Here is a 64,580-nt window from a genome sequence, read left to right as displayed (position 1 = left end):
GGTAATCCATAGATACAACAACACAGGTAATCCATAGATACAACAACACAGGTAAATCCATAGATACAACAACACAGCTAATCCATATATACAACAACACAGGTAATCCATAAATACATCAACACAGGTAATCCATACTTACAACAACACAGGTAATCCATAGTTACAACAACACAGGTAATCCATAGATACAACAACACAGGTAATCCATAGTTACAACAACACATGTAATCCATAGATACAACAACAAGGTAATCCATAGATACATCAACACAGGTAATCCATATATACAACAACACAGTTAATCCATATATACAACAACACAGCTAATCCATATATACAACAACACAGCTAATCTATATATACAACAACACATGTAATCCATAGATACAACAACAAGGTAATCCATAGATACATCAACACGGGTAATCCATAGTTACAACAACACATGTAATCCATAGATACAACAACAAGGTAATCCATAGATACATCAACACAGGTAATCCATAGATACAACAACACAGGTAATCCATATATACAACAACACAGGTAATCCATAGATACAACAACACAGGTAATCCATATATACAACAACACAGGTAATCCATATATACAACAACACAGCTAATCCATATATACAACAACACAGGTAATCCATAGATACAACAACACAGCTAATCCATATATACAACAACACAGGTAATCCATAGATACATCAACACGGGTAATCCATAGATACAACAACACATGTAATCCATATATACAACAACACAGTTAATCCATATATACAACAACACAGCTAATCCATATATACAACAACACAGCTAATCTATATATACAACAACACATGTAATCCATAGATACAACAACAAGGTAATCCATAGATACATCAACACGGGTAATCCATAGTTACAACAACACATGTAATCCATAGATACAACAACAAGGTAATCCATAGATACGTCAACACAGGTAATCCATAGATACAACAACACAGGTAATCCATATATACAACAACACAGGTAATCCATAGATACAACAACACAGGTAATCCATATATACAACAACACAGGTAATCCATATATACAACAACACAGCTAATCCATATATACAACAACACAGGTAATCCATAGATACAACAACACAGGTAATCCATATATACAACAACACAGGTAATCCATATATACAACAACACAGCTAATCCATATATACAACAACACAGGTAATCCATATATACATCAACACAGGTAATCCATAGATACAACAACACAGGTAATCCATATATACAACAACACAGGTAATCTATAGATACATCAACACAGGTAATCCATAGATACATCAACAAGGTAAATCCATAGATACATCAACACAGGTAATCCATAGATACATCAACACAGGTAATCCATAGATACAACAACACAGGTAATCCATAGATACAACAACACAGGTAAATCCATAAATACAACAACACAGGTAATCCATAGATACAACAACACAGGTAAATCCATAGATACATCAACACAGGTAATCCATAAATACATCAACACAGGTAATCCATAGATACATCAACACGGGTAATCCATAGATACAACAACACAGGTAATCCATAGATACATCAACACAGGTAATCCATAGATACAACAACACAGGTAAATCCATATATACAACAACACAGGTAATCCATAGATACAACAACACAGGTAATCCATAGATACATCAACACAGGTAATCCATAGATACATCAACACAGGTAAATCCATAGATAAAACAACACAGGTAAATCCATAAATACAACAACACAGGTAATCTATAGATACATAGGTAGACATATATCCTATATTATATATTGGGTAGACATATATCCTATATTATATATTGGGTAGACATATATCCTATATTATATATTGGGTAGACATATATCCTATATTATATATTGGGTAGACATATATATATCCTATATTATATATTGGGTAGACATATATCCTATATTATATATTTGGTAGACATATATCCTATATTATATATTGGGTAGACATATATCCTATATTAGATATTGGGTAGACATATATCCTATATTATATATTGGGTAGACATATATCCTATATCATATATTGGGTAGACATATATCCTATATCATATATTGGGTAGACATATATCTATATTATATATTGGGTAGACATATATCCTATATTATATATTGGGTAGACATATATCCTATATTATATATTGGGTAGACATATATCCTATATTATATATTGGGTAGACATATATCCTATATTGTATATTGGGTAGACATATATCCTTTATTATATATTGGGTAGACATATATCCTATATTGTATATTGGGTAGACATATATCCTATATTGTATATTGGGTAGACATATATCCTATATTATATATTGGGTAGACATATATCCTATATTATATATTGGGTAGACATATATCCTATATTATATATTGGGTAGACATATATCCTATATTATATATTGGGTAGACATATATCCTTTATTATATATTGGGTAGACATATATCCTATATTAGATATTGGGTAGACATATATCCTATATTATATATTGGGTAGACATATATCCTATATTATATATTGCGTAGACATATATCCTATATTATATATTGGGTAGACATATATCCTATATTATATATTGGGTAGACATATATCCTATATTATATATTGGGTAGACATATATCTATATAATATATTGGGTAGATATATATCCTATATTGTATATTGGGTAGACATATATCCTATATTATATATTAGGTAGACATATATCCTATATTATATATTGGGTAGACATATATCCTATATTATATATTGGGTAGACATATATCCTATATTGGGTAGACACGCGTCCTATGTTATATATTGCCTATATTATATATTGCCTATATTATATATTGCCTATATTATATATTGGGTAGACATATATCCTATATTGTATATTGGGTAGACATATATCCTATATTGTATATTGGGTAGACATATATATATCCTACATTATATATTGGGTAGACATATATCCTATATTATATATTGGGTGGACATATATCCTATATTGTATATTGGGTAGACATATATATATCCTACATCATATATTGGGTAGACATATGTCCTATATTATATATCGGGTAGACATATATCCTATATTGTATATTGGGTAGACATATACCCTATATTATATATTGGGTAGACATATATCCTATATTGTATATTGGGTAGACATATATCCTATATTATATATTGGGTAGACATATATCCTATATAATATATTGGGTAGATATATATCCTATATTATATATTGGGTAGACATATATCCTATATTATATATTGGGTAGACATATATCCTATATTATATATTGGGTAGACATATATCCTATATTATATATTGGGTAGACATATATCCTATATTGTATATTGGGTAGACATATATCCTATATTATATATTGGGTAGACATATACAATAATGTATCCTATATTATATATTGGGTAGACATATATCCTATATTATATATTGGGTAGACATATATCCTATATTGTATATTGGGTAGACATATATCCTATATTGTATATTGGGTAGATATATATCCTATATTATATATTGGGTAGACATATATCCTATATTGTATATTGGGTAGACATATATCCTATATTATATATTGGGTAGACATATATCCTATATTATATATTAGGTAGACATATATCCTATATTATATATTGGGTAGACATATATTTTATATTGGGTAGACATATATCCTATATTATATATTGGGTAGACATATACAATAATGTATCCTATATTATATATTGGGTAGACATATATCCTATATTATATATTGGGTAGACATATATCCTATATTGTATATTGGGTAGACATATATCCTATATTGTATATTGGGTAGATATATATCCTATATTATATATTGGGTAGACATATATCCTATATTGTATATTGGGTAGACATATATCCTATATTATATATTGGGTAGACATATATCCTATATTATATATTGGGCAGACATATATCCTATATTATATATTGGGTAGACATATATCCTATATTATATATTGGGTAGACATATATCCTATATTATATATTGGGTAGACATATATCCTATATTATATATTGGGTAGACATATATCCTATATTATATATTGGGTAGACATATATCCTATATTATATATTGGGCAGACATATATCCTATATTGTGAATTGGGTAGACATATATCCTATATTATATATTGGGTAGACACATATCCTATATTATATATTGCGTAGACATATATCCTATATTATATATTGGATAGACACATATCCTATATGACCTTTGATCCCACTCAATTCTACAAAGTGACATTTGACCTAAACACAATTTATATACATATTGTATTACACTGTCTCGTGTCCTGGATGGAGATTGTCTAGCGATATGTACATGTCTGTATACATAGAGAGTCCTGTTCGTGACCGGGAATGGATCACAGTCATATTTGATAGCACTACATCAAATATCAAATTCTGAGTCACGAATCACGAATTCAAACAATTTTAATTTATGATAATTAATACCTTCCTATGACCATACTTCTTCTGGCCCCAATGTATACGAGTCTATGTACACGTTGATTGTTTTATCGTGTAATCCAGCCTGGATGTCGCCATTAGCGTGTAGAGAGAACAAGTCATCGTCATCCTCATCAGTTTGTTACCTCTATAGTCGTACCCCACCAGTCATTGTCATCCTCATCAGCCTGGACCAGTTTGTTACCTCTATAGTCGTACCCCACCAGTCATTGTCATCCTCATCAGCCTGGACCAGTTTGTTACCTCTATAGTGGTACCCCACCAGTCATTGTCATCCTCATCATCCTGGACCAGTTTGTTACCTCTATAGTCGTACCCCACCAGTCATTGTCATCCTCATCATCCTGGACCAGTTTGTCACCTCTATAGTCGTACCCCACCAGTCATTGTCATCCTCATCAGTCTGGACCAGTTTGTTACCTCTATAGTGGTACCCCACCAGTCATTGTCATCCTCATCATCCTGGACCAGTTTGTTACCTCTATAGTCGTACCCCACCAGTCATCGTCATCCTCATCAGCCTGGACCAGTTTGTTACCTCTATAGTCGTACCACACCAGTCATCGTCATCCTCATCAGTCTGGACCAGTTTGTCACCCTATAGTCGTACCCCACCAGTCATCGTCATCCTCATCAGTCTGGACCAGTTTGTCACCCTATAGTCGTACCCCACCAGTCATCGTCATCCTCATCAGTCTGGACCAGTTTGTCACCCTATAGTCGTACCCCACCAGTCATCGTCATCCTCATCAGTCTGGACCAGTTTGTCACCTCTATAGTCGTACCCCACCAGTCATCGTCATCCTCATCAGCCTGGACCAGTTTGTCACCTCTATAGTCGTACCCCACCAGTCATTGTCATCCTCATCAGTTTGGACCAGTTTGTTACCTCTATAGTCGTACCCCACCAGTCATTGTCATCCTCATCAGTCTAGAACAGTTTGTCACCCCTATAGTCGTACCCCACCAGTCATCGTCATCCTCATCAGTCTGGACCAGTTTGTTACCTCTATAGTCGTACCGCACCAGTCATTGTCATCCTCATCAGTCTGGACCAGTTTGTTACCTCTATAGTCGTACACTACCAGTCATTGTCATCCTCATCAGTCTGGACCAGTTTGTCACCTCTATAGTCGTACCCCACCAGTCATCGTCATCCTCATCAGTCTAGAACAGTTTGTCACCCCTATAGTCGTACCCCACCAGTCATTGTCATCCTCATCAGCCTGGACCAGTTTGTCACCTCTATAGTCGTACCCCACCAGTCGTCGTCATCCTCATCAGTCTGGACCAGTTTGTCACCTCTATAGTCGTACCCCACCAGTCATTGTCATCCTCGTCAACCTGGACCAGTTTGTCACCTCTATAGTCGTACCCCACCAGTCATAGTCATCCTCATCAGTTTGTTACCCCTATTGTCGTACCCCACAAGTGGTGTCTAGGTATATGATTCTTCACAACAAGACGCCTCTCTGGTTGGTGCATGTGAAGTAGAGCTTCATTTGGTCTAGTTTATCTGTAGACGAGTAGCATCCGTGTCATGTTTTACCCACACGTTCAGGAGCTTGCCGAAACTATTCCTGATATCACTGACTATCCATATTGTACTACATTAGTATCTTTAGAGTGCTGTGGACTGTCGATGTTGATATGTTTAGGGTGATGTGGACTGCCGAGGTTGATATATTTAGGGTGATGTGGACTGCCGAGGTTGATATATTTAGGATGCCGTGGACTGTCGAGGTTGATATATTTAGGGTGCTGTGGACTGTCGAGGTTGATATGTTTAGGGTGATGTGGACTGTCGAGGTTGATATATTTAGGGTGATGTGGACTGTCGAGGTTGATATGTTTAGGGTGATGTGGACTGCCGAGGTTGATATATTTAGGGTGATGTGGACTGCCGAGGTTGATATATTTAGGGTGATGTGGACTGTCGAGGTTGATATATATAGGGTACTGTGGATTGTCGAGGTTGATATATTTAGGGTGCCGTGGACTGTCGAGGTTGATATGTTTAGGGTGATGTGGACTGTCGAGGTTGATATATTTAGGGTGATGTGGAATGTCGAGGTTGATATATTTAGGGTGATGTGGACTGTCGAGGTTGATATGTTTAGGGTGATGTGGACTGCCGAGGTTGATATATTTAGGGTGATGTGGACTGTCGAGGTTGATATGTTTAGGGTGATGTGGACTGTCGAGGTTGATATCTTTAGGGTGATGTGGACTGCCGAGGTTGATATCTTTAGGGTGCCGTGGAATGTCGAGGTTGATATGTTTAGGGTGCTGTGGACTGTCCTCGAGGTTGATATGTTTAGGGTGATGTGGACTGTCGAGGTTGATATATTTAGGGTGGTGTGGACTGTCGAGGTTGATATGTTTAGGGTGCCGTGGACTGCCGAGGTTGATATCTTTAGGGTGCTGTGGACTGTCGAGGTTGATATATTTAGGGTGGTGTGGACTGTCGAGGTTGATATATTTACGGTGGTGTGGACTGTCGAGGTTGATATCTTTAGGGTGGTGTGGACTGTCGAGGTTGATATATTTAGGGTGGTGTGGACTGTCGAGGTTGATATGTTTAGGGTGCCGTGGACTGCCGAGGTTGATATGTTTAGGGTGCCGTGGACTGCCGAGGTTGATATGTTTAGGGTGCCGTGGACTGCCGAGGTTGATATATTTAGGGTGCCGTGGACTGCCGAGGTTGATATGTTTAGGGTGGTGTGGACTGCCGAGGTTGATATATTTAGGGTGCTGTGGACTGTCGAGGTTGATATGTTTAGGGTGCTGTGGACTGCCGAGGTTGATATATTTAGGGTGGTGTGGACTGTCGAGGTTGATATGTTTAGGGTGCTGTGGACTGCCGAGGTTGATATGTTTAGGGTGGTGTGGACTGTCGAGGTTGATATATTTAGGGTGCTGTGGACTGTCGAGGTTGATATGTTTAGGGTGCTGTGGACTGTCGAGGTTGATATATTTAGGGTGATGTGGACTGTCGAGGTTGATATGTTTAGGGTGCCGTGGACTGTCGAGGCTGATATATTTAGGGTGATGTGGACTGTCGAGGTTGATATCTTTAGGGTGATGTGGACTACCGAGGTTGATATCTTTAGGGTACTGTGGACTGTCGAGGTTGATATATTTAGGGTGATGTGAACTTTCGAGGTTGGTATATTTAGGGTGATGTGGACTGTCGAGGTTGATATCTTTAGGGTGATGTGGACTACCGAGGTTGATATCTTAGGGTACTGTGGACTGTCGAGGTTGATATATTTAGGGTGATGTGAACTTTCGAGGTTGATATATTTAGGGTGATGTGGACTACCGAGGTTGATATCTTTAGGGTACTGTGGACTGTCGAGGTTGATATGTTAAGGGTGATGTGGACTGTCGAGGTTGATATATTTAGGGTGATGTGGACTGTCGAGGTTGATATATTTAGGGTGATGTGGACTGTCGAGGCTGATATATTTAGGGTACTGTGGACTGTCGAGGTTGATATGTTTAGGGTGATGTGGACTGTCGAGGTTGATATATTTAGGGTGATGTGGACTGTCGAGGTTGATATGTTTAGGGTGATGTGGACTGCCGAGGTTGATATATTTAGGGTGATGTGGACTGTCGAGGTTGATATGTTTAGGGTGATGTGGACTGCCGAGGTTGATATATTTAGGGTACTGTGGACTGTCGAGGTTGATATATTTAGGGTGCCGTGGACTGTCGAGGTTGATATGTTTAGGGTGATGTGGACTGTCGAGGTTGATATCTTTAGGGTGATGTGGACTACCGAGGTTGATATCTTTAGGGTACTGTGGACTGTCGAGGTTGATATATTTAGGGTGATGTGAACTTTCGAGGTTGATATATTTAGGGTGATGTGGACTGTCGAGGTTGATATGTTTAGGGTGATGTGGACTGCCGAGGTTGATATATTTAGGGTGATGTGGACTGTCGAGGTTGATATGTTTAGGGTGATGTGGACTGCCGAGGTTGATATATTTAGGGTGATGTGGACTGTCGAGGTTGATATATTTAGGGTGCCGTGGACTGTCGAGGTTGATATGTTTAGGGTGATGTGGACTGTCGAGGTTGATATATTTAGGGTGGTGTGGACTGTCGAGGTTGATATATTTAGGGTGGTGTGGACTGTCGAGGTTGATATGTTTAGGGTGCTGTGGAGTACCGAGGTTGATATATTTAGGGTGCTGTGGACTGTCGAGGTTGATATCTTTAGGGTGCCGTGGACTGTCGAGGTTGATATATTTAGGGTGCCGTGGACTGTCGAGGTTGATATATTTAGGGTGCCGTGGACTGCCGAGGTTGATATGTTTAGGGTGCCGTGGACTGCCGAGGTTGATATATTTAGGGTGCCGTGGACTGTCGAGGTTGATATGTTTAGGGTGCCGTGGACTGCCGAGGTTGATATATTTAGGGTGCTGTGGACTGTCGAGGTTGATATGTTTAGGGTGCTGTGGAGTACCGAGGTTGATATATTTAGGGTGCCGTGGACTGCCGAGGTTGATATGTTTAGGGTGGTGTGGACTGTCGAGGTTGATATGTTTAGGGTGCTGTGGACTGCCGAGGTTGATATGTTTAGGGTGATGTGGACTGTCGAGGTTGATATATTTAGGGTGCTGTGGAGTACCGAGGTTGATATATTTAGGGTGGTGTGGACTGTCGAGGTTGATATGTTTAGGGTGCTGTGGAGTACCGAGGTTGATATATTTAGGGTGGTGTGGACTGTCGAGGTTGATATGTTTAGGGTGCTGTGGACTGTCGAGGTTGATATATTTAGGGTGCCGTGGACTGTCGAGGTTGATAGTGTGGTCATTATAATATCACAGCACACAAATCCATTGTTGGACGAATCCCCGCTGCTGATTGACTGTGAAATCGATGTACATTTCATTCCCACTGGAATGTCTGTGTAGATCTATTATATCTATCAGGTACGTCCCAATACAGGCCAAACGTATCGATACTCGAGGTTGGAGTAGAAACTGGATTGTAAGTTTGTCCTTTTGTTTGTTTTTTTGTTTAACGTCCTATTAACAGCCAGGGTCATTTAAGGACATGCCAGGTTTTGGAGGTGGAGGAAAGCTGGAGTACCCGGAGAAAAACCACCAGCCTACGGTCAGTACCTGGCAACTGCCCCACGTAGGTTTCGAACTCGCAACCCAGAGGTGGAGGGCTAGTGTTAAAGTGTCGGGACACCTTAACCACTCGGCCCTGCGGCCCCCTGAAAGTTTGTCCTAAAACAGGTGTACAGAAAGTTCCCTCTGACTGGATGTACCGTCACATATGTTCTGCTCAACAAGCTCCCCAAACATTGTCTCGGTGATGTTTACTGACGGTTTGATTGTGAGCCAAGCCACTTTGGACACATCTATTCATACAGCGTGTGGTTTATGCACCATCCTTGATCTACATCCAGAAAATTATTCGATGTCTTCAATGTCGAAACCTCATCCTGGAATTGTTGCACTTTTTGGATTTGTGCTGTGGCGGTTTTTCAGCTTCGTCCAGATCAAGGAAAACGTGTTCATTGTTCTCGCCAAGTTTAGTAATGTTCTCGCCTCGTCTACAAGCCGTTTAATATTCTCACCTTTGTCTTGAAGTTCCAGCTTTGCTTTTAGAGTTGTATCCCCTTCCGTCTGACAAACGGTTGACATTTTATCCTTGTGTTCCTTTAACATGGAACAGGATTGATAAACAGACTCCATAAGCTCGTCAGTCACAACAATGGCGACATATTGAAATGAACGGACGTTCACCGTGATTTCTATCGATACATACAAAAACTGTACTTCACAGACACATCTTCTGATAACCGTCATGGTATGGACAGGTCATGGTGCCCCTTCTTACAGATGTACCAAGAAAAGCTATACATAGCACAAATTTGGAAAGTCCATAAATTTAGTATTGTCCTAAAGTGTGTGTTGGTTAACACATTTTTCATGGTGACAATTATGCGTGTAGGACGAATACAATACAATGCAATGCAATGCAATGCAATGCAATGCTATCCAATGCAATGCAATGCAATACAATACAATACAATACAATACAATACAATCCAATCCAATCCAATCCAATCCAATACAATACAATACAACACAACTATACGCTGGGACATTAAATATACATTGTACGGTCATTTCTTTATTTTCCTCCCTATTCCTAACTTTATAGTAATATGTACACACATATCTATAGATTACTCCTGATGATGCTGAAGATATCCAAATAGATCAGAGAATATGGTCAACACAGTCAATACATATTTTATAAAGCATCGTCAATATAAAAAGGACATTGCAATGCCTCTGTTTTTAAATTAAGAATTTAACTTTATCCTACAGCAATTGCGAAAAAAAATGTATTAATGTATATTAATCACTCGTCTTGGCCTATAAGTGAAAGGCAAGTGTATTAACACTGTGCCACCTGACCATCCTAGGTATCTGAGTTACCGGTTGTGATAAGTTCTGCAATAGTATTAGCTATTTTATGTAGTAGTTACTAGTGATGAAGTATAACACATCAACTTACTATGAGTCTTCGTTCTGGAAGGCATAGGGGTCACTTAATGATTGTACCTCATTTTGACTGCGTATACGGTAGCATACCCGCAGTTGGCAACGAACATTTCCTATGGTTAGCGCATTAGCACTCCATAGGATATGTTCGTTGTCAGCTGCGCGCATACTACCGTATACGCAGTTAAAATGAGGTACAATCCTTATATTTACATCAAACAAATCGTTTAAATACAGTACGAAGAAAATGAAATTCAGGGTGTGTTGTGACGTTGGTAACTACGGCAGCTTTAGTTTAACTCAGTTTAACTATGGTTGTCAAGCGTGTATTGACACAGATTGAGTACTAGTGACGTGGTCAAATGTTCTCGAGGAACTGTGATTCTGCCATTTGCTGTTAGCATATATAATTACCTCGTGGAGACATTAAATATGCACCCATTTCCGCAATATTCAGTTTAGTTTTTGACAAAATACTCACCTGGCGTTAGCTTTCCGTGTAGATCATCGATTAACATGAGAAAACCGCTAAAATTGCATAGATCAGCTCTTTCGAAATGGCGCCGTCTAGCTGACGTTTCGGTAACATCACAAATAGACGACGTAATAATCATGTTACCGATTCCCGCGCTTATTAATCGGCTGAGCCTGTTTTCACTGCCTATACGCAGTCAGAGTTAACTAAGCTGAAGAAGGGAGAGATGTAAATATATTTGAACTTCTTGTCCAATCGCTAACCCGGTTTCAAAGCTCCGTGAGCAATACGAAAAGTACAAAAAGATCGATTTGGAATTTTGAACGCCACAACCTCTTTTCATTACCCGACCTCGTTTTGTCAAGACATAAACCTCTGAGCCTTATATTTAGAATTCATGGTTTGGCGATTGAAGACCACTAGAAACAGATACTGTAAAATTTCCACATGACAACTTGACTTATATTGTAAAAAAAAACCCCAACAAAAACAGCCCTAACCCGATTTGAATATGGCCTACGTATGACTAGTAGTAACACAAGAAGCCTTATTGGCCTTCTGCAGCTTATGAAATTATTCTATGTGAATAAATTATTTAAATCAATCATAATGTGGAACTAAAAATTCCTCCCTTTTCATTTATAATTAACAATAAATTGTATCTGCTGTTAATTGATACATTGACACGTACAAAATTATACTGATTGCTTAAACTAGAGCTTCATAAAAGGGTCTGAATTAGGAATTTATCCTATTGAAACTGTAATGTAGACTATTTTCATCGCAAGTTTAGCCTATTTCAGCATAGTATGCTAAAAATTGATACATTGACACGTATAAACAAGAGGCACAATGGGCCTGTATCGCTCATCTGGCTCTACAGCAACTTTGAAGTTGATCTAGGGCATTTCTGCAGAAACTATGCCGATTACCATATTATTCAAATCAGAGTAGGCTAGGTTTATTCATGTCAATAAAATTTCTACTAGTCCTTCTTTCCAGCATACTTTTGGCGTAATATCCATTGTTTATTCATTGTTTAACGATTTTAGCCTATTTGACCCATCTGACTTTGATCCCAGCATGATGCAGGCCTATTATCAACTCCCTAGGCCTCTCGGCTATTGAGAATAAGTTGGGAAGATTTAAGCCTTTTTGACTCGTGTGACCTTGAATAAAGGTCAATGTCATTCATTAGAACAAGCTTAGTAGCCCTTCATCCCGGAATGCCACATGACTAATATCAAGTCCCTGGGCCTCTCGGTTATTACGCATAAGTTGTTTGAGGTTTAAGCCTATTTGACCCATGTGACCTTGAATGAAGGTCAAGGTAATTCATTTGCACAAACTTGGTAGCCTTTCGCCTCAGCATGCTACAGACCCAATATCAACTCCCTAGGACTTTTGGTTATTGAGAAGATGATGTTTAAAAACTTAGCATATTTAACCCCGTGACCTTGAATGTAGGTCAAGGTATTTCATTTGAACAAACTTTGTAACCCTTCACCACAGCATGCTACAGACCCAATACCAACGCCCTTTGACTCTTGGTTATTAAGATGTTAAGATTTAAGCCTATTTGACCCCTGTGACCTTGAATGTAGGTGAAGGTAATTCCTTTGAACAAACTTGGTAGCCTTTCACCTCAGCATGTTACAGACCCAATATCAACTCTCTGGGACTTTTGGTTATTGAAAAGATGTTGTTTAAAGAGTTTAGCCTATTTGACCACCCTGACCTTGAATGTAGGTCAAGGTCATTTATTTGAACAAAGTTAGTATCACTTGACCGCAGCATGCTACAGACCAAATATCAAGTCCCTGGGCCAATTGGTTTTTGAGATGTTTAAAGATTTATCAATGATTGCGCAATCATACAAATTTTCAAAATGGGGTACCACCTGAACCGGAAGTGCTATCGAAAAATCGAAGGTACTAAAAATAACTGCATCGATCCATGTAATAAGATTAAGAAAATAAAAGAGTTGATAATTTTGTGGACTTTCACTCCATAGGGAACTTTATTTGACCTCCGACCTAAAAACTTGTAGAAAGAAAGAGTTAGACCCAGACATTATCTACAATACAATTACCTACATGACCTCTGTACATTTTAATCTTTTCAATACATGGCGGCCATATTGGATTTTGGACCGACCCCATGACAATAAGACTTGGTCAGTACCATCACAGTGATTTTGTCAAAGTTTGGGCTGAATCCCACCGCTGGAATTTCAGAAGAAACTTAAAATGTGACTAGTAAGCATACTTTAAAGATCAAAGGAAATATTCAAAATGGCATATACCACAGTAACAGCAAATGTTACTGAAAAACTTGAGACATCAAAATCATTGGAATGACGTAGTGCATCGTTCTATGCAACAATTTTTCAACAATTTTAAAAAATTGAAGATTTTTTCTTAAATAGACAAACTTCGCGAGCTATTTTATTTGCCCTCTGACCTTAAACAAGAAGTTTGCCCCAGACATCAATAATACATGTATAATGATAGACCTCTGCATAACTTTTTGAGTTATAGCCATTTTAAACTTTTTTGGTATACCGTTGTGGTGGCCATATTGGATTGTGTAACCTACTTTTTAACGATTTCTTGAACCCCTTTACACTTTGGCCTTAATTGCACACTATAGATATTGGTCAAAAATCCACCTCTGTTTTAGAGTTTTAGAGGCCACAAATAGCCTTTCCAGAAGAATAATAAGAAAAAGAAGAATAAGACGAGATCCGAGAGGGATCGATTTTGGCACCCACCATTGAATGATCTTTATAGATTCAATGTCAGATTGATCTTCTCTCTAATTTTCCCTTTCCACTTACTAATCTGTGTAAATTGAGAAACATCCATCCAGTACTTTTCAAACAAGGGGAACTTATATATGAAATTTGAGATGTAGCGATGTCTGTCTATCTGCAATGTTGTTTTCAGATTGGTCCCAAAATGCAATACGACAGACCAAGGGGAACCTACATATGAAATTTGAGAAAGATCCCTTCAGTACCTTCTGTAAAATAGCGATAGCAAACTTCAATTGTCAAAATCCAAGATGGCCACCTGTCGGCCATGTTATTTTCCGACTGGTCCCAAAATGAAATATGCATAAGTTTAACAGACAATGACTGTCGATGCAAAATGGTGCAATTGCAGAAAGAATGGACAACATTATAACATTTGAACTTTTAATTCACTTGCAGGAATGGTGTAGTCCAAAACATTCACGAAGCATTTTAAATTCAAATTACTCCTAAATTGGAACTATCAGGTCCTTCAACATAATGCGAGATAATCTATTAGTTATTTTTTAGAATTTAGAATTTATAGAATGTATAAACCAATTCAGAAGAATGATTTCTTTCCTAGTATATATATGTTCTTTCATTCACACTTTCACAAATTCCTGAATTTAAATCTGGTGTTACTGTTAAAATGTTCTAGATTATTGAAAATTGAAACAAGCAGCAGGTGCTCATTTAGTTTCCTCCACGGAGACGCAACACCAAGTGGAGTGTGGACTCCTTCTGGATGTTGTAATCGGACAATGTACGTCCATCTTCCAGCTGTTTACCGGCAAAGATGAGACGCTGCTGGTCTGGGGGAATTCCTTCTTTGTCCTGGATCTTGGCTTTGACATTCTCAATACTGTCAGATGGTTCCACCTCAAGTGTGATTGTCTTTCCTGTCAATGTTTTGACAAAGATCTGCATACCTCCTCGGAGACGCAACACTAAGTGGAGTGTGGACTCCTTCTGGATGTTGTAATCGGACAATGTACGTCCATCTTCCAGCTGTTTACCGGCAAAGATGAGACGCTGCTGGTCTGGGGGAATTCCTTCTTTGTCCTGGATCTTGGCTTTGACATTCTCAATACTGTCAGATGGTTCCACCTCAAGTGTGATTGTCTTTCCTGTCAATGTTTTGACAAAGATCTGCATACCTCCTCGGAGACGCAACACCAAGTGGAGTGTGGACTCCTTCTGGATGTTGTAAGTCGGACAATGTACGTCCATCTTCCAGCTGTTTACCGGCAAAGATGAGACGCTGCTGGTCTGGGGGAATTCCTTCTTTGTCCTGGATCTTGGCTTTCACATTCTCAATACTGTCAGATGGTTCCACCTCAAGTGTGATTGTCTTTCCTGTCAATGTTTTGACAAAGATCTGCATACCTCCTCGGAGACGCAACACCAAGTGGAGTGTGGACTCCTTCTGGATGTTGTAATCGGACAATGTACGTCCATCTTCCAGCTGTTTACCGGCAAAGATGAGACGCTGCTGGTCTGGGGGAATTCCTTCTTTGTCCTGGATCTTGGCTTTGACATTCTCAATACTGTCAGATGGTTCCACCTCAAGTGTGATGGTCTTTCCTGTCAATGTTTTGACAAAGATCTGCATACCTCCTCGGAGACGCAACACCAAATGGAGTGTGGACTCCTTCTGGATGTTGTAGTCGGACAATGTACGTCCATCTTCCAGCTGTTTACCGGCAAAGATGAGACGCTGCTGGTCTGGGGGAATTCCTTCTTTGTCCTGGATCTTGGCTTTGACATTCTCAATACTGTCAGATGGTTCCACCTCAAGTGTGATTGTCTTTCCTGTCAATGTTTTGACAAAGATCTGCATACCTCCTCGGAGACGCAACACCAAATGGAGTGTGGACTCCTTCTGGATGTTGTAATCGGACAATGTACGTCCATCTTCCAGCTGTTTACCAGCAAAGATGAGACGCTGCTGGTCTGGGGGAATTCCTTCTTTGTCCTGGATCTTGGCTTTGACATTCTCAATACTGTCAGATGGTTCCACCTCAAGTGTGATTGTCTTTCCTGTCAATGTTTTGACAAAGATCTGCATACCTCCTCGGAGACGCAACACTAAGTGGAGTGTGGACTCCTTCTGGATGTTGTAATCGGACAATGTACGTCCATCTTCCAGCTGTTTACCAGCAAAGATGAGACGCTGCTGGTCTGGGGGAATTCCTTCTTTGTCCTGGATCTTGGCTTTGACATTCTCAATACTGTCAGATGGTTCCACCTCAAGTGTGATTGTCTTTCCTGTCAATGTTTTGACAAAGATCTGCATACCTCCTCGGAGACGCAACACCAAGTGGAGTGTGGACTCCTTCTGGATGTTGTAATCGGACAATGTACGTCCATCTTCCAGCTGTTTACCGGCAAAGATGAGACGCTGCTGGTCTGGGGGAATTCCTTCTTTGTCCTGGATCTTGGCTTTGACATTCTCAATACTGTCAGATGGTTCCACCTCAAGTGTGATTGTCTTTCCTGTCAATGTTTTGACAAAGATCTGCATACCTCCTCGGAGACGCAACACTAAGTGGAGTGTGGACTCCTTCTGGATGTTGTAGTCGGACAATGTACGTCCATCTTCCAGCTGTTTACCGGCAAAGATGAGACGCTGCTGGTCTGGGGGAATTCCTTCTTTGTCCTGGATCTTGGCTTTGACATTCTCAATGCTGTCAGATGGTTCCACCTCAAGTGTGATTGTCTTTCCTGTCAATGTTTTGACAAAGATCTGCATACCTCCTCGGAGACGCAACACTAAGTGGAGTGTGGACTCCTTCTGAATGTTGTAATCGGACAATGTACGTCCATCTTCCAGCTGTTTACCGGCAAAGATGAGACGCTGCTGGTCTGGGGGAATTCCTTCTTTGTCCTGGATCTTGGCTTTGACATTCTCAATGCTGTCAGATGGTTCCACCTCAAGTGTGATTGTCTTTCCTGTCAATGTTTTGACAAAGATCTGCATCTGAAACATAAAGTTACATGGATTACTGACCGAATTTTACTAAGCAATTATCAAAAATTTTCATGTTGGATTTTTGGTACTTAACCTGTCCAATATGAAATTGTAATGGACATATTCCTTATATTACTTTAGAGGCAATGAATTTAGATTTAGGATATAAACAGAAATGAAAATCATAAATCTAGAAAAAATTTGCTGCCTCACTTGATTAAATGATTTACAACTCCGCTGTGTTGTTGATGAATAGACAGTTCTTAGTTTAAAAATATCTTTTGAGAATGCTAAAATTCAAATAAAAACACTGTAAAAGAAACATTATATCCGATAGTAATGTTTTATATTGTATAAGAACCTGATCTGTATAGACTAGGTATAAAGTAAAATGTTCAATTGTATAAGAACCTGATCTGTATAGACTAGGTATAAAGTAAAATTATTCAATCTTATGATGTGGGTCACAATCGCATGTTAAATTTGTAAAACAAATATATAGGTACCTTGGCCTTAGTATCAAGTACGATGACTTTTTTTTTTTTACAAATTAAGTATGCGATTGCAATACAATAACAATCAATGTACTCGTCATAGTCGTCAATAAAATTAACATTTTGATTAAAAACATCATTCTCATTTCCACAAGTACCTTGGCTGTGGTGCGGATTCCCAATAATCAGGCGAAAGTATTTATTTATATAAATGTAAATTAATTTTCGAACAGGACGTCACCGAAGTACATGGAACGTTCTAGTTGCATCACGCCTGTAATAAATTATGCTATAAATAGCATATTACGTATGATCGCATCGTCCTATATTGTCGGCAGCCATTTTGAAATTTTTGACCTTCGACTGTACTTTTTCACAGAACAATGAGACAAGTCTATTAGATCGATTGAATAAAAACTAATAATTGGTTAACACAGACCATTTCTGCTACAGGTACAATCGCTTGATATGCCAACTGTCTTACTGACAGATCAAAAACATTTCCTCACTGAAAAAGACCAAGGCCCTATTTCAGTACAATGACAATGTTACTACGTAAAACTGTCCCGACAGATACTGTATATAGTCTATATAGTTAGATTTGGTAAGTGAAGCTTTAAGAAATATCAATTGAAAGTAAAAATGAAAAGAAACAAATCAAAATAATTCTCATAATTACCTTGATCTCTTTATATATGTGTTGTTATAATAGTACGTGCTATCAATACGAAGTCTGCTGCTTGAATAACTACAAAGATGGCGTACTTGTCAGTTCATTGAATTCATCATCACGTGATAACTTATAAACCAATGAAAGTATCCGTTTCAAAACACCAATCACATGTCTCCACGTTTAATGGTACGGTAGTGATCGAGACGACATGTGAAACACGCCGGCGTCTGTAATAACTAGACTTGGGATTCCTGTTTAAAGTTGTTGTAAGTGTTGAATGTTCAAAGAAACAAACTATGAGAGACGGAAGTCTGTGCACATGTTGATTCTAGAAGCTGTCTTGCGAAATATTGATTTGTGATGGTTTTTAAACTTGCTGTATTTTGGTCTGACAACGTGATAGTGAGTGCACAATGTCAACGTCAAGTGGCAAATGTTTATCCTTCACGGAATTGCCCTATCTTTTTTTGATAAATGTACAGACAGAAGCATGTTCAAGACAATGCTTGACATGAAATTAAACAGCACTTGATTATGCTCTGTGTATAAAACGGCATGTAATTATACCTGCTGATCACGGGCCTTTAGGCCTCTATCATTCGGATCCAAATCCGTAGAATTGATTGAATTATCGTGTCACTCCGGGTTGGTATTGAGAATTTGTCTTATTTTGTGTTTGTGTTGTCCTTATTCTTCAAATATTTGTCTAGCCTGTTTTCAAATGAGTTGACTGTTGAGCGATGGTACCTGTACAACCTCCTGGTAGCGAATTCCACTCATTCACAACCCTGTTTGATACTTCCTGATGCCAAGTCGTGATATCATTTTCTCCAAGTTACATGCATATGAATTCCCTCTTGTTCTTTTGTTCTGATTTCTATTTATCAAGTTAGTTATCCCTAAATATCATATAAGCCTCCTGCAATCTTGAAAACTTCCATTGGCATCCTAAATATATTTCACCGTTCTGTATTAGGGAAGGGCCTATATATTAATGTATCCAGATTTAAATTTTACTACCAGCCAAATTGGCAACATGCTTTAGATTGGTGTATTCTTCTCCTGTTTTCTCTAGAATTGTGATGTCATCAAGTCATTTCTAGTTGACCCTGTTGTGCTGTGTATCGACTGGATAGTCAAGTTTCGCACGCGCATGTGTGCCTGGGCGTAATCGTTGGCATGAATACGGATGTCTCTTGTACTCAGCTGGCAGTCAAACGGATTAGTTTATAGAGGTGTACCACATTTTTCATCCAGGTGATGCTTAGCACTTGGCAGTTTGACGTAATTATAGGTCTGTTAGCTATCTAGGGTCTCTACAAGCTGACGTAGGTCTGAAAGCAAAGGAAGGGTTTGTGTGTGAATTGGGTATGCAAGTGTGAGTGAAAGCATTTCTCATCTGTACATATAATTAATTTTCCTCGTTAATAGATATTGTTAACTGTTTTTTGAGTCAGTTATCCCTTCTGTAGCTGACAAATTTCGTACATTGCGACCTACAAAACTTTAGTTGACAACGTAGGTTGATGCAGGACTTCGGGACAAACTCATTTTAGAGGTATGGGTGTGATTTGCCCTTTGCCCTGACTCATCATACTACAGTTCATGAAATATTGTTGCATTTTATTCCATACATCCACAGGTATTAGCATCATCTGTAAATACACCCAACACATTATTAATAATGTATTGGACATGTATTGACAGACAAGGCTAGTACCAGTGATCCACCAATTCTTGGCTGTCATGTTCACTGTTTGTGGGAGACCCACACCTCCATCCCCACACCTCCATCCCCACATCGCATCCCACAACCCCAGCTACAGCCAGTACTGGTGTAGGGGAAGAGCTATTTTTTTGAGAAGTCAAAAGTATCAACGTTACAGCAGGGCTTTTTCTCACTGGTTTGGGAAAGGGCCTTTTTTTCTCATTTTGGGAAGAAAATTGGTGAATTGAGAAAGATTTTTTCAAGAATAAACTGCAAATTTTGGGAATTTGGCTTGAATATGAAATAATTTCAATTGGTAATGGGACCCATTAACGACCCCAAAAAGCCCCCAGAAAAACCCTGTACAGTAAGTAGCTCTACACACACACACACAACTCTTAGTTAGAGGAATACCCTGATCTAGACATACAGGTGAGTAACTAAATTTCAAATTTTTTGTTTGAAAATGTAGTTTATAATTATCATAGAAGTCTCAAATTTTTTGTAGTTTCCGTGCATTCTCGTAAATCAAGGAGTGTTCCCAACCTATTAAGTGCAATCAAAGGTAGTCTCACAGCCATTTGATATAGGAAAAGGCTTCTTCCATCCTGAAAGCATTCCATTATCTCTGCAAAACCTAACCTTCCAAATGAACAGAAAGAGAAATAAAAAAGGATTATTTTTAACTTACAAATTTTGATTTTTCAGAATTGCAATAACTACATTTGATAATGAAGATTCAGTTCCTCCTGTTCGGAATACTTGCCTTGATATCTGTCTCAAGATATCATTGTGAGAGTTTGGATGAAGATGATGAAGACAATGATGATGTTACAATAGAACAAGAAGATGATGACATTGAAAAAGTAATTTTCTTATAAACTGTTGTGTTTCTCACAAACCCGATTAACACAGCGTCACTCCATGCCCTTTTTCTTTGGCACCATGCCCCTTTTGCAGAGCATCATTCCCTTATTTGCAATCTACATATCTTTATTTATTTCCTGCATGCCTTTTTTTGTATAAATTGGTCGCCATTTTGTTTTTCTCTAGTCATTATAAAGCTCTGCCCTTCTGAAACCTAAGCCCCAGACCTGTTCACCTATACAAGGTAATTAACACCCTAAGTAGCAAGGACCCCCTGGACATTAATTAGTCTGTGAATTGGGGCAGTGTTGTGTGCACTCAACCATGGAGGGCACAACAGAGCCCTTGGCCTAGATCATAGTTCCATGCCTGACTGATTTTCACACCTTTGCAAGTGACCAAATATACATAAGGCAACATTTTTGGCAGTAAAAGGGATATTGCAGACTATGAAGGGCTTAGACTGACATTGAGGCTAATGACATTAAGATAAAACTAAATTTATATTTTGTATTGATTACCTAATGTTGAGCAGTTTTGATCTGATTTATATATTTTTGTATACTAATTGACAAATATTGAATAAAGTTATAATTCAGTTTTCAGACAAAATTTCATGAATATTGAAGATGCTACACCTCCGACAGAGTGTAATAAATTGTTATTATTTTGACAATAAATGACATTTAGTCCATATACTGTATGTATTCCTATTTAAGACCTACGAATAAAAAAAAAATTTATGTCAAAAATTGTCGTAATGAAGCCAATAAGTTGCAAACTTTTTGACTGAATTTAAACTGAAGAACATTTCCTCTGTGCACAAAGGTAGATCAGCATGATATTTAATTGAATTTAGACCACATGTCTAAAACCGAACTTCCATTTCTTTTTTCTGCTAGTATTTGTAATGTTAATATTGTTTAAAATGTCATCAATAGATATTTCAAACATCAGAATTTCTTTTTTTTCAACAAGTGCATTCTTTGTTTATATTGTACACCTGTTAGGTATAGGATAGTTTATTTCGTACACCAGTTATGTATATTATAGTTTATATCGTACACCAGTTATGTATAGGATATATAGTTTATATCGTACACCAGTTATGTATGGGATATATACTTTATATCGTACACCAGTTATGTATAGGATATAAAGTTTATATTGTACATCAGTTATGTATAGGATATATAGTTTATATCGTACACCAGTTATGTATAATATAGTTTATATCGTACACCAGTTATGTTTAGGATATATAGTTTATATTGTACACCAGTTATGTATAGGATATATAGTTTATATTGTACATCAGTTATGTATATGATATATAGTTGATATAGTACACCAGTTATGTATAGGATATATACTTTATATCGTACACCAGTTATGTATAGGATATATAGTTTATATCGTACACCAGTTATGTATAGGATATATAGTATCGTACACCAGTTATGTATAATATAGTTTATATCGTACATCAGTTATGTATAGGATAGTTTATATCGTACACCAGTTATGTATAGGATATATAGTTTATATCGTACACCAGTTATGTATAGGATATATAGTTTATATCGTACACCAGTTATGTATAATATAGTTTATATCTTACACCAGTTATGTTTAGGATATATAGTTTATATTGTACACCAGTTATGTATAGGATATATAGTTTATATTGTACATCAGTTATGTATATGATATATAGTTGATATAGTACACCAGTTATGTATAGGAAATATACTTTATATCGTACACCAGTTATGTATAGGATATATAGTTTATATCGTACACCAGTTATGTATAGGATATATACTTTATATTGTACACCAGTTATGTATAGGATATATACTTTATATCGTACACCAGTTATGTATAATATAGTTTATATCATACACCAGTTATGTATAGGATATATAGTTTATATTGTACACCAGTTATGTATAGGATATATAGTTAATATCGTACACCAGTTATGTATAGGGTATATAGTTTATATTGTACACCTGTTATGTATAGAATATATAGTTTATATTGTACATCAGTTATGTATAGGATATATAGTTTATATTGTACACCAGTTATGTATAGGATATATAGTTTATATTGTACACCAGTTATGTATAGGATATATAGTTTATATTGTACATCAGTTATGTATAGGATATATAGTTTATATTGTACATCAGTTATGTATAATATACTTTATATCGTACACCTGTTATGTATAATATAGTTTATATTGTACACCAGTTATGTATAGGATATATAGTTAATATCGTACACCAGTTATGTATAGGATATATAGTTTATATCGTACACCAGTTATGTATAGGATATATAGTTTATATCGTACACCAGTTATGTATGGGATATATAGTTTATATTGTACATCAGTTATGTATAGGATATATAGTTTATATTGTACACCAGTAATGTATAATATACTTTATATTGTACACCAGTTATGTATAGGATATATAGTTTATTTTGTACATCAGTTATGTATAGGATATATAGTTTATATTGTACACCAGTAATGTATAATATACTTTATATTGTACACCAGTTATGTATGGGATATATAGTTTATATTGTACATCAGTTATGTATAGGATATATAGTTTATATTGTACACCAGTAAGGCCTAGAAAAAAAAATGTTGTGTTTCCCCTTTCCCGACCGACCCTAATTTTAGGCCACCGACCCTAATTTTTTTTTGTTTGAAATACTGAAAATCCGGAAATTTTCGTAAATTTAGCCCGTTTTCCGTTTTATTATTATACACACCCAAGTCTTATAAACGCTTGTATATGACGGGCACTGGTTTTAAAGCGTATTGATGACCTCGATGTTCAAAAAACATGGCGGCTTTTTGCACGCCGTCGTCTGTTTTGGCACTGACGATAAAAAAATGTAAACACATGGACGAAAAGCGAATTATGACATCACTGCCGCATACAACGCTATGTGGAGATATATTTTATAGATATCACGAAAAAATTGTAAAAGGTGATTGTGTTATATTGGGGTGGGAGGTTGGACAGTCGACTACCTTTGAGGTTGGACCAGGGCTGTCTGTTGGCGACGGTCTTCATGGCAAAGCATTGGTTAGAATGACCCTCACCTGCGCTAATCCCATCGAAGTACCATTTTACAGTGCATCTCTTGGACGACTCGATTTGTGCTACTATTGTGGTGGTTGTGATGGGGAGGTTGATCAGGAATTAAAGAAACAATATAAAACTGTTCTGCCCGTGTGTCTAGAATGTCTCGAACATGAACAGCCTCCATGTTATCGTCCATACGGAAAAAAAATCGAAGAGTGGAAACTCTCAATAAACTGCGTTTATAATGACATGGTTTTACTGTTCTGACTATTAATATGATGCTCCTATTTGAGATTATCTGAAAAGAGATAACAAACACTGCAAATAAATTTTGATATACTTTTAATATCATTTTCATCTCCCAATACATTGCATTTCAAAATGAAGTTAGGTAGAAGAATGATCAAACACTGAAATATAATGATATTGAAATGATATATACAGCATATATAAATATTCAAATATGAACATTTGATTATTTATTTAAAAAAAAAAAGATAAAAAAAAAAAAAAAAAATCCCTACCTACCTACCCTAATTTTTTGAGAGACGAAAGGGGAAACACAACATTTTTTTTCCTTGGCCTAATGTATAATATAGTTTATATCGTACACGAGTTATGTATAGGATATATAGTTGATATAGTACACCAGTTATGTAAAGGAAATATACTTTATATCGTACACCAGTTATGTAAAGGAAATATACTTTATATCGTACACCAGTTATGTATAATATAATTTATATCGTACACCAGTTATGTATGGGATATATAGTTTATATTGTACACCAGTTATGTATAGGATATATAGTTAATATCGTACACCAGTTATGTATAGGATATATAGTTTATATTGTACATCAGTTATGTATAGGATATATAGTTTATATTGTACACCAGTTATGTATAGGATATATAGTTTATATTGTACACCAGTTATGTATAGGATATATAGTTGATATAGTACACCAGTTATGTAAAGGAAATATACTTTATATCGTACACCAGTTATGTATAGGATATATAGTTTATATCGTACATCAGTTATGTATGGGATATATAGTTTATATCATACACCAGTTATGTATAATATAGTTTATATCGTACACCAGTTATGTATAATATAGTTTATATCGTACACGAGTTATGTATAATATAGTTTATATTGTACACCTGTTATGTATAGAATATATAGTTTATATTGTACACCAGTTATGTATAGGATATATAGTTGATATAGTACACCAGTTATGTAAAGGAAATATACTTTATATCGTACACCAGTTATGTATAGGATATATAGTTTATATCGTACACCAGTTATGTATGGGATATATAGTTTATATTGTACACCAGTTATGTATAGGATATATAGTTGATATAGTACACCAGTTATGTAAAGGAAATATACTTTATATTGTACACCAGTTATGTAAAGGAAATATACTTTATATCGTACACCAGTTATGTATAATATAATTTATATCGTACACCAGTTATGTATGGGATATATAGTTTATATTGTACACCAGTTATGTATAGGATATATAGTTGATATAGTACACCAGTTATGTAAAGGAAATATAGTTTATATCGTACACCAGTTATGTAAAGGAAATATACTTTATATCGTACACCAGTTATGTAAAGGAAATATACTTTATATCGTACACCAGTTATGTATAATATAATTTATATCGTACACCAGTTATGTATGGGATATATAGTTTATATTGTACATCAGTTATGTATAGGATATATAGTTGATATAGTACACCAGTTATGTATAATATAGTTTATATCGTACACCAGTTATGTAAAGGAAATATACTTTATATCGTACACCAGTTATGTATAATATAGTTTATATTGTACACCTGTTATGTATAATATAGTTTATATCGTACACCTGTTATGTATAGGATATATAGTTGATATAGTACACCAGTTATGTAAAGGATATATAGTTTATATCGTACACCAGTTATGTATAATATAGTTTATATCATACAACAGTTATGTAAAGGAAATATACTTTATATCGTACACCAGTTATGTATAGGATATATAGTTTATATCGTACACCAGTTATGTATAGGATATATATATGTTGTTTATATCGTTATACACCGAGTTACCAGGAAGAGGGAGCTGACCTGGTGTCTTAAACATCCAGTCAGGGAGATCAGACTGTTGTGATGTCTTTGTACATCCAGTCAGGGGTATCAGACTGTTGTGATGTCTTTGTACATCCAGTCAGGGGTATCAGACTGTTGTGATGTCTTTGTACATCCAGTCAGGGGTATAAGACTGTTGTGATGTCTTTGTACATCAAGTCAGGGGGATCAGACTGTTGTGATGTCTTTGTACATCCAGTCAGGGGTATCAGACTGTTGTGATGTCTTTGTACATCCAGTCCGGGGTATCAGACTGTTGTGATGTCTTTGTACATCCAGTCAGGGGGATCAGACTGTTGTGATGTCTTTGTACATCCAGTCAGGGGGATCAGACTGTTGTGATGTCTTTGTACATCCAGTCAGGGGGATCAGACAGTTGTGATGTCTTTGTACATCCAGTCAGGGGGATCAGACTGTTGTGATGTCTTTGTACATCCAGTCAGGGGGTCCAGACTGTTGTGATGTCTTTGTACATCCAGTCAGGGGGATCAGACTGTTGTGATGTCTTTGTACATCCAGTCAGGGGGTCCAGACTGTTGTGATGTCTTTGTACATCCAGTCAGGGGTATCAGACTGTTGTGATGTCTTTGTACATCCAGTCAGGGGTATCAGACTGTTGTGATGTCTTTGTACATCCAGTCAGGGAGATCAGACTGTTGTGATGTCTTTGTACATCCAGTCAGGGGGATCAGACAGTTGTGATGTCTTTGTACATATCCAGTCAGGGAGATCAGACTGTTGTGATGTCTTTGTACATCCAGTCAGGGGTTTCAGACTGTTGTGATGTCTTTGTACATCCAGTCAGGGAGATCAGACTGTTGTGATGTCTTTGTACGTCAAGTCAGGGGATCAGACTGTTGTGATGTCTTTGTACATCCAGTCAGGGGGATCAGACAGTTGTGATGTCTTTGTTCATATCCAGTCAGGGAGATCAGACTGTTGTGATGTCTTTGTACGTCAAGTCAGGGGGATCAGACTGTTGTGATGTCTTTGTACATCCAGTCATGGGGATCAGACAGTTGTGATGTCTTTGTACATCCAGTCAGGGAGATCAGACTGTTGTGATGTCTTTGTACATCCAGTCAGGGGTAACAGACTGTTGTGATGTCCTTGTACATCCAGTCAGGGGGATCAGACTGTTGTGATGTCTTTGTACATCCAGTCAGGGAGATCAGACTGTTGTGATGTCTTTGTACATCCAGTCAGGGGGATCAGACAGTTGTGATGTCTTTGTACATATCCAGTCAGGGAGATCAGACTGTTGTGATGTCTTTGTACATCCAGTCAGGGGGTCCAGACTGTTGTGATATCTTTGTACATCCAGTCAGGGGGATCAGACTGTTGTGATGTCTTTGTACATATAGTCAGGGGATCAGACTGTTGTGATGTCTTTGTACATCCAGTCAGGGAGATCAGACTGTTGTGATGTCTTTGTACATCCAGTCAGGGGGATCAGACAGTTGTGATGTCTTTGTACATATCCAGTCAGGGAGATCAGACTGTTGTGATGTCTTTGTACATCCAGTCAGGGGGTCCAGACTGTTGTGATATCTTTGTACATCCAGTCAGGGGGATCAGACTGTTGTGATGTCTTTGTACATATAGTCAGGGGATCAGACTGTTGTGATGTCTTTGTACATCCAGTCAGGGAGATCAGACTGTTGTGATGTCTTTGTACATCCAGTCAGGGAGATCAGACTGTTGTGATGTCTTTGTACATCCAGTCAGGGGTATCAGACTGTTGTGATGTCTTTGTACATCCAGTCAGGGGTATCAGACTGTTGTGATGTCTTTGTACATCCAGTCAGGGGGATCAGACTGTTGTGATGTCTTTGTACATCCAGTCAGGGGGATCAGACTGTTGTGATGTCTTTGTACATCAAGTCAGGGGGATCAGACTGTTGTGATATCTTTGTACATCCAGTCAGGGAGATCAGACTGTTGTGATGTCAGGGGTATCAGACTGTTGTGATGTCTTTGTACATCCAGTCAGGGGTATCAGACTGTTGTGATGTCTTTGTAAATCCAGTCAGGGGTATCAGACTGTTGTGATGTCTTTGTACATCCAGTCAGGGGGATCAGACTGTTGTGATGTCTTTGTACATCCAGTCAGGGGTATCAGACTGTTGTGATGTCTTTGTACATCCAGTCAGGGGGATCAGACTGTTGTGATGTCTTTGTACATCCAGTCAGGGGGATCAGACAGTTGTGATGTCTTTGTACATCCAGTCAGGGGGATCAGACTGTTGTGATATCTTTGTACATCCAGTCAGGGGGATCAGACTGTTGTGATATCTTTGTACATCCAGTCAGGGGGATCAGACTGTTGTGATGTCTTTGTACATATAGTCAGGGGATCAGACTGTTGTGATGTCTTTGTACATCCAGTCAGGGGATTCAGACTGTTGTGATATCTTTGTTCATCCAGTCAGGGGGATCAGACTGTTCTGATGTCTTTGTACATCCAGTCAGGGGGATCAGACTGTTGTGATGTCTTTGTACATCCAGTCAGGGGGATCAGACTGTTGTGATGTCTTTGTACATCCAGTCAGGGGGATCAGACTGTTCTGATGTCTTTGTACATCCAGTCAGGGGTATCAGACTATTGTGATATCTTTGTACATCCAGTCAGGGGGATCAGACTGTTGTGATGTCTTTGTACATCCAGTCAGGGGTATAAGACTGTTGTGATGTCTTTGTACATCAAGTCAGGGGGATCAGACTGTTGTGATGTCTTTGTACATCCAGTCAGGGGGATCAGACTGTTGTGATGTCTTTGTACATCCAGTCAGGGGGTCCAGACTGTTGTGATATCTTTGTACATCCAGTCAGGGGGATCAGACTGTTGTGATGTCTTTGTACATATAGTCAGGGGATCAGACTGTTGTGATGTCTTTGTACATCCAGTCAGGGGTTTCAGACTGTTGTGATATCTTTGTTCATCCAGTCAGGGGGATCAGACTGTTGTGATGTCTTTGTACATCCAGTCAGGGGTATCAGACTGTTGTGATGTCTTTGTACATCCAGTCAGGGGGATCAGACTGTTGTGATGTCTTTGTACATCCAGTCAGGGGGATCAGACTGTTCTGATGTCTTTGTACATCCAGTCAGGGGTATCAGACTGTTGTGATATCTTTGTACATCCAGTCAGGGGGATCAGACTGTTGTGATGTCTTTGTACATCCAGTCAGGGGTACCAGACTGTTGTGATGTCTTTGTACATCCAGTCAGGGGTACCAGACTGTTGTGATGTCTTTGTACATCCAGTCAGGGATATAAGACTGTTGTGATGTCTTTGTACATCAAGTCAGGGGTATCAGACTGTTGTGATGTCTTTGTACATCCAGTCAGGGGGATCAGACTGTTGTGATGTCTTTGTACATCCAGTCAGGGGGATCAGACTGTTGTGATGTCTTTGTACATCCAGTCAGGGGGATCAGACTGTTCTGATGTCTTTGTACATCCAGTCAGGGGGATCAGACAGTTGTGATGTCTTTGTACATCCAGTCAGTGAGATCAGACGGTTGTGATGTCTTTGTACATCCAGTCAGTGAGATCAGACTGTTGTGATGTCTTTGTACATCCAGTCAGGGGGATCAGACTGTTGTGATGTCTTTGTACATCCAGTCGGGGGGGTTCACACTGTTGTGATGTCTTTGTACATCCAGTCAGGGGTATCAGACTGTTGTGATGTCTTTGTACATCCAATCAGGGGGATCAGACTGTTGTGATGTCTTTGTTCATCCAGTCAGGGGGATCAGACTGTTGTGATGTCTTTGTACATCCAGTCAGGGGTATCAGACTGTTGTGATATCTTTGTACATCCAGTCAGGGGGATCAGACTGTTGTGATGTCTTTGTACATCCAGTCAGGGGTATCAGACTGTTGTGATATCTTTGTACATCCAGTCAGGGGGATCAGACTGTTGTGATGTCTTTGTACATCCAGTCAGGGGTATCAGACTGTTGTGATATCTTTGTACATCCAGTCAGGGGGATCAGACTGTTGTGATGTCTTTGTACATCCAGTCAGGGAGATCAGACAGTTGTGATGTCTTTGTACATCCAGTCAGGGGTATCAGACTGTTGTGATGTCTTTGTACATCCAGTCAGGGGGATCAGACTGTTGTGATATCTTTGTACATCCAGTCAGGGAGATCAGACTGTTGTGATGTCTTTATACATCCAGTCAGGGGGATCAGACTGTTGTGATGTCTTTATACATCCAGTCAGGGAGATCAGACTGTTGTGATGTCTTTGTACATCCAGTCAGGGGATCACAATATCCACCCAGTCTAATCCCTGTATTAGAACCACTCATAACATTCTTTTTTCAAACGATTTTTCACTTTTAGGGAACTTGTTGATTACCTTGATAACATTGTTATGTATACATATTCCTACATACTTCTGTACAACTTTAATTGGTTGAATGGAAAAGTGTAATGACCCTCATGATAGTTGTATTATGCTGGTATACACATCCTTCAGTCTGTTATGTGTGTATTGATTTGTATTTATTTGTATACTGACTAATTAAGTTTGTGTTATTACAGATCCCATATAAACCTCCTACATTGAAAGAAGATGCATACCTAGCAGAACCGTTCAGTGACAAAGATGACTTCAAAACCAGGTATTGTTATGTTGATATGCGGTATCTATATCACTTATGTGAAAACAAAAAGAACTTTGATGGGTTATTGGAACATAAGATTTAATTCTTATCTCATATGAAGTCTTCAATCCACAGAACCATTCATTAACTGCATTTTCTCCTGTAACAAGCAATTTTGTTTTAGCTCGCTTCTCAAAGAGATGGAGAGCTAATGTTGTCCTGCCATCATCAGTGTTAGCAGCAGCATTTGTTTCTGTTAAGTTTTTGGTACATCTGTTGATAGCATCAGTAAACTCCTACTAGAGTTCTGATATGTTTGGTTTTAGGGTTTGCTGTGCGGGTAAACTTTTACTATCCAAAAGATGGAATGAATAAGTTTTTGGGAAAAAGAGTTTTAAACATTTTGAACTTCATCTTTTTATGTCAAGTTTTGGATGCAAGTGTAGAAAGGCATCGGTTAACTCCTTTGTAATTGTACAAGGGTTGTAATGTCTGGTTACAGTGTTAATGTGGGGGTTAACTATTGTAATTGTACAAGGGTTGTAATGTTTGGTTACAGTGTTAATGTGGGGGTTAACTATTATAATTGTACAAGGGTTGTAATGTTTGGTTACAGTGTTACTGTGGGGGTTAACTATTGTAATTGTACAAGGGTTCTAATGTTTGGTTACAGTGTTACTGTGGGGGTTAACTATTGTAATTGTACAAGGGTTGTAATGTTTGGTTACAGTGTTAATGTGAGGGTTAACTATTGTAATTGTACAAGGGTTGTAATGTTTGGTTACAGTGTTAATGTGGGGGTTAACTATTGTAATTGTACAAGGGTTGTAATGTTTGGTTACTGTGTTAATGTGGGGGTTAACTATTGTAATTGTACAAGGGTTGTAATGTTTGGTTACAGTGTTACTGTGGGGGTTAACTATTGTAATTGTACAAGGGTTGTAATGTTTGGTTACTGTGGGGGTTAACTATTGTAATTGTACAAGGGTTGTAATGTTTGGTTACAGTGTTACTGTGGGGGTTAACTATTGTAATTGTACAAGGGTTGTAATGTCTGGTTACAGTGTTAATGTGGGGGTTAACTATTGTAATTGTACAAGGGTTGTAATGTTTGGTTACAGTGTTACTGTGGGGGTTAACTATTGTAATTGTACAAGGGTTGTAATGTTTGGTTACAGTGTTACTGTGGGGGTTAACTATTGTAATTGTACAAGGGTTGTAATGTTTGGTTACAGTGTTAATGTGGGGGTTAACTATTGTAATTGTACAAGGGTTGTAATGTTTGGTTACTGTGTTAATGTGGGGGTTAACTATTGTAATTGTACAAGGGTTGTAATGTTTGGTTACAGTGTTACTGTGGGGGTTAACTATTGTAATTGTACAAGGGTTGTAATGTTTGGTTACAGTGTTAATGTGAGGGTTAACTATTGTAATTGTACAAGGGTTGTAATGTTTGGTTACAGTGTTAATGTGGGGGTTAACTATTGTAATTGTACAAGGGTTGTAATGTTTGGTTACAGTGTTACTGTGGGGGTTAACTATTATAATTGTACAAGGGTTGTAATGTCTGGTTACAGTGTTACTGTGGGGGTTAACTATTGTAATTGTACAAGGGTTGTAATGTTTGGTTACAGTGTTAATGTGGGGGTTAACTATTGTAATTGTACAAGGGTTGTAATGTTTGGTTACAGTGTTACTGTGGGGGTTAACTATTGTATTAGTACAAGGGTTCTAATGTTTGGTTACAGTGTTAATGTGGGGGTTAACTATTATAATTGTACAAGGGTTGTAATGTTTGGTTACAGTGTTAATGTGGGGGTTAACTATTGTAATTGTACAAGGGTTGTAATGTTTGGTTACTGTGGGGGTTAACTATTGTAATTGTACAAGGGTTGTAATGTTTGGTTACTGTGGGGGTTAACTATTGTAATTGTACAAGGGTTGTAATGTTTGGTTACAGTGTTACTGTGGGGGTTAACTATTGTAATTGTACAAGGGTTGTAATGTCTGGTTACAGTGTTAATGTGGGGGTTAACTATTGTAATTGTACAAGGGTTGTAATGTTTGGTTACAGTGTTAATGTGGGGGTTAACTATTGTAATTGTACAAGGGTTGTAATGTTTGGTTACAGTGTTACTGTGGGGGTTAACTATTGTAATTGTACAAGGGTTGTAATGTTTGGTTACAGTGTTAATGTGGGGGTTAACTATTGTAATTGTACAAGGGTTGTAATGTCTGGTTACAGTGTTAATGTGGGGGTTAACTATTGTAATTGTACAAGGGTTGTAATGTTTGGTTACAGTGTTACTGTGGGGGTTAACTATTGTAATTGTACAAGGGTTGTAATGTTTGGTAATTACAGTGTTAATGTGGGGGTTAACTATTGTAATTGTACAAGGGTTGTAATGTTTGGTTACAGTGTTACTGTGGGGGTTAACTATTGTAATTGTACAAGGGTTGTAATGTTTGGTTACAGTGTTAATGTGGGGGTTAACTATTGTAATTGTACAAGGGTTGTAATGTTTGGTTACAGTGTTAATGTGGGGGTTAACTATTGTATTAGTACAAGGGTTCTAATGTTTGGTTACTGTGGGGGTTAACTATTGTAATTGTACAAGGGTTCTAATGTTTGGTTACAGTGTTACTGTGGGGGTTAACTATTGTAATTGTACAAGGGTTGTAATGTTTGGTTACAGTGTTAATGTGGGGTTAACTATTGTAATTGTACAAGGGTTGTAATGTTTGGTTACAGTGTTACTGTGGGGGTTAACTATTGTATTAGTACAAGGGTTCTAATGTTTGGTTACAGTGTTAATGTGGGGGTTAACTATTGTAATTGTACAAGGGTTCTAATGTTTGGTTACAGTGTTACTGTGGGGGTTAACTATTGTAATTGTACAAGGGTTCTAATGTTTGGTTACAGTGTTAATGTGGGGGTTAACTATTGTAATTGTACAAGGGTTCTAATGTTTGGTTACAGTGTTACTGTGGGGGTTAACTATTGCTATCAGAGGAGTCAAATATGTTTCATAATAATGATAATTTCAATGGTTTCTTTGATGCTAAACCTAATTCAAACTATGTCTATTTTACATATCATCAATTAATGGTATATCTATTGAAGTATTGATTCCAGTTGGTAAACTCTCCCCCTAACTGTGTGAGGTCAAGTACAATGCGAGGCGAGTTTTGAACCGACAACGGTATTCTTGGTATTGGAGACCTCTTACCAGGATCTTTACATATTCTAATGAAACCGGTTATAACCCTGACATATATAAACTTGTAACAAAAACAGGAATGACAAGAAATAAAAAACGTCTTGTAAATTATAAATACTCTATGGTTTTAACTTAGTCATTTATACAATGGAGGAGAAGTAATCTTCAATAACTTTATATTTGATAGGTGGACTGTTTCACAGGCCAAGAAGGATGATACAGATGAGGTTATTGCCAAATATGATGGTAAGTGATTGGTTTTTAATTTCGGGTTAATGTACCAATCAATCTGTTGGTGAAGAACTTAGATATTTTTGAAAGTTATAAAAATTTGCAATTGTCAATGATTGATTTAAGTGATGTCTCCACTTTGTATAGAAGGATATACATACCCAAGTGATATTAAATCACTTTGTGTGTCCGTCCGTCCGCACTCACTCAGATATACTTTTAGGGTGAATTAATGATTCATTCCGTGCAAATACCGTTGTTGCCTCATTCCGTGCAAATATCTTTGTCGCCTATAAAAGATGAAATTTTATATAGATTTGTGTTTTTTCCCATAATTCATCATTAAACCTCACTGCATGCGCATGTGCTTTTTTTAGCAACCGAATGGACGGAAATTGAACGTGATGTCCATATCAGATTAAAACTTGTGCCTTGCACCCCACAAGTCAAAATACTACACCCCATAAGTCGATCTTGTCTGTATCACCGTCCTTCCAGCCGTCGTAAGATTGTGTACACGATAACTCCTGAATGCCTGGACAGATTTCCATAGCAACACCATGAAGATTTTAGTTGTCACTGTTAAGGTTAAAGGTCAAAAGGCACGCTTGACCACTTTTAAAATAAAAAAACTGGTGTATAAGATAAGTTATGTCATGAACCCCTGGACAGATTGATGTTATTGATTATTTGATACAAAGTAACAAATTCTTATTTAATTAATCAGGGAAATGGAGCCTAGAGGAACCAAAAGATAATGCAATGGAGGGAGATCTGGCTTTGTTGTTGAAAGTAAGTACATTTAGGAGTTAAAGGACATTCCTAACTGTGAAATAAAATTTATGGTAGATATTGTGGAATTGGTTACTTAAACTAAAATTTCTAATTGTAAATTTATAACATTGAATGGAAAATCACATTTTTGATCTTTATTATTAAGTTAAAATATGTTAAGAAGTTTGGTACAAAATTTGTTTAGTTTTAAAAGGAAGCATTGAAGTCTCATGGTAATCCACCTGTTTTAAAGTGATAGATATATTTATGACTTTAAATAGTTAAAATTATAAGTTATGTAATTATTCTGCTTATATTTTAGACAAAGGCCAAGCATCATGCCATATCATCCAAATTGACCAGACCATATAAGTTCTCAGGAAAACCATTCATTATACAGTAAGTTTTTGTTTGCATATATATGTTATTAAATATAGAAGTATATCATTACAGCCTTTTGAAATGCAACAAATTTGATGTTTTAGTAGATTGGTGCAATCCTCCGTTACACATTCAACCGTTTTAGGTGTCTGAGATGAAGTCTCAAGTGACCTGTTGCAATAAGTTTTTGTCCTTTACTATCCATTGTTTGTTCATCAACAATCTATATTTTTGACTTGTAAATTACCAAGAGCCCCAGTGTTATGATATTTGGCCAGTTGCATGCTGGGATGAAGGGCTGCCAAGTTTGCTCAGTTGACCTATTTTCAAGGTCACAGGGGTCACATGTGTTAAAATTGTATCTTCTCAATAAACAATAGACCCAGGTTATTATCCCAGTACATAACACTGGGATGAAGACTAAAGAGTAGTTAGACAAGTGTACTTAACTTAAAGGTCACAAGTGAGAAATGCCTCCTGATTCTTAATTTAACTGTGTTTTTTTGTTTTATATATATTTTGTGATTGTTAAGGATCATTATTTTATCTGTTTTTACAAGTAGAGATATTTCTGTTGTCCCAATGTAACATCTGTCATCTCATACAAGTTTTACTTTATCTCTGTAGATATGAAGTAAAGTTCCAGAATGGTATAGATTGTGGTGGTGCCTATGTTAAACTTCTCTCTGATGACAGGAAACTCGATCTGGTAAGTTTCTTTTTACAGACAGGTTGTATAGACCTATGTTAAACTTCTCTCTGATGACAGGAAACTTGATCTGGTAAGTTTCTTTTTACAGACAGGTTGTATAGACCTATGTTAAACTTCTCTCTGATGACAGGAAACTCGATCTGGTAAGCCTTTCTTTTTACAGACAGGTTGTATAGACCTATGTTAAGCTTCTCTCTGATGACAGGAAGCTTGATCTGGTAAGCCTTTCTTTTTACAGACAGGTTGTATAGACCTATGTTAAGCTTCTCTCTGATGACAGGAAACTCGATCTGGTAAGTTTCTTTTTACAGACAGGTTGTATAGACTACAAAGACAGCTGACAAATATTTCATGTTATATTTTTTTGGAAGTCACTTGTTTCAGTACAAAGAGTAACTTATAAGCATGTACGGTGTATATACGACAGAATTATTTATATTATGGGGTAGATCGTAAGTTATAAAATGAGTACATATATTTTTATCCTCAAATAAGCCCCTTCCCCTGGAGTAAAAGTTCAGTGTTAAAATGTGAGGAGGGCTTATTTGTGTACCTCTTTAGCTTACTGTTTAAAAATTGATTATTTGTGGTTAAATGCAGCAAGATAATAACATTTTCTAGCTTCAGGTTATCTAGTTCATGAGTACAGTTTAATAGTACAAGCCTGCTATTCACAATATAATGTAGTGTAATAGAATTGGATCTAATTGTTACAAATAATTAAAAACATCCTTTCATAGTAACGTTTACCAAAACTAACTACCCTGGTATTTATAGATGTCTGTCCACAACTCCATAATTAATAACTATTTATTTCTATGGTGTGGCCATTTATATAATCTGTATATACAATTTGGTTTGCAGAGAAAGTTTCATGACAAGACTCCATACACTGTTATGTTTGGACCAGATAAATGTGGTATGGACCATAAGGTGAGTATTCCTTAGGCTTTTTACGGTAAAATATATATCACATCATGGGAAATCCAGAAATAATTTTTTTAACAAGTTTGGTACTGGAGAAAATGCAGTTTATTACAAAGTACTGTTTGAATTAAATCACTTCTTTGTGTGGTTCCAAACTTGGAAGTCCTCCAATTGGGTAATTATTTTACTGGAATAGCCCTTACTAAAATGTCATGTATTTATTGTAATCAGTGTCTATCATGTGAAAATGGAGGAGGAGAGAGAGAGAGGTGTGGTGATAAATTCAAGGAAAAACCAATATCAGTCTGTGAATTGTACATTCCTTTTGCATCTGCTGTTTAAAAACCAGTTTCCATTGGGGGAGGAGAGCCTAAACTGTGCAGATGAAAGTTAAACCACGGTAGATTTTAGTACTGTAGTCTAACCCTGCAGATACAAGTATTCTGCATAGTTCCTGAACATAAATTGAATGATAGCATTGGTCTGTAGAAATAATCTATATGGAAGACTGAATGTGCTCTATTTCTCTTTTTAGCTCCACTTTATCTTCCGGCACAAGAACCCGATCACTGGAGAATTTGAGGTAGGTGACCTGATACCAGTCTTTACATGTACAACAGCTTTCATATTTGTGTAATATTTTACCCTTCAGTTATCTGACATGTCAGGGGATATACATAAAGATCAACTTCCAAACTTAACTTTCATTATGTCAGATTTAACGATGTTCACCTTCGTGATGTCCACTTTTTTATGCCCCCGCCATGAAATGGGGGATAATGTAGAATCAAATACTTTTCATAGATGGAAGGATTTTAAGATTTTGTACTATTTAAATTGTGAATTTCATAACCCTTGGGTCTCATGATTTCCCCTGGGGAGGAGGTAAATTTTACTATAGTTTATAGAAGGAATCTCATTTTGGCTATCATCTGTGGAATTTCTTTTAGAATTAATTCTAACTTGGTTAGAATTAGCAGTTTTGGAAGGCAGTTTGTTGGTATGTAAATGTTTGCCGACTGATCTCCAGGGCTGATGGGCGTGGGTCAAAGAGTGTCAAAGAAATATTTTAAAACTCAGGTGACCGTTTAGGCCACATTTGTAATTTCTTAAAATTCTTATGAAAAAAAGTTCTATAAATATTAAAACAGACGTCAATATTTATGACATAATTTTCAGATTATTTTTTGCAAATAACATTTACTATTATATTTTGGTAAACATTACAAAAAACCCTTACACAAGATCAACACCAGACTTGAACATGATTGCAACCACAAATGAGTATATATCCTAGACCATGATGACTTTAAGACAGGACAAGAAGGACATCAGAAATTTCATTTGTACTGACATTTTGTTTGCGACTTGTCGACAAGAAATATCATCTTTTGTATTTTCTTTCCCTTACAGGAGAAACATGCCAAAAAGCCATCTGCCAACATAGACAAACATTTCTCAGACAAGAAGACACATATGTATACTCTGGGTATGTATTTGTCACGCGAGGTGGGAATACCAGGGGAGATAACTATTAATGTGATTGTTAAGAGTTGCTTTGATGTAATCATAATGAAACATACTTGAACACTTTTTAACGTGGGACTAATTTTATTTAGAAGTTTGCTTTCAAATCAAAACATGTGAACAGGATTCAAAGTTTGTTTGGCTTTAATTGCTATAAATTCATACATGGAACAACATACTTGTCTTTTAATAAAAGATTAAGAATAATTTATTTTTATATATTGGATATCTGAGGAGACAAAAATATGAAATATCTCCATGTTTTAGTTGTAAATCCTGATAACACTTTTGAGATGATGGTGGACAACAGCTTGGTGAATGAAGGTAGTCTTATGGACGATTTCAGGTCAGTACCTCAATGTTGCTGTGTAAATAACACAGTTATTGAATATAATCAATGTAGTATATTGGACAACAGTCTAATGCCTACAAGGCCTTTCCCATTCCAAGATAAAGTAATGGTTTGAATTCGCCAACTATGGAAATTTAAAATATTATTCAAGTTGACATCTGATAATGATATATGTTTTACTATACAGATATAATCCATCATTATTTAGGTTTGATACTGTTGAAAACATCTAATAATTTCTATTGTCAAATGTTTTTGTTAATTTTGGGCTATAAATCCCTGCTGATGTTTTTTTTTTTGTTGAGTCATAAAACTTAGTTGTCCCTGAAGAACTCCGTAGGCCATGATCCTCTTGCATTGTAATTTCCAATGATATATTATATTGTGTTTTAGTCCCCCTGTGAATCCACCAAAGGAAATAGATGACCCCAACGATAAAAAACCATCTGATTGGGATGAAAGGGAGAAGTAAGTATCTCCGAATAGTAAGATGGTTGATGCTTCAGTGTATGTTATTCATGTTCGCATGTTTCAAGATTCAATGTGAAATAGTACATTGTTTATCATGGAAGCAAGTAGATAAATACATGAACACTAGTGTGTCAGTACATCTTAAAAGGAGAGTGGATCACATGTCAAAATTTTGTCAGCGTGACTTATATTTCGGTCATTGACTCAAATATACATAAATTATACCCAGACTTAGTAAAGGGGAGATACATAAATTATACCTCGACTTAGTAAAGGGATGATACATAAAGTATACCCAGACTTAGTAAAGGGTTGATACATAAATTATACCCGGACTTAGTAAAGGGTTGATACATAAAGTATACCCAGACTTAGTAAAGGGGTGATACATAAATTATACCCGGACTTAGTAAAGGGTTGATACATAAATTATACCCAGACTTAGTAAAGGGGTGATACATAAATTATACCCAGATTTAGTAAAGGGGAGATACATAAATTATACCCAGACTTAGTAAAGGGTTGATACATAAGTTATACCCAGACTTAGTAAAGGGGAGATACATAAATTATACCTCGACTTAGTAAAGGGGTGATACATAAATTATACCCAGACTTAGTAAAGGGGAGATACATAAATTATACCCAGACTTAGTAAAGGGTTGATACATAAATTATACCCGGACTTAGTAAAGGGTTGATACATAAATTATACCCAGACTTAGTAAAGGATTGATAAATAAATTATACCCAGACTTAGTAAAGGGGAGATACATAAATTATACCCAGACTTAGTAAAGGGTTGATACATAAATTATACCCAGACTTAGTAAAGGGTTGATACATAAATTATACCCAGACTTAGTAAAGGGGAGATACATAAATTGTACCCAGACTTAGTAAAGGGTTGATACATAAATTATACCCAGACTTAGTAAAGGGTTGATACATAAATTATACCCGGACTTAGTAAAGGGTTGATACATAAATTATACCCAGACTTAGTAAAGGGTTGATACATAATATATACCTCGACTTAGTAAAGGGTTGATACATAAATTATACCCAGACTTAGTAAAGGGGTGATACATAAATTATACCTCGATTAGTAAAGGGTTGATACATAAATTATACCCAGACTTAGTAAAGGGGTGATACATAAATTATACCTCGATTAGTAAAGGGTTGATACATAAATTATACCCAGACTTAGTAAAGGGTTGATACATAATATATACCTCGACTTAGTAAAGGGGAGATACATGAATTATACCCAGACTTAGTAAAGGGGAGATACATAAATTATACCCAGACTTAGTAAAGGGATGATACATAAATTATACCCAGACTTAGTAAAGGGTTGATACATAAATTATACCCGGACTTAGTAAAGGGGAGATACATGAATTATACCCAGACTTAGTAAAGGGGAGATACATAAATTATACCTCGACTTAGTAAAGGGTTGATACATAAATTATACCCAGACTTAGTATAAAAGGGGAGATACATAAATTATACCCAGACTTAGTAAAGGGTTGATACATAAATTATACCCAGACTTAGTAAAGGGGTGATACATAAATTATACCCAGACTTAGTATAAAAGGGGAGATACATAAATTATACCCAGACTTAGTAAAGGGTTGATACATAAATTATACCCAGACTTAGTAAAGGGGAGATACATAAATTATACCTCGACTTAGTAAAGGGGAGATACATAAAGTATACCCAGACTTAGTAAAGGGGAGATACATAAATTATACCCAGACTTAGTAAAGGGGTGATACATAAATTATACCCAGACTTAGTAAAGGGTTAATACATAAATTATACCTCGACTTAGTAAAGGGGAGATACATAAATTATACCTCGACTTAGTAAAGGGGAGATACATAAATTATACCTCGACTTAGTAAAGGGTTGATACATAAATTATACCCAGATTTAGTAAAGGGTTGATACATAAATTATACCTCGACTTAGTAAAGGGGAGATACATAAATTATACCCAGACTTAGTAAAGGGGAGATACATAAATTATACCCAGACTTAGTAAAGGGTTGATACATAAATTATACCTCGACTTAGTAAAGGGGAGATACATAAATTATACCCAGACTTAGTAAAGGGGAGATACATAAATTATACCCAGACTTAGTAAAGGGTTGATACATAAATTATACCCAGACTTAGTAAAGGGGAGATACATAAATTATACCCAGACTTAGTAAAGGGTTGATACATAAATTATACCTCGACTTAGTAAAGGGGAGATACATAAATTATACCTCGACTTAGTAAAGGGTTGATACATAAATTATACCTCGAATTAGTAAAGGGGAGATACATAAATTATACCTCGACTTAGTAAAGGGTTGATACATAAATTATACCCGGACTTAGTAAAGGGTTGATACATAAATTATACCCAGACTTAGTAAAGGGGAGATACATAAATTATACCTCGACTTAGTAAAGGGTTGATACATAAATTATACCTCGACTTAGTAAAGGGTTGATACATAAATTATACCCAGACTTAGTAAAGGGGAGATACATAAATTATACCCAGACTTAGTAAAGGGGGGATACATAAATTATACCTCGACTTAGTAAAGGGTTGATACATAAATTATACCCGGACTTAGTAAAGGGTTGATACATAAATTATACCTTGATTAGTTAAGGTTTAGAATATAGACTTTGATTAGTTAAGGTTTAGAATATAGTAATTGCTTTATTATATCCCCCGCAACGAAGTTAGGGGGGGGGGGGGGGGGGGGGGGGAGGGTATACTGGAATCACCTTGTCCGTCCGTCTGTCACAAAATTTGTCCGGCTATGCATTCGCTCATTTCTTTATGGATTTCATTCAAATTTGGTATATAGTTAGAAGACCATATGAACTTGTGTCCCCTGCAGTGATTTTGCGATTTAGCCCTTTTTAAAAGAGTTATGCCCTTTTTTCATACAAAATGTGTCATAATTTTGTCCGGCTATGCATTCACTTAGTTTTTGATGGATTTTCTTGAAACTTTATACAGAGTTGAAGGATGGCATGAAGTTGTGTCTCCAGTAACAGCTTCTTCCTAAAAAAACCTTTTCACAGAGTTATGCCCCTTTATGTAAAAAATGGTTACTAGCTTGTCCGGCTATGCATTTGCTTTGTTTTCAATGGATTTTCTTGAAACTTTTTACACAGTTGAAGGACTGCATGCACTTGTGCCTCCAGTAAATGCTTTTTCCGAAAAAATGTTTTTTACCTAGTTGTGCCATTTTATTTGAAAAATGGTTATAATTTTGTCCAGTTATGCATTTCCTCAGTTTTCACAAAATTGGTGCACAGTTAAAAGACCATATGGTGTTGTGATTTTCCCCAAGTAGTCCTTTTAAACAAATTATGCTACTTTAGCCCTTTTTAACAGAGTTATGGTCCTTTTTCATACAAAATGTGTCATAATTTTTTCCGGCTATGCATTCACTTAGTTTTTGATGGATTTTCTTGAAACTTTATACAAAGTTGAAGGATGGCATGAAGTTGTGTCTTCAGTAACGGCTTCTTCCGACAAAACCTTAGCTTGTGCAGCTATGCATTTGCTTTGTTTTCAATGGATTTTACTAAAATTTGGTATGTACATGTAGTTAGAGGACCCTATGAGGCTTAGGTCTATGCAAAGATTTTGCCGAATTACCAGTTCTAATAGAGTAATGCCCCTTTTTCTTTCAAAACGAGCAAAATTTTGTTCTGCTATGCATTCACTTAGTTCTTACCTAAACATAGAACATGTTTGATTTGGTTATAGTACCATAAATAGGCAGCTTCACAAAGTATCCAAACCAATCATGGAAAAGCGGGGGGTATATTTGTCACCCCCTCGGTGACAGCTCTAGTTTCTGCAAGCAGCTGCCTATCCATCCATACACACCCAGACATACCATGATATTTAGGAACTTAGAATTAATTTCTTGCTTACAATTAGTAAATCTGTGCACAGATGATGGGTTTATATGTACTAAATGTTTTTAATTGTATTTTTTTTTCAGAATCCAAGATCCTTCAGCAAAAAAGCCAGAAGACTGGTAAGTTTATATTGGTTCTATCTGGGTTCTTACTAGGGTTCTATCTGGGTTCTATCTGGGTTCTTACCTGGGTTCTTACCAGGGTTCTAACCAGGGTTCTTACCAAGGTTCTTACCAGGGTTCTTACCAGGGTTCTTACCAAGGTTCTTACCAGGGTTCCTAACCAGGGTTCTTACCAAGGTTCTTACCAGGGTTCTTACCAGGGTTCTAACCAGGGTTCTTACCAGGGTTCTTACCAGGGTTCTAACCAGGGTTCTAACCAGGGTTCTTACAAGGGTTCTTACAAGGGTTCTTACCACGGTTCTAACCAGGGTTCTTACCAGGGTTCTAACCAAGGTTCTTACCAGGGTTCTAACCAGGGTTCTAACCAAGGTTCTTACCAGGGTTCTTACCAGGGTTCTTACCACGGTTCTAACCAGGGTTCTTACCAGGGTTCTTACCAGGTTCTTACCAAGGTTCTTACCAGGTTCTTACCAAGGTTCTTACCAGGGTTCTTACCAAGGTTCTTACCAGGTTCCTACCAAGGTTCTTACCAGGTTCTTACCAGGTTCTTACCAGGTTCTTACCAGGGTTCTTACCAGGGTTCTAACCAGGGTTCTTACCAGGGTTCTTACCAGGGTTCTTACCAAGGTTCTTACCAGGGTTCTTACCAGGGTTCTAACCAGGGTTCTTATCAAGGTTCTTACCAGGGTTCTTACCAAGGTTCTTACCAGGGTTCTAACCAGGGTTCTTACCAAGGTTCTTACCAGGGTTCTTACCAGGGTTCTAACCAGGGTTCTAACCAGGGTTCTTACCAGGGTTCTTACCAGGGTTCTAACCAGGGTTGTAACCAGGCTTCTAACCAGGGTTCTAACCAGGGTTCTTACAAGGGTTCTTACCACGGTTCTAACCAGGGTTCTTACCAGGGTTCTAACCAAGGTTCTTACCAGGGTTCTTACCAAGGTTCTTACCAGGGTTCTTACCAGGGTTCTTACCAAGGGTTCTTACCAAGGTTCTAACCAGGGTTCTTACTAAGGTTCTTACCAGGGTTCTTACCAAGGTTCTTACCAAGGGTTCTTACCAAGGTTCTAACCACGGTTCTTACCAGGGTTCTTACCAAGGTTCTTACTAGGGTTCTTATCAAGGTTCTTACCAAGGTTCTTACCAAGGTTCTAACCAGGGTTCTTACTAAGGTTCTTACCAGGGTTCCTACCAGGGTTCTTACCAGGGTTCTTACCAGGGTTCTAACCAGGATTCTTACCAAGGTTCTTACCAAGGGTTCTTACCAGGGTTCTTACTAAGGTTCTTACTAGGGTTCTTACTAGGGTTCTAACCAGGGTTCTTTTAAGGTTCTTACCAAGATTCTTATCAAGGTTCTACCAGGGCTCTTAGCATGGCTCCTAAAATCGTATCGGGGTTCCTACCAGGGTTCCTACCAGGGTTCTTACCAGGGTTCTTACAAGGGATCTAACCAGGGTTCTTATCAAGGTTCTTACCAAGGTTCTTACCAGGGTTCTTACCAAGGCTCCTACAGTGGTATCGGGGTTCCTACCAGGGTTTTTACCAGAGTAACAATAATATTTCTACATTGATTGTTTTAGGTTTTCTCATTAAAGGTACCCTGTTATGGTATACAATACTTTCAGTTTAGTGAATAATTCCCAACATTTTATTGACAACAGTGTGATACATCTGGCTTTGAGGGTATGTCACATATTGTTTGTGTAATGTAATGTACAGGATGTGTTGTCTTCTGACAGGGATGAAAGTGAGCCTGAGAAGATTGTGGATGAGGATGCTGTTATGCCCAGTGGTTGGCTGGAAGAGGAATCTGAGCTTGTTCCTGACCCAGCAGCAGAGAAACCAGATGATTGGTAAACTCTCTTATAATCTTACACAGAGACTTTCAGACAATCACTTATTGTGATGTTAACACACTTAATGGTGAAATAGCATTGTGAAGCAGGGAAGAGCGTAATTAAATTAATGGTAGAAGGTATTGATAATTTTATGGAACATTCAGAGCTAATTTTTTCTTGCTGGAAAAATAGAATGCTTTATCTAATATCTTATCAAGCAGTAATAGTCTTTTAATGTTTGAGATATGATAGTATTATTAACAATATAGAATATTTTTGTTAAGATGAAGTCAGATGTCTTGTTTTCTTTGACAGGGACGACGACATGGACGGTGACTGGGAGGCTGCTCTCATCAGTAAGTACTACAAATAATGGTGATCAAAGATTGTCATTGTATTGGCCTTTGTCTAATTGATAATCTTAATTTGATACATGTTTGTTTCTTTCACAGACAACCCCAAGTGTGAGAATGCTCCAGGTTGTGGTAAATGGGAGAAACCAAGCGTCAAAAACCCAAAATACAAGGGCAAGTGGTCTGCCCCTATCATTGATAACCCAGACTACCAGGTAAATAAGAGAATTTTAATAGTCAAAAAACCTTCAGAACTATATTAGAAATTAAAAACGAAAACAAAAAATGCATTTCTCTCAAAATAGTCAAGTTATGGATTATTAAGGGAAATAAAAAAGAGCAGAATTCTTCTTTTCAAATCATGAGTGATTACATGTTCTAGTTAAGGGCTATTCTAGTGAAATATCTACAGGTGTTCTGTAGGTTCATCAAGCCTGAACCACTGAGAGAAGTGATTTAATTCAAATGCTACCATATATGAGCCCTATTTTCTCCAGCATCCATCGTTTATTGTGTCCTCCATGTGATGATTTACTGGAATAACCTGTAGAGATTAATGGACCTTACAGTAAAAGTTTTTCTTTACTACTTTCTGTTCCTGATACAAGCTAATCCATATAGGGTGGTTAAATTCTATTTTATTCCAGTTTTCTAACTTAGGGTTTATATCATGTCTTGAAGATATGTTTTAGTTTAAAGATAGTTTGTAATCTCTTGTGAAGTAATTCTTGATTTGAAACGACCTTATATTAATTAGTAGTAAATGTTAGATTGAAAGTTATTATTGATAAAAGTACACTTATTTGTTTTTTCTTTTTAGGGGGTATGGAAGCCAAGGAAAATAGACAACCCTGCCTACTTTGAGGATCTTGAGCCATACAAAATGACCCCCATTGTAAGTTTAGAAAAACAAATTTTTATTTGTTCTTTTTAGTTAAAAAAGAAACCTTATAAGATATATTTTTTGCAATAAATAGAAATATCATTTGCTCGGATCAAAGCAGTTTTCTATACCATGATATTTGAGGTTTTTACATGTTGAACCGGACATGTATTTGGTAATGGTTATAATTTTTGTAGTTATTGGAAGTAGAAACATGTCTTTATTGTTAGTGAATGTTAATTTCTGTAACAGGGTGCTGTGGGACTTGAGTTATGGTCCATGAATGATGACATAGTATTTGACAACTTCCTGATCACAGACGACAAATCTGTAGCTGAACAGTGGGCCGCGGAGACTTGGGAGATAAAATCTGCACAGGAGAAGGCCAAGTCAGGGGTAGGCTGAACCTGTGTTACATGCAAATCTCCATTACTGAGAACTTATCTGCAAACATACATCAGGTTACATCTAAATATACCTTACTAGGAACTCTTGATAAAAAAACATGTCAGATTACATCTAAATATATCTTACTAGGAACTCTTGATCTACAAACATGTCAGATTACATCTAAATATACCTTACTAGGAACTCTTGATCAGCAAACATGTGTCAGATTACATCTAAATATACCTTACTAGGAACTCTTAATCAGCAAACATATGTCAGGTTACATCTACATATACCTTACTTGGAACTCCTAATCTGCAAACATACATCAGGTTACATCTACATATACCTTACTAGGAACTCTTGATCAGCAAACATGTGTCAGATTACATCCAAATTTATCTTTCTAGAACTCTGGAACCAAATCTAACTTACTAGGAACTGTTGGATTTCATTAAAATCTATCCTACTAGGAACTTTTGATCAGCAAACATATGTCAGATGTCATCCAAATATACTTTACTAGGAACTGTTGGATTTCATTAAAATCTATCCTACTAGGAACTTTTGATCAGCAAACATATGTCAGATGTCATCCAAATATACCTTACTAGGAACTTTTGATCAGCAAACATACGTCAGATTTCATCCAAATCTATGTTTAAACTAGGAATTTTTGATCAGTTAACATATATATATGTCAGATTTCATCCAAATCTGTCTTTCTAGAACTCTGATCAGCAAACATGTCAGATTTCATCCATATATCCAACTGAATAGAACTCTTTTTCAGTAAACATAAGTCATCAATATTGACCTTACTCATCAAAATCTACTATTAGTACTGGAACTTGCTTTCAGATGATCAGTTGTAGCAGAAGTATATATCACTATTATACTAACATGTTTATTACTGAAGAAATACTAGTCACATTATCTAAGTAAAGTTGTGTATAAAAACAATATAATTCTTTATCAAATGAATTTGCTTACCTCTAAGTGTCTTTAGTTCCTTTAGAAATATAGATTCTGTGGGTTATTGTTATTAAAGAAGTAAATATACACGCGTCCAGTCTGATAGATTACATTGATGATATGTTAACATGAATTTCTGCCCTGACTTTTCAGAGAAGTGTTGTTGATGCAGTGTTAGATGCTACCAAGGATAGGCCTTGGATATGGGCAGTCATTCTGATAGTAGTTGTACTGCCGATAGTTCTGATTATAGCTTATTGCTGTATGTCTAAATCAGAGGTAAGCCCTAGGTTAAGGATAGGATAGATATGTATGTAACTCACAGCATTGGTACCCTCTACCTGACTGGCAGTGCTAGTGATAATGGCAGGGAAAGGCTGAGTGTCCTGATGCTGTGTGTTGATGTTGTACAGCTTCCACTGGAGGAGAAATGTTTTAACCCTGGTCCTCAGTATCTGTTTTCATTTCTTTTCCGATCAAATTTTTGGATTAAAAGAAAAAGTATGTGATTGTCAAAAATGGACAGTTTTGTAAACAGATACACACCTTCATGGTTAAAACAGTCTCTCTTCAGTGGTGCGTTTAAATGTAAAGCATGTTGACATGTTGGTTTTGTTGTGGATACAGAAGAGCCTCTGGAAGACCCTGCATACAGCTGCCGACCAACATCCGTGGCTCTGGGCCATTTATATAGTAGTTCTTTTACTGCCAGTACTCCTGCTGTCCATCTGTCTTTGCCCAAGGACCGGACCAATAACGGTACTGCTGCCTTAATGTTTGTCTAACACTTCAGATAGCACCTGGATGTCTTAGGACAACTGCCCTCAAGTCTTAATGTGGACTTTCTTCTCAATTCATGTGCATGAATTAATCTCATGTGCATGAATTAATCCATTGTAAATCATGATTAAATTCCTGGATATATATATATAAGATATTACCAGACAAAAACACTGTCCATATTAATTAGTATAACTGTATAATATGTAATGAAAAAACCTATTCCACTTTCTTTTGCCATGAATATCACATGATAAATGAGATTTTTAGCTCACCTGGCCCGAAGAGCCGGTGAGGTTATGCCATGGTGCAGCGTCCGTCGTATGTTTTTCATCTGGCGTCCGGCAACATTTCCTTTAAATTCATACTAGTCCTAAACATCTGAATAGATTTTGATGAAATTTGATCTGGAACATTATTGGGCAAAGGAGATCAAACGTTATATAAATGGAGGGTGTGGCTCCTCTGGGGCCAGAGGTTCGGGGCCCAGTAGGGGAAATTGAGGTAAATCCTTTAAATCCCTGCTAGTCTTGAACGCCAGAATCGATTTTGATGAAACTTGGTCTGGAGCATTATTTGGCAAAGGAGATTAAAACATTGTATAATGTAGGGTGTGGCTTCCCTGGGGCTGGAGGGGCCGGGCCCAATAGGGGAAATTGAGGTAAATCCTTTAAATCCCTACTAGTTTCGAACAACTGAATGTATTTTGGTGAAATTTGGTCTGGAGCATTACTGGGTAAAGAAAATCTAATGTTGTATAAGTGGAAGATGTGACCCTGTTGGGGTTGGAAAAGTATAGCAAAAACATTTTTTTTTTAGAAATCTTTTTCTTTTTGAAGAACAACAGGATATGGTCCACCTGTAGTTTGAACTATTGTTGGCAGAGGCAGTTCAAGAGTAGGAAAACATTTGAAATACCTGGTATAACTTCGATTAGTTTATGTTGCAATAATTGCTGAAATATCCAGTTGAGCGTTGCAGGCCCTTTGGGCCTCTTGTTAACCAAGTTCTGGACCCTGTATTCCAATGACAGTTGTATTTGGTTAATCAGTGGATCATTACAGCTCTGTAGGTCACATAGAAATGACATGTCAGAATTTAAATGAGGTTTAACATACACCCCTATCTTTATAAGGAGTAGTGGATATCTCCTAATGGCTTTATCAGTCCTAAACAGCTGGTGTAAATCAGGTTAACTTTACACCACACTGCGGTAAGGTAAATCCCTTCAGATGTACTTTACACCACACTGTGGTAAGGTAAATCCCTTCAGATTTACTTTACACCACACTGTGGTAAGGTGAATCCCTTCAGATTTACTTTACACCACACTGTGGTCAGGTAAATCCCTTCAGATTTATTACACCACACTGTGGTAAGGTAAATCCCTTCAGATTTACTTTACACCACACTGTGGTAAGGTGAATCCCTTCAGATTTACTTTACACCACACTGTGGTAAGGTGAATCCCTTCAGATTTACTTTACACCGCACTGTGGTAAGGTAAATCCCTTCAGATTTACTTTACACCACACCGTGGTAAGGTAAATCCCTTCAGATCTACTTTACACCACACCGTGGTAAGGTAAATCCCTTCAGACTTAACACCACACTGTGGTAAGGTAAATCCCTTCAGATCTACTTTACACCGCACTGTGGTAAGGTGAATCCCTTCAGATTTACTTTACACCACACCGTGGTAAGGTGAATCCCTTCAGATTTACTTTACACCACACTGTGGTAAGGTGAATCCCTTCAGACTTTACACCACACTGTGGTAAGGTGAATCCCTTCAGATCTACTTTACACCACACTGTGGTAAGGTAAATCCCTTCAGATCTACTTTACACCACACTGTGGTAAGGTAAATCCCTTCAGATCTACTTTACACCACACTGTGGTAAGGTGAATCCCTTCAGATTTACTTTACACCATACTGTGGTAAGGTGAATCCCTTCAGATTTACTTTACACCACACTGTGGTAAGGTGAATCCCTTCAGATTTACTTTACACCACACTGTGGTAAGGTGAATCCCTTCAGATTTACTTTACACCACACCGTGGTAAGGTAAATCCCTTCAGATTTACTTTACACCACACTGTGGTAAGGTAAATCCCTTCAGGTTTACTTTACACCACACTGTGGTAAGGTGAATCCCTTCAGACTTAACACCACACTGTGGTAAGGTAAATCCCTTCAGATTTACTTTACACCACACTGTGGTAAGGTAAATCCCTTCAGATTTACTTTACACCACACTGTGGTAAGGTGAATCCCTTCAGATTTACTTTACACCACACTGTGGTAAGGTAAATCCCTTCAGATTTACTTTACACCACACCGTGGTAAGGTAAATCCCTTCAGATTTACTTTACACCACACTGTGGTAAGGTGAATCCCTTCAGACTTTACACCACACTGTGGTAAGGTGAATCCCTTCAGATTTACTTTACACCACACTGTGGTAAGGTAAATCCCTTCAGATCTACTTTACACCACACTGTGGTAAGGTGAATCCCTTCAGATTTACTTTACACCACACCGTGGTAAGGTGAATCCCTTCAGATTTACTTTACACCACACTGTGGTAAGGTGAATCCCTTCAGACTTAACACCACACTGTGGTAAGGTAAATCCCTTCAGATTTACTTTACACCACACTGTGGTAAGGTGAATCCCTTCAGATTTACTTTACACCACACCGTGGTAAGGTGAATCCCTTCAGATTTACTTTACACCACACTGTGGTAAGGTAAATCCCTTCAGATCTACTTTACACCACACTGTGGTAAGGTGAATCCCTTCAGATTTACTTTACACCACACCGTGGTAAGGTGAATCCCTTCAGATTTACTTTACACCACACTGTGGTAAGGTGAATCCCTTCAGACTTAACACCACACTGTGGTAAGGTAAATCCCTTCAGATTTACTTTACACCACACTGTGGTAATGTAAATCCCTTCAGATTTACTTTACACCACACTGTGGTAATGTAAATCCCTTCAGATTTACTTTACACCACACTGTGGTAAGGTGAATCCCTTCAGATTTACTTTACACCACACTGCGGTAAGGTGAATCCCTTCAGATTTACTTTACACCACACTGTGGTAAGGTGAATCCCTTCAGATTTACTTTACACCACACTGTGGTAAGGTGAATCCCTTCAGATTTACTTTACACCACACTGTGGTAATGTGAATCCCTTCAGATTTACTTTACACCACACTGTGGTAAGGTGAATCCCTTCAGATTTACTTTACACCACACTGTGGTAAGGTAAATCCCTTCAGATTTACTTTACACCACACTGTGGTAAGGTAAATCCCTTCAGATCTACTTTACACCACACTGGTAAGGTGAATCCCTTCAGATCTACTTTACACCACACTGTGGTAAGGTAAATCCCTTCAGATCTACTTTACACCACACTGTGGTAAGGTAAATCCCTTCAGATTTACTTTACACCACACTGGTAAGGTGAATCCCTTCAGATTTACTTTACACCACACTGTGGTAAGGTGAATCCCTTCAGACTTTACACCACACTGTGGTAAGGTAAATCCCTTCAGATGGGTCCCAAGGTTCTACGTGTGACACTTGACATGGGAGGTAGATCCGTTTGAGGATATGTTAACTAATTTAATAATTTAGTTTTGATTTCAAAACTACTTAATAGGACTTATTTATAATGCCAGTACAGTGATAAAGAAAAAAAGATGACATTTAACTGATAATCATTATGAAACTGGTCTTATTCCAGTAGTCAGTATATATTAATCATGTAACAATGCATGAGTTTAATATTGTGAATTGTTGTTGTTGAACTAATTTTTTTTCATCCAGGTTGATGTGATAATAAACAGTTCTTAACCTTATCTAAAATGCATCATTTGCACATATTTGCTTAAAAAGATGGTTTAATTATTTCATGTAAAGTTCATTGAAACCATTTAGATTTATTCAAAATATCTTCCACACTATGATTATGTCTGAAAATATTAATTTTATTAATTAAATAATTTCAATTTATTATCCAAACAGTGAAACAGCATTGCATTCCTAGTTTGGCTAAAGTACATTTTATAAATATATGTCTGCAGAAAAACAGGTTTTTGATTCTTGGATGTGATTTATGTACTTAATTGTCAACATGAATGTTGAGTTTAAAAGTAAATGCAGCAGTTGTTTCTTCATCTACTAAAGAGATGTTGTAACAAAAATACATTTTTTCTGCAGATTTTCAGAAGCTAAATTTTATGTCAATGTTCAGGATTACACTCTTACACTATTCATAATTAGTTATCATGCTGATATACTGTTGTTAAGCATATAGACATTTTTCTCAGAAAACTGAAAAAAAAAGAAAAAAAATATTATCAGAGGCTATTCATTCAATTAATTATAATTACCAGATTTTTTTTCTCTGAAAATTATGAACAAAGAAAAAAATAATATAATTATAGCCTGATTATAAAATTCAATAAGTTTTCTAGCTGAGATACTGTTTTGCAGCATATAGACTATTTTCTCTGAAAATTATGAGAAACAAAACCCAACTTAATAATTAGTGCTTAAGCTTTGTACTAACTAAAGATGTCATTAACGTATCCATAATATCACAATAATCCTGACCGTAAATTTAGCTTCTGCCATAACAAGGATTAAGTGTACTGATTATCACCCCTTAATATTTTATGAACTAATAGTAAACTGGTTTTGCAGCCTGAGAAGATCCAGAGTCACAAGAAGAAGACAGATGAAGCAACTCCGGATGAGGCTGAAGAGAAGGCAGAGGGCGACGAAGGAGAGGAAGAGGAGGAAGAAGTTGGACCAGGGGGAGATAACCCTCCACTAACCAGGAAGTCCAAGGCAGATCTCGAGGCAGATGAGGTACAAAACTTCATCATTGATTTGCTGGATTGATTTTTACTCAGAATTTACAGTATATTCATGTAGCATTGATGCAAAAACTATCCATCTCTTCTCTATAGAGAGAACATTTGACCTGTAAATTCTAAAAAAAAATAATTTTTTAAATGTCATAATATTTATTAGATTGATTACAAACAATACATTTACTCACAGACAAATGATGCAGATGAGGAAGATGAAGAGGAAACAGAAGAAGCTGCGGATACATCCAAAAAAGATTCGCCTAGGTCAGTGTGATCCTTTGTGTTCTACATACATCGTTAGCATCTGGATTCCAGATGTGTCTCTTTATGAACTACCGTAACTCTAACATTGATTAATCAACATTCACTGCTAATACAGATCTGTGTACCTACATTAACCGTTAGTATACACCTTTCACAGTTTACCTACATTAACTGTTAGTATACACCTTTCACAGTTTACCTACATTAACTGTTAGTATACACCTTTCACAGTCTCAATTCTGTGACATTTTCCCTTCCATGTGTTCTTATTATTTCACAACAATCTCAATTCATCATGCAATAACAACTATTAAATAATTCAGGTTCTGTTGATTAAGAAAGGTCATTGTAAATGCTGGAGTTGTCAATGGTACAACTTAAAATATCGAGATTAAAAGAGGATTCTTATTTACAGCATAAATACTAGACCATGTTTCTACTCCAAGCTCGGGCAATGACTTATTTTCTTTTATTTCTTTTTAGGAGATCATCACCAAGAAAGAGGAAGCCTAGGAAAGATTAATTCAACATTACTGTAGGTTAACATAAAATGATGCAGTGATATGTTGTGGATGATTTGTGTGTGCAAGTTGTTCAGGGAGAGTCGGTAGGAGGATTTGTTTGAGATAAAGAGGCCCTTGTCCAAATGTCCCTTTTTGACTGGAATGACCGTAGTTTGTGCTGAAGATTGGGGGCCGATGTCTCCCAGGGACTACCGGTGGTACATATGTAGTTCCGGAATTTAATTAGGATTTCATGATTAGCAAGTACATAAGACTACTTTAAGAAAGTATGTCATAATCAGTAATGTCATAATCCCACCAGATATCAATTTCAGCTAGTCTTTTAAGAATTGGGAGAGTTATGTCCCTTGCTTCTTTTTTCTGCAATGTACTCCTTATCACTAATTAGGCTACAATAATCTGTTTTGTATTCTTGGTTTTTGGTAATAGGGTTGTTGTGTAGGAAAGTCGACAGAGACAAAAACACTTTTGTCACAGGAAGTTAATATAAGAACTACTGTTGTGTGCTGAAATATTGCATTAAAATATGTAAAGTACGATATGCTGAATGTAAGGCTGTAATAGCAGATGTAAAACCTGTTTCTGTAACTGCCAAGATGTTGCTCCATAATGAATGGGTGAGTGAGCATATTTATTTACATTGATATGTAAGCTGAGTGTTAAAAGTGATTTTGCACCATTTTGACAGTGGACACATATAAGGCCGGTTTTTGATGTGGATGCTAGTAAAAATGTTATTCCATGGGTATGTATTCAAGACAGTCTCTAGGTATTTGATGTTCATGTATACATGCAGTCTATATGTGTTTTTTAGTTGTGAAAATGAGTAAGTGTTGCATGGAATACACAAGGTCATGGTAACTTTCTTCATAATTTAAAATCCTAGTTACTCGAGATGTACGTCATGATTATGATTGTAGTACTGTATGAGAAATTTGCGCTAGTGACAGATGGGGTGAAACTAAAAAAATCGTAGGGAGTTGATTCCACCACACGATGCTAACACACCTGTTCAGCACACTTCTGTGAATCCTTACAATGAAATCAGATCTATCTGGGAGGGAAGTTATAATTCTCTAGAGGGAGGGGTTATGTACATTCCTTTCATGAATTATATAACACTGCCACTATATGTAAACTAATTTCTCACATACCAAGAGGTTTCAACAGATTGAGCACTGTGAAAAGGGCATTATCATCATCTATGAACAGAATTTTTCCTATTCCAACCTAAGTGCATGGCAGTATCCAGATTTGTTTTAATACAGATCTACTTCATTTTGCTCATTTGTCATTATTGACATGTGAATATGCATGTATGCATGTTCACAGTATGATCTCATTTACATTTAAACTGCATCATGCACTTGGATATAAATCGTACAAGTGTTAGATATTCAATTTTTGTTTCTGTAATTTATGCTGTGACCTTGAGGGTATTCTTCACTCATTATTCCTGACCCTCTGCCATTGGAGTATTCCTCCATACCCCCCCCCCCCCCCCCAGCTGCTGTATCGCCTGCCCTTTGTGAAGATTCCTTTAACAGTTTAGTGTGACGACAGACATTTTCTGGTCCATCTGTGTTGATACCTGGACCAATGTTTATCCTGTAACCACTGAGTTTAAATCAAGAAAGTGTTAGATGCTACCAGTAAATGTTGTCTTCTTGAAACCTATATTATATTATTATTCAAAATGAAGTGAGGCTCGCTGTTTTTTCTCTCTCACCATTTGAGAATAACGGGATGGGTCCTATTTAATGAGTGTGGTTTGTGGAACTGTGTCTTTGTGTGAAGGTCAGTGGGTGATGTTTAACCAATTTTTGTCACGGGTGTATAATCATTATGCAAACCTGGTTCGTACAAGTATTAATGTACCCAGAATTAATCTGGAGGCTACTTGACCTTATTTAAAGTTGATTGTTATCCAACTACATACTACACAATTGTCCCTTTAATGTCTTGGTTGACACAGTCTTCTTGTTAAGGAAACATATAAATATATAAGATTGTTAAAATAACACTTAGTCTAGTACATGGCTATACACATGGCTATACACATGGCTACACACATGGCTATACTCACAGTGTTCAGATATATCTATCCATTAGTCTAGTACATGGCTATACACATGGCTATACACACAGTGTTCAGATATATCTATCCATTAGTCTAGTACATGGCTATACACACAGTGTTCAGATATATCTATCCATTCTAGTAGTCTAGTACATGGCTATACACACAGTGTTCAGATATATCTATCCATTCTAGTGATGCTGAACAGGAGAAATGTTGTTTTGTTATGAACAAAGGGACAGTGTTATTCTTGGTAGTTAGATCGCTACAAAACAAACGGTAGTATTACTCTATCACGATTGAGGTCATATTAAATCACTCGATTTCCACTCAGGCAGTGAAGTACAGAGTCTTGTGGAAATACGGAATTTTATTTTGTTAATAGATATTTAGACAGTCATGTTGTTGTTTTTTTTTTTGCCAAAATGTGAACTATTAAAAAAGAATCAACATGAAATAGTTGAATCAGAAAATTTACAAGTGACAATAACTTGTTACTATACAATGCATATATCATAAAGTATGTAAGTGAATTGTACATCTTAGGTTTTATAAGTTCTCGAATTACGTCAACTCATTACAAGGTTGCACTGTGTAGTAGTTATGCATTAGACATCTAGTCGACCATTTCCATTCCCATGTTTGGTGTGATTGCATGTACCTTATGTACCATTCGAAATGTTAAGAATTATTTGCTTTTTTAAAGATTTGTTCATTATGAGATGGATGTAAGAATTGTTTTTTAGTTCCTGTTCTCATTAGATATATGATTATTTTAACAGACCGTACTACATTGATATACATGTAAACAGAGGTGTATGCATTTTTTTGTTATTATATAGATGTTTTGATGAGTAATCATCATTTTTTGTACGTACATATTCCCAAGTATCCTCTAAACCTGTCTGTGATGGAACAATACTATAAATATCTTCTCTTCACACTTGGAATGTGTCATGGATCATAAATGATGTGTGTCTACTAGAATAGAGAATTTTATACAGCTGTCATCTCTGATAAAAAGGTAGTATCAATCAATGTGAAAAATACAGAGATTTGGGTAGTATCATCAATGTGAAAAATACAGAGATTTGGGTAGTATCATCAATGTGAAAAATACAGAGATTTGGGTAGTATCATCAATGTGAAAAATAAAGATATTTGGGTAGTATCATCAATGTGAAAAATAAAGATATTTGGGTAGTATCATCAATGTGAAAAATAAAAAGATTTGGGTAGTATCAATCAATGTGAAAAATAAAAAGATTTGGGTAGTATCATCAATGTCAAATTGACCGGCCTTGATTTAGATGTAATGCGTGAGATCTTCAAAGTACAGGTACGCATGTGTAGTAGCGTTTGATAAGATTGGAACAAATTTCATGGTAATTAACTAACATCTTTTTTCCATTACATATTCCAAGGATACAGAGAAGATCTGTATATATAATTTCAAGCTCATAAAACTTATACATACAGATGTATGAAACGATTGTACAGAACATACAAAAATTAACCACACGTTTCATGCTGAATATGCAGACATTGTTTTCATTCTCACTGCAGGTTTACATAATTAAGGCTAATATTTGAAATGGCATTTAATATTAAATGATAGAAAATTTGTTACTTGATACACATTTTTAGAAGTAGTGAAAAACTCGTTTGTAACCTTAATTCTGTTGTCCCTTAAAGAAATGTATGCATGTGTGTAACATTGAATAAGTGATAATTTAATATGATGACCGAGTGTTAAACAGTAACTTTGTACAGCAATAGTATATAAGCTGATAAATATAGACCAGTATAAAGTATATTCATGTGAATTTGGATTTGATGTTTATATGTTTAAGTGTTGCGTTCTCCAACATAACCTAATGTTAGCTTTAAGTTAAACTTTTCGTCCATGTATCAACCATAGTGTATCACGATTTCTCTATGTTAGAATGGTTACGATTTATTTCATACGCGTGATATAAAAAGTAGTCAAAACCTTTTTTGTTTTGTTTGTTGTTTTGGTCAAGATTTGTAAAAAAATGCAAAGAATTTTAATGTACCCAGCCAGGAATACATTGTTGGTATGGAGAACTTCATTGCGACAAGACTTTTTAGAGTGATACCACAAAAAACGAAAACATGGCTTGATCCTGATTTCTTCCATGTCAAAAATCACTGAAATTTTAGACCTAAGGATTTTGTCACTCGGAGACGGCGCTGAGGCTATCCATACTGACATGTATTGACTAAATACCCAACACAAATTATGTAAATCATCAGTCTGAAATAAAGTCATTTCTTTTCATAACACGAGTTTGTCATTTTATATTCAGAGACGTAGCATGGTGCATAGATGTATTTAACCTACATCTAACAAAAGTTATATTTAGTGATACGTTTGTTCTAAAGATTGTATTGATCGTACTTGACATATATAGTTATGCAAAAAAGAAGTTAGATTTTACTTTTTTTATATTCAGATATTGACAATTGTTTGTTTTTACTTGTTCAGTCATGCAACAAAAGTTGTTTAGGTAAAAAAAATCCAGTTAGATGTTCCTACTTAACGATGAAACAATCGGTACTAGTGGTCGGACCTTTGACTCCCAAGTTTGTGAGGCCATTTAATGATGAACACATCTAACACCAACGAGGGGTGATTGATATTTTGTGAGCATCGTATTGAAGGAGGTACTCGAGGATGTTCTTTTTAAGTCGTACTATTACTACTTACAAGTACCTAATTGCAAAGTTCCGAGTATTGGAAGTATTTTGAGCTTAAATTACACAGAGAAGCGGGTAATAGTATGGTTAGACAGATGTGTTCTTGCTTCTATAGCATACTATAAAGAGTAGTGTGAAAATGGTCTCTATAATATGTAAGAGCATTACTTTCCACATTACAGTTAAACAATACATAAATGAAGAAAACTATTGGACAAAATTCTACAAGATAAAATGTCATGTGAATATAATTGATTCATGAAAAATAATAATTCTGCATTTCCTCTGATCATTAGGTATGCTTGCAACTTCTCAACTGCAAAACGTGCGAAAATAGGAAAGATGTTATATGCTGTGAAAGGCCAGATCTTGGACAAAGATTTCTCTATCCTTCATGTTCACACCTACGAATCACATAATATATGTCATGTTTTCATATCATACATTTATGTCATATCTTCCATGATTTTCATTGCAATAATCGTAGATATATGTATACAGGACTTTTTTTCGCAAATTATTCGTAACATATAAATGACATGTATTATTGCAAAACAAAGAGTACCAACATCAGTATACTTTTGACTTTAGATGTAGTCTTTGTGTATATATGACATGTTCGCTAGCCAAGGCTTCTGATTACGTTACACTCCACGAACTGTAACGTAATCAGAAGCCTTGGCTAGCGAAGATGATATGGAAATGACTAGGCACATTAAATAATATTAAAATGTTAGGAAAAACCAGTAATTTAGACATCTTTTATGATCATCCTTATTATGATTGCAGATATATAAAGGACTTATCGGAACATTATTGATAATATATGAATGACATTTAATATGGCAAAACGAAGACAACAACTAGTATCTCCGGCACTGGAGACGGCCTCTCTTTGTGCTTATATCAGATGACTAGACACATTATGGTATACAAACAACTTTTGACAATACATTTTTTTTTAGAATACTACTATGTACAAAATAACATGGCATATGACACGAAGGACGAGTAGAATAATAAAAAGGAAGTTATTAAGAATTTGTGAAATTTACTGCATGTAAACAGAGACAGTTCATGTACACCTCAACAGGGTACATAAAAGAAAACAAATCATGTAATTCATTGAAGTAATGGCCGAGAATACCGTTGCGTGCTTGTGTTCGAGTATTTCCTATTTTTTTCAAGTCCTAGTTTCATTTACGAATCAACTTGGACTTGGGTCCGGGTTCGTACGTATTTAAGTTATTTTTTGTTAAATATCTTCAATTCGCAATGTGAATGGGCGATACGATTTTTAGCCCACCATCATCAGATGGTGGGCTATTCAAATCGCCCTGCGTCCGTGGTCCGTGGTCCGTCCGTCCGTCCCTCCGTCCGTCCGTAAACAATTCTTGTTATCGCTAATCCTCAGAAAGTACTGTAGGGATCTTTCTCAAATTTCATATGTGGGTTCCCCTTGGTGCCTAGTTATGCATATTGCATTTTGAGACCAATCGGAAAACAACATGGCCGACAGGCAGCCATCTTGGATTTTGACAATTGAAGTTTGTTATCGCTATTTCTGAGAAAGTACTGAAGGGATCTTTCTCAAATTTCATATGTAGGCTCCCCTTGGTGCCTAGTTATGCATATTGCATTTTGAGACCAATCGGAAAACAACATGGCCGACAGGCAGCCATCTTGGATTTTGACAATTGAAGTTTGTTATCGCTATTTCTGAGAAAGTACTGAAGGGATCTTTCTCAAATTTCATATGTAAGCTCCCCTTGGTGCCTAGTTATGCATATTGCATTTTGAGACCAATCGGAAAACAACATGGCCGACAGGCAGCCATCTTGGATTTTGACAATTGAAGCTTGTTATCGCTATTTCTGAGAAAGTACTGAAGGGATCTTTCTCAAATTTCATATGTAGGCTCCCCTTGGTGCCTAGTTATGCATATTGCATTTTGAGACCAATCAGAAAACAACATGGCCGACAGGCAGCCATCTTGGATTTTGATAATTGAAGTTTGTTATCACTATTTCTGAGAAAGTACTGAAGGGATCTTTCTCAAATTTCATATGTAGGTTCCTCTTGGTGCCTAGTTATGCATATTGCATTTTGAGACCAATCGGAAAATAACATGGCCGACAGGCAGCCATCTTGGATTTTGACAATTGAAGTTTGTTATCGCTATTTCTGAGAAAGTGCTGAAGGGATCTTTCTCAAATTTCATATGTAGGTTCCTCTTGGTGCCTAGTTATGCATATTGCATTTTGAGACCAATCGGAAAATAACATGGCCGACAGGCAGCCATCTTGGATTTTGACAATTGAAGTTTGTTATCGCTATTTCTGAGAAAGTGCTGAAGGGATCTTTCTCAAATTTCATATGTAGGTTCCCCTCGGTGCCTTGTTATGCATATTGCATTGCTGAAGGGATCTTTCTGAAATTTCATTTGTAGGTTGCCCTCTGTGCCTAGTTGTGCATATTGCATTTTGAGACCAGTCAGAAAACAACCTGCCCGACAGGCAGCCATCTTGTATTTTGACAATTAAAGTTTGTTATCGCTATTTTACAGAAGGTACTGAAGGGATCTTTCTCAAATTTCATATGTAGGTTCCCCTTGGTCCCTGGTGTAGCATTTTGGGACCAATCCGAAAACAACAGACAGCCATTATCGCTAAATCTTAAATTTTATATATAGGTTCCCCTTGTTTGAAAAGTACTAGAGGGCTGTTTCTGAACTTACACAGATTAGTAAGACTTAGAGGAAGGGAAAAGTAGAGAAAAGATCAATCTGACATAGAAGCTATAAAGATCATTCAATGGTGGGCGCCAAGATCCCTCTGGGATCTCTTGTTTCACTATTCCGAACGATAAAGGTATTACTAGTATTAACTATGGGACGTAGAATTTATTTATTTTATTTATTTTCATTTTGTGTAGAAAATGTTTGTGCTAACTTTTAAGTTTCAAAATCAACATAATGTGTATGAGCCTGTTTCCCAACAATACTTTTAAATGTTATAACAACTTCTAATTCATTAAGTCCCTTTAATTATGAGCCAGCATCGTCGGATACCCACGGTTGATTGCACTCCATGGATATTCGACGATGATGAGCCAGTAACTATTAATAAAACTCTGCATGCATGTCGTTTAACAAAAAAAAATCTATATCACATTGTATATGTATATCACTATTAACAATGTTAGACGTTAAAAAAAAACAATAACTTAACATAAAATACATTATTTACGCGGAATAACATTACGACATCAATTAAATCTACCTACAAAAGCAGTGTCGGTAGATATGAGCTTCAGTCATTACATAGATGGAGCTACTTCTGGGTCAAGTCATATGAAAAGGTAATGAACTACCGCTCAGACAGTACTCGGGGGATAGTATGTATGAGTGGTTGAGCCTCCTAGTAACCGTCCATCCACACCCAAACATAGTAGTTTATTCTCAGCTGCGATTTTTACAATGCTCCCGTGCCTCTGCCTTCAGAAGGTGGGAGTGGGGTAACGCAGAGACCGTGAGACTAGTATTTTCGTCATTTCCCAAAAAATATTTCTTCGGGCGTTTCGACCAATCAGAAAGCCGCTTTCTTGGGGTTTTCAGTTTGACTATATACAGTAACCTCCGTGAAGTTGATTATTTATTCCTTATTCCATTACTTATTCGATTTAATCATTACATATTCGTTACTTATTCCTTATTCCATTACTTATTCGTTCACTCTTTACTTATTAACACTTTAAATGGTTCAAAACTAATTATTAAGCATTCCCATCATCCAGTCGACCATTTCATTCCTTATCCATACCTAATTACTTGTTCAATTCCCCCATTACTTATTCGATTTCTCTTTACTAATAAACACCTTAAATGGTTCAAATCTAATTATTAAGCATTCCCATCATCCAGTCGACCATTTCATTCCTTACCCATACCTTATTACTGATTTAATTCCTTCATTACTTATTCGATTCTCTCATTACTTATTCGATTCCTTCATTACTTATTCGTTTTCTCTTTACTAATTAACACCTTAAATGGTTCAAAACTTACTATTAAGCATTCCCACCATCCAGCCGACCATTTCATTCCTTATCCATACCATATTACTGATTCAATTCCTTCATTACTTATTCGATTCCTTCATTACTTATTCGTTTTTTCTTTACTAATTAACACCTTAAATGGTTCAAAACTAATTATTAAGCATTCCCATCATCCAGTCGACCATTTCATTCCTTATCCATACCTAATTACTTGTTCAATTCCCCCCCCCCCCCCCCCCCCCCCCCCCCCCCCCCCATTACTTATTCGATTCCTTCATTACTTATTCGATTTCTCTTTACTAATTAATAATTACGAATAGGTAATGAAGGAATCGAATAAGTAATGGGGGAATTGAACAAGTAATAATGTATGGATAAGGAATGTAATGGTGGAATGGGCATTGGGAATGCTTATTAATTAGTTTTGAACCATTTAAAGTGTTAATTAGTAAAGAGAAAACGAATAAGTAATCGAATAAGGAATAAGTAATGAATATGTAATGTTTGAATCGAATAAGTAATGGAATAAGGAATAAGTAATCAACTTCACGGAGGTTATACAGTAATGGAGGCCAACACGGATTACCTCTCAACAGTGGAAGAACTAAAGACATTCAAACATCAGACATCAACTGATGGGCAGTATTATTACATTGAGCGTCACGGCCCATCGGTTCAAAATTAACATGTGGATAAACTGGCATTCTAACATAGTGTAAACGGCTTCTAAAATTACATTTATACATTTTACATGTTTTATGAATAGCTTATGATAGTTAAAATTTATACAAAATGTCATTATATGTGTCACCAAAGGTCAAAGGTCAATGTCGATCAATATCGTATACATTAGAATATACATATCATATAACAGTTTGAAGTTTATACCAAAGGTCAAATTGACACAAAAGGTCACAACTCAGATTCTTCATAAATATGGACCAATGTCGTATACATGTCGTATGCCTGTCTTATATAGTTTTAAAAAAGTTACAACAAAGGTCATAGGTCTTTTCTTTTTTATCAATGTCGATCAATATCGTTTCGTGCTATGTGAATATCTTATAGCAGTGATAAGTTATACCAAA

General features: G+C 36.7%; 3 protein-coding genes and 1 long non-coding RNA gene across 6 annotated transcripts; 2 read left to right on the top strand and 2 right to left on the bottom strand.

Annotated features, from left to right (window-relative positions):
* Positions 1–6,195: 6,195 nt before the first annotated feature.
* LOC117329949 lies at positions 6,196–9,988 on the bottom strand. The gene is made up of 3 exons (XM_033888181.1): positions 9,951–9,988; positions 8,083–9,408; positions 6,196–7,825 (listed from the first exon to the last, which is right to left on the bottom strand). Exons 1-3 carry the CDS (start codon positions 9,986–9,988, stop codon positions 6,196–6,198), a joined length of 2,994 nt encoding a protein of 997 aa, XP_033744072.1.
* A 4,816-nt stretch (positions 9,989–14,804) lies between these two features.
* Positions 14,805–18,668, bottom strand: LOC117328727 (polyubiquitin-C-like). The gene is given in 3 exon segments (XM_033886220.1): positions 14,805–15,625; positions 15,627–17,396; positions 18,561–18,668. Coding segments are annotated over 2 exon segments (2,286 nt in total). The 5' UTR covers positions 18,561–18,668; the 3' UTR covers positions 14,805–15,109.
* Positions 18,669–18,720: 52 nt separating this feature from the next.
* On the top strand, positions 18,721–59,017 carry LOC117328728 (calnexin-like). 2 transcript variants are annotated; one of them, XM_033886221.1, is made up of 22 exons: positions 18,721–18,820; positions 20,971–21,128; positions 30,981–31,060; positions 34,451–34,509; positions 35,222–35,286; positions 35,591–35,667; positions 36,277–36,358; positions 37,226–37,294; positions 37,824–37,871; positions 38,702–38,777; positions 39,083–39,161; positions 39,561–39,635; positions 43,688–43,723; positions 45,463–45,576; positions 45,877–45,917; positions 46,014–46,129; positions 46,735–46,809; positions 47,050–47,193; positions 48,790–48,921; positions 53,672–53,839; positions 54,035–54,108; positions 54,592–59,017. In XM_033886221.1, exons 2-22 carry the CDS (start codon positions 20,994–20,996, stop codon positions 54,629–54,631), a joined length of 1,785 nt encoding a protein of 594 aa, XP_033742112.1. In that variant the 5' UTR covers positions 18,721–18,820; positions 20,971–20,993; the 3' UTR covers positions 54,632–59,017. The 2 variants fall into 2 exon arrangements, with proteins under 2 accessions (XP_033742112.1, XP_033742114.1); XM_033886223.1 differs by lacking the exon at positions 48,790–48,921 and adding an exon at positions 48,316–48,441 and having other exon boundaries at positions 18,722–18,820.
* LOC117328729 lies at positions 48,933–53,665 on the top strand. 2 transcript variants are annotated; one of them, XR_004533030.1, is made up of 4 exons: positions 48,933–50,687; positions 50,766–51,536; positions 51,574–51,819; positions 52,267–53,665. It is a non-coding gene; the product is annotated as an uncharacterized LOC117328729 (long non-coding RNA). The 2 variants fall into 2 exon arrangements; XR_004533031.1 differs by lacking the exon at positions 48,933–50,687 and having other exon boundaries at positions 50,694–51,536; positions 51,697–51,819.
* Positions 59,018–64,580: the final 5,563 nt, after the last annotated feature.

The sequence above is a fragment of the Pecten maximus genome, chromosome 6 (assembly GCF_902652985.1).
Source record: "Pecten maximus chromosome 6, xPecMax1.1, whole genome shotgun sequence".
NCBI classification, from domain to species: Eukaryota; Metazoa; Mollusca; class Bivalvia; order Pectinida; family Pectinidae; genus Pecten; species Pecten maximus.
The sequence above is the reverse complement of the archived record's forward strand: the minus strand, read 5'-3'. Positions and strand labels throughout refer to the sequence as shown.

Bases quoted from the DNA above. Each gene is read 5' to 3' on its own strand.
- LOC117328728 (XM_033886221.1), top strand. From the start codon at position 20,994: ATGAAGATTCAGTTCCTCCTGTTCGGAATACTTGCCTTGATATCTGTC. The intron at 39,636-43,687 runs GTAAGTATCTCC...TTTTTTTTTCAG, and splicing joins GATTGGGATGAAAGGGAGAA to AATCCAAGATCCTTCAGCAA. The intron at 48,922-53,671 runs GTACTGCTGCCT...CTGGTTTTGCAG, and splicing joins CAAGGACCGGACCAATAACG to CCTGAGAAGATCCAGAGTCA.
- LOC117329949 (XM_033888181.1), bottom strand. From the start codon at position 9,988: ATGTGTCCAAAGTGGCTTGGCTCACAATCAAACCGTCA. The intron at 9,409-9,950 runs GTAAACATCACC...CAACCTCGACAG, and splicing joins GGCTCACAATCAAACCGTCA to TCCACGGCACCCTAAATATA. The intron at 7,826-8,082 runs GTACCCTAAATA...CAACCTCGGTAG, and splicing joins ATCAACCTCGACAGTCCACA to TCCACATCACCCTAAAGATA.